At 32.9% G+C, this 72,089-nt stretch overlaps 4 protein-coding genes across 6 annotated transcripts in view; 2 read left to right on the plus strand and 2 right to left on the minus strand.

The window, feature by feature from the left end:
* Window positions 1-3,641, plus strand: part of LOC112294961 (protein disulfide isomerase-like 1-4) — a 4,283-nt gene extending 642 nt beyond the window's left edge. The window contains exons 2-11 of the mRNA XM_024545987.3: window positions 536-816; window positions 944-1,062; window positions 1,183-1,263; window positions 1,377-1,463; window positions 1,726-1,797; window positions 2,019-2,087; window positions 2,269-2,349; window positions 2,590-2,724; window positions 2,860-2,916; window positions 3,096-3,641. Of these exons, the coding sequence (XP_024401755.1) occupies window positions 536-816; window positions 944-1,062; window positions 1,183-1,263; window positions 1,377-1,463; window positions 1,726-1,797; window positions 2,019-2,087; window positions 2,269-2,349; window positions 2,590-2,724; window positions 2,860-2,916; window positions 3,096-3,278 (1,165 nt within the window). The 3' untranslated portion in view covers window positions 3,279-3,641. The remainder of the gene's footprint in view (window positions 1-535; window positions 817-943; window positions 1,063-1,182; window positions 1,264-1,376; window positions 1,464-1,725; window positions 1,798-2,018; window positions 2,088-2,268; window positions 2,350-2,589; window positions 2,725-2,859; window positions 2,917-3,095) is intronic.
* A 22,028-nt stretch (window positions 3,642-25,669) lies between these two features.
* Window positions 25,670-30,014, plus strand: LOC112295181 (catalase isozyme 2). Of its 2 annotated transcripts, none has more exons than XM_024546406.3 (10): window positions 25,670-25,776; window positions 25,886-26,069; window positions 27,021-27,117; window positions 27,242-27,579; window positions 27,814-27,996; window positions 28,129-28,398; window positions 28,755-29,018; window positions 29,194-29,283; window positions 29,462-29,529; window positions 29,680-30,014. In XM_024546406.3, exons 2-10 carry the CDS (start codon window positions 26,055-26,057, stop codon window positions 29,831-29,833), a joined length of 1,479 nt encoding a protein of 492 aa, XP_024402174.1. In that variant the 5' UTR covers window positions 25,670-25,776; window positions 25,886-26,054; the 3' UTR covers window positions 29,834-30,014. The 2 variants fall into 2 exon arrangements, with proteins under 2 accessions (XP_024402174.1, XP_024402175.1); XM_024546407.3 differs by having other exon boundaries at window positions 26,014-26,069.
* Window positions 30,015-31,498: 1,484 nt separating this feature from the next.
* On the minus strand, window positions 31,499-34,169 carry LOC112295182 (SH3 domain-containing protein 2). Of its 2 annotated transcripts, none has more exons than XM_024546408.3 (2): window positions 33,680-34,169; window positions 31,499-32,939 (listed from the first exon to the last, which is right to left on the minus strand). In XM_024546408.3, exon 2 carries the CDS (start codon window positions 32,882-32,884, stop codon window positions 31,700-31,702), a length of 1,185 nt encoding a protein of 394 aa, XP_024402176.1. In that variant the 5' UTR covers window positions 32,885-32,939; window positions 33,680-34,169; the 3' UTR covers window positions 31,499-31,699. The 2 variants fall into 2 exon arrangements, with proteins under 2 accessions (XP_024402176.1, XP_024402177.1); XM_024546409.3 differs by lacking the exon at window positions 33,680-34,169 and adding an exon at window positions 33,229-33,387.
* Window positions 34,170-37,310: 3,141 nt separating this feature from the next.
* On the minus strand, window positions 37,311-42,992 carry LOC112295422 (mitochondrial import receptor subunit TOM40-1). Its single transcript, XM_073540898.2, has 12 exons — window positions 42,856-42,992; window positions 41,982-42,662; window positions 41,557-41,638; window positions 41,044-41,143; window positions 40,796-40,906; window positions 40,423-40,473; window positions 40,067-40,132; window positions 39,683-39,784; window positions 39,223-39,291; window positions 38,273-38,356; window positions 38,019-38,114; window positions 37,311-37,712 (listed from the first exon to the last, which is right to left on the minus strand). Exons 2-12 carry the CDS (start codon window positions 42,115-42,117, stop codon window positions 37,656-37,658), a joined length of 954 nt encoding a protein of 317 aa, XP_073396999.1. The 5' UTR covers window positions 42,118-42,662; window positions 42,856-42,992; the 3' UTR covers window positions 37,311-37,655.
* Between the last annotated feature and the right edge of the window lie 29,097 nt (window positions 42,993-72,089).

Genomic DNA, 72,089 nt, shown 5'->3' on the forward strand with positions numbered 1-72,089 from the left:
TCCGTTCTCAACCCGTTTAGGGGGCTGTTGCATATCGAGGGATGTGAAGATTCGGGTATAGAGTCACTAGAGGAATTTGGTTTTGTGGATATTGTTTCGGGTTGTTTGATGAGAAAAGGTGTTCCTGTCAACGTCGATTCGCCAGCGTTTGTAAGTTTTTACGCGTCGACTGGCCGTGGAGACTTGCTGTATCCTCAACCGACTGCACTCAGTGATTGGCCGATTTTGATTTTTATCGGGATCGGTCTTGCCGCACAAATTCAGCCACTTAGTGAGTAGGAATTGTCATGTTGTAATGCCGCCGTAGAATTCAAGAACCTGTAGTGTTAACTCCTCCCCTGAGTTCTCAGTAGCCTGTCAATACTTTCTCCTTCCGAGCTGTAAGACGTAGCTATTTCATTTTTCATTTTCGTTTCCCGGATGCTTTTCGAAGTTGTGTTAATCACTGGGTGGAGCTTTCAATTGTGGTTGGATATCCTATATAATTTTCCATCAGTTATTCTATGTAACACTTGTATTCGCATACTTGTTGCAGTTATGATATCATCAACTGGGTGATGAAGAGGATTGGTCCTGCTGTTAGCATCGTCGAGTCTGCCGAAGAGCTGCTAGAGCGCGACGCTCCCCTTGCTGTTGCCTACCTTGACAGCGTTAAGGGCGCCGACGCCGAGGAATTCATTGCGGTGGCAAAGCAGGAGGATGGAGTCGAGTTTCATATGACTGCAGATGCGCAAATTGCTAAGAAGTTTGGCCTTGAAAACAAGACTCCTGGTCTTGTGTTGCTGAAGAAGCAGAATGAGAAGGTTGCTATTTTTGGTAAGTGACGTTTTATTTTTGGACGCACTGCCTTCTCTCTTATTCTGTGGTGACTGTGTGCCACATCTTGTGATGTAAGAATTTTAGATGATGGATTATGCTGCAACCTAATCTCACGTCTGCACAGATGGATCGTTCCAGAGGACGTCCATTGGAAACTTTGTATCCGAGAACAAGCGTCCCCTCGTAATCCCATTCAGCCGTAAGACAGCATCACTTATATTCAAGTCTAATGTGAAGAGACAGGTATTTTGGAATATTTAATTTCTATATTTTTACATTAGAAGTGGACATGCTTCTATTTTCTGGTATTTTGTTCAAGTGAATCTCATGGAGACTCTAACCTCTTGTGTTTTCTGATATTAGCTGCTGCTGTTTGCAAATATTGCCGACTTCGAGAAAATTCGTGCTAATTATGAAGAGGCAGCTAAATCTTTTAAAAAGAAGGTACGTATAGTCACATTTAATCGTATTGTTCTTTATCAGTAAGTAGCTCTATTTTTAATTTCTAAATTATTCTATGCTCGTTTTTCTAATCGACAAGGCTGTAACGGATGCAGATTGTTTTCGCCCTCATCAATCTTTCCGACGAGGATGTCGCCACTTCTATTCTAGATTTCTTTGCACTTGATAACGAAAGGACTAGGGTATTGTCTTTAAATTTACCTTGTTACATTTTTAGAGTTTTTTACTTATTCAGGTGACATGCAAGTGATTTGACTTCCTATATTGTAAGTGCTTAATATGGCTGTGGACCTTTTGGTCAAAATTTTCACTTTCTGCTTGATACAAATGGGTAATTAATATTGTTTCATGATTTCTGAGTGATGTTTAACCTTATGCCTGTGGTTGGTTAACAAAGTGTTTATGTCGAATTGTGATTGCTGTGTCTGTGCTATTGCATGGCAGCTTTTGGGTTTTGTTTCTGAGTCTGGTACCAAGTATTTATATGATGGAGATTATAGTCTTGATTCACTAAAGGTAAGTCTCCCTCAACAAGTTCAAGATGATATGTGTGCTGCTTTGCCACACAATTTTTTCTTTCATGAATCATCCAGTTCAAATTATTAGATGGGTTTGATCCCGGAAGCCCTGTGTTTCAGAAATGTTGGAACATTTTTATTTATTTTAAAATACACTTCGCAGATATGGTTTTCGTTGTGCAAGAGAAGTCTTTAAAATTCTCATCTTTCTCTTTGCAGCAATTCTCGGAGAAGTTTTTGGCCGGAGATCTTACTCCCTATCGCAAGTCACAGAAAGCACCCGAGGAGGTGTGGCATGTGTTTCGTAAAAATACAGTCTTTATGATGGAGCTCTATATCCCAGTGTTCTCTTTTGATCAAGTCAAACCAATTGTTCAACACAAAACAGAAATTCCATCACTTTCTTGCCTTTCGTTTTCTTTGTCTTAAACAGTATGGAGCTAAACGGTGTACAAATTGGTGTGCGTAGAATGCTGGACCTGTCAAAATTGTCGTAGCTTCAACATTTGAGCAGATCGTTCTCGATAAAACCAAGGATGTTATTCTTGAGGTGTGAACTTAAACAGAACCGCTCCTTTCTTTATATGATGTCTTAAACAGCCGGAATCTAGTTAAATTTTACATCGTGTTGTTTCACTTGGTGTATTTCTGTATTTTATCTTCTCTTCACACTTAGAGTTTTACATCCAAAAGGACTATGTTCGGTTTGGTCTTGTTTACATCTTGGTTCATTCTAATGTTGTCCAAGGATGAGTCAGCATCCTCTTATATGCATTTTCCACTTTTGTAGGTTTATGCCCCATGGTGTGGGCGCTGCAAATCTCTGGAGCCAGAATACAATAAGTTGGGAGAAGCCTTGGAGAATATCAGCTCAATAGTGATTGCTAAGATGGATGGCACCAAGAATGAGCTTGAACGCTTCAAGGTAGTCTCAACTACTTGTTGGATTCTCAAACGGCTGATTTCTTTGTGAGTCCTGTCTGTTTCTGTGATCAAGTGTGATATACTTTACACAAAAGGCCTTGACATGCATCGCCTTTCCTGATTTTTTTTCCCGCAGATTGAAGAGTATCCTACCATTCTTTTCTTTCCAGCAGGAGACAAGAGCGATCAGCCAGTAAGTTTTCTCTTTAAACAATTGGTCATGACTTTGAGTGGTCAGAAAAGTTACTTGCCTTTAGGGAAGTATCATGATGAAATTTCCATCTTTCTGCGCAGACACTACTGTAATTTTGGAACATGTTAGCTAACTTTCAGTTCTGCAACGAAAGTCGTCTCATTTTCTGGATATTGCAGGCTTCTCTTGAGACGGTGAGGACAGCTGCTGGTTTCGTTAAGTTCTTGAAATCCAATGCTAAAGTTCCCTTCGAGGCACCTGATATTCCAGAGCCAGAGTCAGAAGATGAAAGTGAGGAGAGTGTTGTGAAAGAGGAAGAAGCAGGCCAAGTTGAAGAAAATGACACAAAAGATGAACTCTAGATCATCTCATTCAAAGTAACGTTGAATCAACAAGTATGACGATTCTTGAGAGTTTCGGCTATTTTGGAACGAGAAAGTAAATCCATAGTTATGAAATTCTCAAGTTGTTCCAGTGTTTTTCTACTTGATTTACCGCATGAAAATGTGGTTAACCTGCAAGGGTAATCACGCCGCATGGCAGTCTTTTCCAAAGTTCACTGTGCTATCACTCCTGAGGAAGTGTCCTTGTATTTTAAGTTGAATTTCGTTACAGGGTTTTCAAAGCTGAATTTTTATGGAACTTGAACAGTTGTATTAAGAGGTTAGGTATTGCTAATTGTGAGTAAATATTGAGGTATGAAGATATATTCTTTCATTTTGTAACTATTAGTCTTAAAGATTTTTTTATAGTTTCTTGCATGTACAATCTCAATTAGATATTATCATTGATGGAAGTTAAAGAATAATTCAGTAATTGCTGATTTGAAAGTTTTTATTTTCAAAGTTAATTGCCCATTATGATATCTTATAATTAGCTTTGTTTTTAAAATACATTCTTTTCAGTATTATAACAAGTGAACAAAATCTATTTAAAGACCTTGCATTTAATGATGTTTCAAAATAGTATGAAAAAGCGTTCAACTTTGAGTTTAAACTAGAATAGTATTACTTTGATTGGATTTTATAAACTGAAATATTATACCACATGCACATTTTTGTTATTTATTGCATCTTCTATTCAAACCTATTTTTACTAATATGAAAATAAAAATCTTTAAATAAATATTGAATTTTTTTGTATTAACATTTTCATGTATTTATTTTGTGCTATTAGAATAGTTGATCTATTTAATATTTACCTATCCATATTTATTCAACTATTAACCTTAATTAAATGAATTTGATCAAATTTTTCAAGAATAAATTCATCTTTAAAAATTTAGTAGAGACACCATCTTTTTTAAGTATTTCAGTTTACTTAAATAGTTTCAAATATGTACTTTAACATGTATTTAGTCATTTGTACTAATAAGAAAATAAAGGAATAAAAACATCTTAAAAGTTTCTAATTTTTTAATAATAATTTATAAAATCTTATTAATTCTATATATATATATATATATATATATATATATATATATGTTTTTTTTTATCAATGTACAATCAATGTTTTGAATAATTTTTAGCTTATTCACATTTATGTAAGAAAATAAATTTTTAACAACTATAAGTTGTAATTTTTTAGAATTTTTTGGATGATAAAAGAAAAAAAATAAAATTTGAATTCATGAATTGTGATATCATGTATGGATTTTGTTATTATATAAATTAAAAGATACATATTTTTAATTAACTTTCTAGTCAAAATTATGCTTTACATCTAATATATATACAAGTACTACTAATAGTTTTTTTTATTGAATATATTTTTAAAATGTTGGCATTTAAAATCATTTATAATATCCAAATGTATCAAAGACATAAATTTCAAAGAACCAAAGTGTCAATATACTCTTGTATTAGTAGAAAAGAATACATAATCATTCAAAGATGATGTAATATTAAACTAAAATGGCTATTGCTAAAGAGAAGAAGACTAGAGACACTTGAAACAAGACTAAGGATAAGAAAGTTGTTGAGAAGAGTAAAAAAGGCTTAATCCTTGCCTCCATATATACTATCTAATCAAGAGCTATTAGCAGATGTGATATGTAGCTAACTTATTGGCTAAATTTCTAACTTATCAATTAACTACAAATACATATAAAATAATAAATTTCACTATAAGATATTATCATATCTACTTGTATATATCTTTTACTTAATACTTTTTATCTAGGTAATTATGTATTTTTGTGACATGACATATCTTTTTAGAAAGAAGTATTATAAAGAGTTGTAATCATATTTTAAAGATGTCCAAGATTTGACAAATTATATTTATCACATACTATAATATTTATTCTCTTTGAAGATTGTTGATAGGTCCTCTGAGCTATTAATAGTATTTCATATCAAAACAAAAAGACTATCCTAATATTTGATTATTATTAAAGCCTTCATAACTTCCTTCAAATAAAACATCTAAAATACTATCAGGGATGGTTTCTACCTTCAATAATATTATCAAATATTGAGAGTCTCTTCTAAGGTTGTGATATCAAACACATTATATTTCACAATTAATTCAAATAAAAACATATAATTTTTGAAATTTTTTATTTCTATTGTATTGTTTTTAATGTTGTGACAATTTCAATGTATTATCCAATAATTCAACAAATAATAGCTCTTGAGTTAAATTTGCTAGTTATTGATTCTTCATCTCTTTAATACTATCAATACACAAAAATCATAAATAAAAATAGATAATAAAATACAAGCTTTACTAAACCTTGTTTCTTTTATAGCAATAATTTTTTGATTCTTTCTCTTGATTTTGATGGATGTTGATGAAAATCATAACCTTTTTTAAAGTATTTTTAAGATTCTTAGATGGCTTCTATATATATTTTTTAATATTATATCCATGCCAATGTACAAAATATTCCAACCTATTTTGTTTATTATTGTCTATATTTATTAAAAAATAAAAATAAAATAAAATATGGTATTTATCTTTTTCTTGATAAATCTATTATCTTATATGGTTCAAAAAGAGACATATAGAACAAAGGGTAGATCTTTGTAGACTTTGATAGGTGTAATTGATATACAACTAGATTGATCTATATACAAATAAGAAATGGTCCAAATTTACAATAATCCAACTTGTCACAAAAACAAATAATTTTAATATTAAAAAATAACAAAACATTCTTATCTATGTAAAATTGTGATTATTTCTTACAATAGGCATATGCATTGATTTTTTGTTTTTTTTTAGCTTTTTTTTAATTGTGCCTTCATTATTATATATAGCTTTGATAAATGATTTGTCAAATCTTTTGCTACAAGATTATTAATTTTTAAGAAGTTAAAAATATTAAATTATAGATGATAATCATAATTAGCAAAAAAAAATATATCTTTTGAGTAAAAGAATGTATTTTTTTTATTATAAGAAGACTTTACTAATAATAAAAGAATTGTTCAATCATCTTGATGGTAATTGATGAGACACTTCAAATATTGCTTCAAATCCTAACTTATCTATTTTATTCATTTCTTTGTTTGAAGATGAAAAGCCAAAGATAATTTTATGTTTACATTCAACATCTTAAAAAGAATTTTCTAAAACTCAAATTATAAGAAACTCTTAATTTTAAATTCCATTGTCAATCCATGATAGCAATAAATATTATCAAAAAATAATTTAATTATTTTGTACCTATCATAGTTTTTATACATAGTACAAAATAAACCATCTTGGTGAAATGATTTACTATTACAAATATAGAATCATAAAAACTTAAGATTAAAAGATTTGTGATATAATCTATAGAATTAAAAGACCATAGTTGTTTTGATATTAGTAATGACTAAAGAAGTTAATAAGATTGATGATAATAGTTTTTGATCTTAAATAAACATCACATAATTATACAAAGACTTTAATTACCTTATAAATTTGAAACTACAAATAATCTCTAGATATTAGTTTTAAAGTCTTATTATATTGAAAATGTACAATAGTTCAGAAGTCATGAAAAGCTTGAATAACAAGTAATTGTGCTTCACTTTTTGAAACATATAAGTATTTTTTGAAATAAAATAGATTATTCTTGAACTCAAACTTAGAAGTATCATAAGATTTATATAGATTATTCTCAATATCATGAATAAGAGAAATTGAAGACATACTTGATGAAACTTGCTTAAGAAAGATTGAATCAACAATTAATATTGATTTCATTATCCAAAGATAAAATTACACTAACTTCAAAGAATTATTTGTTGTTGATGAAAATATTTATTTCTTTCTTTTGATATAAGATAAGAATATTCATAAAGAGCATTTAATAAATCTTATTGTTTTTTAATCAATAAATAATCTTAAATATAAATCTTAACAAAAACATGCTTTAATAGGCTTGACAGTTATTTAGAAGATGTGTTGACATGAAATTCTCAAGGTTCTTGTGATCTTTATATACAATGACATGACTTGAAGCGCCTTCCAAATAATGACACCATTCTTGAAATGAATCTACAATTGCAAGAAACTCTTTGTCCTAAATCTTATAATTGGTCTCAATTGCTGATTTTTTTTATAAAAAAAAAAGGTTATTAAGTGAAGTTTGTGATTTGTTTCTATTTACAAAAACTTTGAATCTAAAGTAAAGATTGATGTATTTGTTTTTATAAAAAAAATATCTTAAAAAAGTCAATACAATACAAGATTAGTATCAAAGACAAAAACTTAATAAAAGCAAATAAACAAATAAGACTTTTTTCAAAGAAAGATGATAAAATAATATATATATATGGAAGAGAAACTAAAATGGCTATTGCTAAAAGACAAGAAATCTAGAGATCCTTAAAATTAGACTAGAAGCAAAAAAAGAATTGATAAGAATGAAGAAGACTGCACTTTTGCCTCTATATATACTATCTATCTAAAATTTACATGGTGACGTTCTATAGGACTTCCAACTTATGTCCAATTTTCAAGACACATGTCTTAACTTATAAGGGAAGTTTTCTATATGTGTACTACATTGTTAACTTCTAGCATAAGTTATCAATACATGCGACACATGGCTAATTTGTTGGCTAAGTTTTTAATTTGTTAATTAACTATAAACATATATAAAGGTGATATTGTATCTATAAAAGCTTCTAATAAACTTTCTTAAAATATATTATAAAATTAATTTGCTTTTATCTATTTCTTTTTATTCATATTATATAGATAATTATTAAAATAAATATTTTTATCTATGGCATTATATCATTTTCTAGGAATGAAATCTACAAAGAGTAATGATCAAATATTGATAAAGTGCAAGATGTAACAAATTTTATTTATTATATATTTTAATTATTGTTCCTTTTGAAGATAGTTGATAAGTCTTCTTAGCCATCAATAATGTTTCATTCTAAGGTAAGAAGACCACCTTATTATTTTATTATTATTAAAGCCTTCATAGCCTCTATAAATCAAAATAATTATTATACCATCAAGAGTTGTTCTTACCTCTAATAAAATCACCAAACATTGATAGTCTCTTCAAAGGTCATAATACCAAATGCATTGTATCTTGCTATCTATTTAGAAAAAAATATTTTATTTTCAAGGATCTTCATCTCAATTATATTATCTTAAAAGCTATGAAAATTGTAATGTTTCATTTGATTAGTCAATAAATGATGATTCTTGAGCTGAATCTTATTACCCATGTAAAATTGAGATAGTTCTTTACAATAAGCATTTGTGTTGATCTTTTGTCTTTCTTGAACTTTTTTTAGATGTACCTTCAATATTACATATATCTCAAATAAAAAAATTTCCAAATCTTTTGCTTTACAATTATTAATTTTTAAAAAGTCAAAAGCATCAAGTTATAGATGATAATCATAATTAAAATATAAAGTTGTTTATTGAATTAAAAAACATATCTTATTACTATAAGCAAATTCTACTAATAGAAAAAGAGTTGTCTAATCATCTTATTAATATTTGATGATATATCTCAAATACTACTTCAAAATTTGATTTACTTGCTCTATCTGTCCATCAATTTGAAAATGAAAAGCCAAAGATAGTTTCATGTCCACCTTTAGAATCTGAAAAAGAGTTCTTCAAAATCTTGATACAAATTGAATCTTCCTATTTGATATAATATACTTAAATAATCTATGATACCAATAGAAATTGTCAAAAATAAGCTTAACTGTTTCTTCACTTATGATAGATTTTGTACATGGTAAAAAATATGCCAACTTAGTGAAATGATCTACTATTATGAATATAAAATAATATGAATATGAAATTTGAAGATTTCTAATAAAATCCATAGAAATAAAAAATCATGGTTGTTTCAGAATGGATAATATTTGAAGAAGTCTATAAGATCAATGAAGAAGAGTTTTTAGTCTTGAAAAAATGTCATATAATTATACAAAGTCTTTGATTGCCTTTCAAAATTGAAGCCACTAAAAATCTCTCAATATTAGCACTAAAGTCTTATTATATCCAAAATATCTGATTACTAGAAAGTTGTGACAAACTTGAAGAATAGTCAATTGAACTTTGCTTTTTGAAATATATAAATATCCTTTAAAATAAAATAGATTATTCTTGAATTCAAACCTAGACGTTTTATGAGACTTAAAAGAATTAATTTTTATATTATAAATAAGAGAATTAAAAGATATACTTGATTAAATTTTCTTAAAAAAATTGAATTAATAATTAATATTGATTTTATTGCTTAATGATGAAAATACTTTGGCTTTAAGAAAAAATTTACTATTAATAAAAAACCAAATTTTCTTCTTATGATATAAGATAAGATTTTTTCTAAAGAATATTTGATAAAAAAAATTATTTTTTTGATTAATAAGTAATCTTAAGTTCAAATCTTGACTTAGACATATTCCAACTAGCTTAGTGACAATTCAAAATACATAGTGACATAAAATACCAAAGGTTCTTGTGATTTTTATATACATTGATTGAATTAGAAGTATCTTTTAGATAATCGTGTTATTCTTAAAATAAATCCATGATTACAAAAAATTCTTTGTTATGGATCTTGTAGTTGATCTCGACTATTATAAATTTTTTTGAATAAAAAGATATTAGGTGAAGTTTATTATCTATTCTTATTTGTGACAATATAATACCTAAAGCAAAGTTGAATGCATATGTGTCTATAAAAAATGGCTTAGAAAAATTAATGCAATACAAGATTGGAACAAAAATAAATGTTGACTTCAAAATTTCAAATGCTGCTTTTACTTCTTGATTCCACTTAAGTTTGTCTTTACAAATCAAATGTGTAAATATAGTTGCAACTTAAAAAAAATAAAAAAATAAAAAATAAAAATTGATAAAGATCTTATAGTAATTGGCAAATCTTTAAAAATATTAGATATTTTTTACCATTTTTTGAAATCTTTTAATCTATAATGATTTCAATTTTCTTAGAATCCATCATGAGTCTATTATTTTAAATAATGTATTCTAAAAAATTGACTTGAGTAGTATAAAATATAAATTTTTTTTATTTTGGTATAAAGTCCTTCATCTCTTAGTTTTTGTAATATACAATAAACATGAAGTTCATCTTTATTTAAGATCTTAGAGTAGATTAAGATGTCATTTAGATAATAGACAACAAAATCAACTAAAAATTCTCAAAAGACATCATTTATTAAATGTTGAAAAGCTGTAAGTGCATTTATAAGTATAAAAGACATGCCATTGTATTCAAAATATCCATACTTGATTTAAAACATAGTTTTTGATTCATTTCTTTCTTTGAGGCATATTAGATTTTCTAATTTTTATAGATCTATTTTTATATAGATCTTAGCTTAATTCAATTGATCCAAAAGTTTTAATATTAAAGATAGAAGGTACCTATTCTTCATAGTGATCTTGTTCACTCTTTAATAATCAATATACATTCACAATGATCTATCTTTTTTCTTCACAAATAAAATTAGAGCTCTTGCTGGAGATTTAAAATGGCATTTGAAGTTCTTGGCCAAATTTTCTTCAATATACTCTTTAAGTTCAAGTAGTTTATTTTGTGATAAACTATAGATTGATCCAAATGGCAATTGAATTCTTTCTTAAAGGTCAATTAAGCAGTTATATGAATAATGTTCCAAAAGACTATATACATTTTTTTTTCAAAAATATTTTGAAAATCTTAATATTGACTTGGAATAATACTTGAAGTATTTCTACCATTAAAAATAGGTATGGTATAAATAACACAAGATAATCTTTCTTTTGTAGTATGCAAGAAAGTTCTTGTACTTATAAATACAAGTTTGGTTGTATTAGACATATGACTTTCTACTTAATTAATAATACTCTTAATTATACTTTTAGAAAAATAAAGACTATAAAAAATCCAATTTATTTAAGAATTATATTTTTTTAGCCATGATAAACCTAAAATTACTAAATTAGAAGAAGTTTTATTAATATTAAATATTACAAAGCTACTATGATCAATAATTGCTACTTCTATAGAAAAAAATTTATGAATAATATCTTCAAAAGATAACAAACAACCAACTTTGACTTCTATATGAACAAATTAAATTTTTTTTACTAAAGATATGCTATGTTTTTTATAAATTCTTCATCTAAAAAATAAACTAAAGCTCTTAAATGTAATAAGGCAAAAACTTTGTGATGTTTAGGTTCTATACTAACATCTATTGTAAAAAAAAGAAAGGATTTTGAGTAGAAAATAAGACCTTCACTAGGTAGTATATAAGGTTCTAATTGCACAATCTCTATTGTAGCTAAACAAACTTATTTTTTAACATATTATCTTTTTTCATAGCCATATTCCTTATTATTTGATTGTATGGCTTCTTTAGATAATATTGAGAAGTATATTTAGGTTTTTTTATAATAAAAGCATAATCTTTTCTAATAATAATAATTTATTTTTACTTAATGAGATATTAAAATATATTACATTAATTTGCATATTTTCTACTTTCAAATATATATATATTGAGAAGATATTGGTATTGCCATTGAATTGAAATAATATTGAGGCCTATTTGTATGACTCTTAAATTGAAATTTAAAAAGTTGATTATTACACTTTACATAAAAGTTAATTACTTGAATTAATATTTGAGGACTAAGTAAATTAAACATCATTTTTTTTACTTCATATTATAATTTATAAAAAAATAATCTAATAAATATAACATCATCCAATTTGATGTTAGTTATAAGTTGTTAAAATTATGAAGTATATTATGTTACGGATTGATTGTTTTGTTGCAAAATAAATATTTTATTTGTTGTAATATGAATTACATCATATTATCTATATATGGATCAAAACTTTGTCAAAAAAGCCTCTAAATTATTTAATATTAGATCACATTAAATCTAAAAGAAATGTATTAATAAACTTATTTTTTGATCCTAGAGTTCCATAGCTTTGGAGTTGAAGTTCAATTGCCAATTGTACTTGATTGATGGAACCTCAAAATTTTAATCTTGAGCCATTAAACTTCTCAAGAAAAAGAAATTTTTGGTTCTTTGATGCTTAAATAGTGTTCTATCATAAGAAGAGTAATATGATTTGGTATAGATATTGAAGCAACTCGAATAATCTCTATATCTTCACTACTTGCCAATTTTGTTGCTTCTTGTAGTAGTAAATTGAATTGATATATAGCAAGTATTAATTCTTTGAATTATTCTTGAATTTGTGCAATTACATTCTTCATTTCTATAAATTTTGCCATAATTACATTAAAAAAAATATATATATATCTAATATCTCTTAAGATAAGTAAAAGAAAGGACTGAAGAACAAAAGAAATTCTAAGAACAATATCAATTTAAAAGTGGATAATTCACAACTTTTAATATACTTATATCTTATAATATAAAAAAAAAATTAATCTTAATCAAAAAGAGACAAAATTTTAAAATTATAAGTGTATTTTTATTAATCTATCAAGAATAAAAATTCAATGAAGGTAAACAAACAAATGAAATTTTTTTCAAAGAAAGATGAAAAAATAGAAATAAAAAAGTATGTATATTAAAAAGAAACTAAAATGACTATTGCCAAAAATTTAAAAAAACTACAAATCCTTAAAACTAGATTAGAAGCAAAAAAAAAAAAAAAAAAAAAAAAAAAAAAATTGTTAAGAGTGAAGAAAGCTTCATTCTTGCTTCTATATATACTATTTATTTAAGATCTATGTAGCAGCATTCTATAGGACTTCAAACACATGTTCAATTTGTAAGATACATGTATTAACTTGTAAGATAAGCTTTCTATATGGGCGCCACATTATTAGCTTATAGCACAAACTACCAATATATGCAACACATGGCTAACTTGTTGGTCAAGTTTCTAATCTATCAATTATCTATAGATATATATAAAGACAAACTACATCTATGAAGCTTTGAAGAAGCTTTTTTAGAAGATATTATAAAATTAATCTATTCTTATCTATTTTTATATAAATAGCTATTTAGAATAAATATATATATATATATATATATATATATATATATATATGACAATCAATACAAAATTAAAACTTATCTTCAAAGCTTCAAATGTTGCTTTTGCTTCTTTATTGCACTCAAGTTTCTTTGTACAAGTCAAACATATGAGTGAAGCTACAACTTGATGAAAGTTCTTGATAAAGACATTATAATAATTAAAAAAAAATTAAAAACATTTGACATTTTTAATTTTTTTAAAATCTTCTAATACATGATAGTTTGAATTTTCTTAAGATCCATCATAAGGCCATTGTTTCAAATGATGAATCTTAAGATATTAACTTGAGTTGTATAAAATATACACTTTTCCAAATTGACATATAGTCTTGCATCTCTTAATTTTTGTAATACATAACAAACATGAAATTCATATTCTTTGGCATTTTCATAACAAATTAAATTTTTTTCAAAATAATAAATGATAAAATAATCTATTTTTTTTTAAATATCATTATTTAGATATTAAAAAGCAACTATCTTATTTATTAATTCAAAAGACATAATATTATATTTAAAATATCTATATATGGTATAAAATATAATCTTCTATTAATATTTTTTTAATGTATATCAAGTTATATGGTCTTGATAGATCTATTTTTATATAGATCTTGGCTTGATTCAATTGATTAAAAAGTTTAACATTAAAGTTAAAAGATGAATATTTTTAATGGTGATCTTTTTGAGTTTTTAATAATTCACAAATTTTTGCAATGATCCATCAGTTTTTTCACGAATAAGATAAAAACTTATATTGAGAATTTAAAATCACATATAAAGTTTTTAAATAGGTTTTTTATAATGTAATCCTTGAATACAATCAATTTTTTTTATAATAAGCTATAGGTTGGTATAACTAGTGGTTGAGCTTCTTTTTAAAGATAAATTGAATAATCATAAAGATGATGTTTAAAAAAATATATGCATTCTCATTTTTAAAAATATCTTGATAATCTTGAAATTCACTTAGAATGCCACTTAAATTTCTTATACCATAAGAAATAGTTGTGGCATGAATAAAAAAAAGGCGATCCTTCTTTATAGCATGCATGAAAGCTCTTATATCTATTAATAAGAATTTGGTTGCACTAGATCTATAATTTCTATCTCAATGACAAAAAAAATAGATTATGCTATTAAAAAAATTAAAATTATCAGAAATCTAATTTATTTAAGAATTATACTTTTGAAGCTATAATAAACCTAAAATAATTAGATTATAAAAGATCTAATACTATTAAATATTACTAAACTATTATGACCATTAATTTCTATATTTAAATAAACAGCTTCATAGATAACATCACTAAAAGATAAAAAATGAATATCTATGACTTTTGCATGCATATGTTTAGTTTTCTTGATTAAAAAGATTTCATTTTTTTTTTACAAAGTTTGAGTCTATAAAACAAGTTAAGAGTCGTAAATTTAACGAAGCAAAGGCTTTATAATTTTTTGATCTTAAATAAATATCTATTATAAAGCAAGGTTAGAAATTTGAAAAAATAATAAAATCTTTAATAAATATTATATAAGATTCTAATTGCATGGTCCTTGTTATAATTGAATAAGTATTTTTTTAACACATTATCTTTTTTAGCAATTATGCTCTTCATTTTGTAATTATATTTTTTTATAAAATAATATTAATTAATGTGTTTGAATTCTCTTCAATATAAGCACAATCCTTCTTAACAATGTCAAATCATTTCTTACTTATTAAGAGATTTGAAATATATTGTATCAATTTGCATAGGTTCAGGCCTTAATGAATAATTTTTTGACAATTTAGCAGTTGTTGCCACAAATTAATCTTTCAAATCAAATCTTTGTTCTTGGCATCTTTTAAAAAATCAATTGTCATATGCAATGATTGAAGCAATAAATTATTCTAATGAATTGACTTATAGTATTGTCAATAATAAGTCTTTGATATTATCTTTTAACCAAAATGAAATTGATTAATAAAGGTTTTGTCATTCCAATCCACATTGCAAGCAAGGTTTTGGAATTCAACACCATATATGGTGGCTAAATATAATCTTTTTGTCAAAGATAATAATTTGATAAATAAAAATAAACAAATAAAAAAATTTTAAAATAAAAAAAATAATAATTAAATATATAAAATAAAATAAAATAACAAAAATGGATATTTCTAAAAAGCAAAAAAACTAAAGATCCTTGAAACAAGACTAGAAATATGAAAAAAATTGAGAAGAATGAAAAAGGCTTTATTCTTGCCTCTATATATACTATCTAACTAAGAGCTATGTAGAGACGTTCTATGGGACCTCCAAGACATGTCCAACTTATAAAACATGTGTTTAATTTACAAGACAAATTTCCTATGTGTGTGCCACATATTAAATTTATACCACAAGCTATCAATGCATGTAATATATGGCCAACTTGTTTACTAAGTTTTGAACCTACTAATCAACTATATATATATATATATATATATATATATATAAACCTACATCTATAAAGCTTTTAAAAAGCTTTTTAATAAGATATTATTAGATTTATTTATTTTTATTTTTAAAGATATAAATCTCGATATATTCTTTTTTCACTTGAAAAGACTAAAAAACCATTCAAAGATGGTAACATATTAAACTAGAATGATTATTGCCAAAGATAAGAAGACTAAAAACTCTTAAAATAAGACTAATGATTAGAAAGGTATTGACAAGAGTGAAGAAGGTTTTACTTTTGCCTCCATATATACTATTCAACTAGGAGCTATAAGGCAACGTCTTATAAGACCTCTAATACATGTCTAATTTGCAAGACATGTATCTCAACTTACAAAAAAAGTTTCTTATATGTGCATCACATTGTTAGCTTGTATGATAAGTTGTCTACATGTGTAATATATGGCTAACTTATTTACCAAGTTTTTAACCAACTAATCAACTATAAATATGTATAAAATCAAATATGCATCTATGAAGTTTTTAAGAAGCTATATCATAAGATAATATCAAATCTACTTAGCATTTTTTAGCTAAGTAAATATGTTTATCTATAATATCATCTCTTTTTTTAAGAACAAGTTTCATAAGAAGTAGTTGTCATATGTTGAAGAAGTCCAAGATGAGGCAAAATATGTTTGCCACATATTCTGACCTTTGTTTCTTTCAAAGGTGGTTGATAAGTCTTTGTTTCTTTCAAAGGTGGTTGATTGAAAAGACTTATCAACCACCTTTGAAAGAAACATCAAGAATCTCTTCTGAGGTTGTAATATCAAATGCATTATATCTTGCTATCTATTTGAGAAAGAACTTATTATTTTTGATGATCTTCATCTTGATTACATCATCAAGAAGGCTATGACAATCATAATGTCTTGATTGATAAGTCAACAAATAATAGCTTTTAAATTGAACTTGTTGGTTGTTAGTTTTTCATCTATTTAATACCACAAATACATAAAAATTATAAACAAAGAGAGAAGGTAAAATCTATTTTTTTTAATTATATTTTTTTTATAACAAAGTAAATTATATCAAATAGGACTTAATTTTTATCAAAATTTTTGAGAATTCTTTTTAAGATTCTAAAGGTGGACATGAAATTATCTTTGGTTTTTTATTCTCAACCAATAGACAAATAAAATGTGTAAACTAAATATTAAAACAATATTTGAGGTATATCATCAAATATCAAAAAGATAATTAGAGAATTCTTAGCTATTTTCAAAATTTCCTATAATAATAGAATATATTTTTTTATACAACAAACATCTTTTTTTTCTAATTATAATTATCATCCATGATTTGATGCTTTTGACTTTTCAAAAATTGATAATTTCTTAGACAATCCATGATAGAAATAGATATTTTCAAAAAAAATCTTAGCTATTTTTTTTTACCTCTGATAGATTTTGTACATAATACAAAATATGCCATCTTAGTAAAACGATCTACTATCATGAATATAAAATAATACAAATCTGAGATTGAAAGGTCTATAATAAAATCCATAGGAAGAAAAGACTATGTTTGTTCCATAATAGGTAATGGCTGAAGAAGTCCGTAAGGTTGAAAACAAGGAATTTTTTATCTTGAAAAAATGTCACATAATAATACAAAGTCTTTAATTGCCTTTTATATTTGAGACCACCAAAAATATCTCAATATTAGCTCCAAAGTCTTATTGTATCCAAAATATCTGATTATTGAAAACTTGTAATAAGCTTGAAAAAGACGTAATCAAGCTTTGCCTTCTAAAATATATAATTGTACTTCAAAATAGAGTAGATTATTTTTGAATTCAAACCTAAAGACTCATAAGACTTAAAATAATTATTATCAATATTATAAACAAAAGATTTAGAAGACATACTTGATTAAAATTGCTTGAAAAAGAATGAATAAATAGTCAATATTGATTTCATTGCTTGAAGATGAAAATGCTTTGGCTTCAAGAGAATTATTCTTTTTTCATCAAAAGCTTTATTTCTTTCTTTAGATGCAAGATAAGAATGTTTAGAAAAGATATTTAATAAGCTTTCATATTTTTTAGGTTGATAAGTAATTTTGAAATCAAATCTTGATAAAGACATGTTTTATTGGACTTGGCGACAATTAAAAATATATGCCAACATAAATTACTTGAAATTTTTGAGATACATATACATAGTGATTACATTAAAAGTACCTTATAGATAATAATACCATTCTTGAAATAAATCTACAATTATAAAAAGCTCTTTGTTGTGGATCTTATAATTAATTTTGGTTATTAAATTATTTTTTAAATAAAAAGCTACAAGGTGGAGCTTATTATCTACTTCCATTTATAACAAAATTGCATCTATTGCAAAATTTGATGGTTTTTTTTATAAAGAATGCCTTGAAAAAATTGACTTGATATAAATTTGGTGCAAAAATAAATATTGACTTCAAAGCTTCAAAAGAAGCTTTAATTTCTTCATTTCATTCAAATTTACATTTATATGATAGACGTATAAGAGAAGCCACAGCTTGAAAAAAGTTTTTAATGGAGATTTAGTAATAATTAACAAATTCCAAAAAATACTGTATATCTTTGTTTATTTTTGATATCTTTTAATCCATGATAGTTTGAATCTTCTTAAGATCCATGATAAAGGCATCATTTAAAATGATGTATTCTCAAAAGTCAACTTGAGTAGTATGAAATATATATTTTTTGTTTTTTTATATAATCTTGTATTTTTAAATTTTTGTATTACATGAAAAATATGAAATTTATGTTCTTTGTGCTTATAGAATAGATTAAAATGTGTCAAAATAAAAAACAACAAAATTATCGAAAAAACTCACAAAAGACATTATTTATTAGTTGTTAAAATACAATTGGTGCATTTGTGAGTACAAAGGCCTAACATTATATTTGAAATATCAATATCTAATTTAAAATGGAGTCTTCTATTCATCTCTTTTTTATGTATATTAGGATATATAATCATTATAAATATATTTTTGTATTGATCTTTGCTTTATAGAGTTGATCAAGAAGTCCTAAAATTAAAGGTATAGGATACATATTCTTGATGGTGATTTCATTGAATCCTTGATAGTGTGCACATATTTGCAAAGATTTGTCTTTTTTCTTTAAAAATAAGATAAGAGCTCCTTTTGGAGATTTAAAATGGTATGAAGTTTTTAGCCAAGTTCTTGTGAATATATCCCTGAAGAGTAGCTAACTTGTTTTGTAATAAATTATAGATTGATCAAATACAACAAAACTCTTGATAGTAGGTGTGAAGTTTGTCTTGAAGATCAATGGAATAGTCATAGGAACAATGCTCTAAAAGAACATTTGTATTTGATTTTTCAAAAATATCTTGATAATCTTGATACTGGCTTGAAATGTCACTTAAAGCCTTTTTTCTATCAAAAATATGTGTGGCATATATAACAAAAATTGATTCTTTTTTTTGCTACATGCATAAAAGCTCTTGTACCTACCAATAAGAATTTGATTGTATTAGACTTATGGATTTTTACTTGACTAGAAAAATCACTAAAAAATCAAGATTATAAGAAATTCAATCTATTTGAAGATTATATATTTTTAGTCATAATAATTCTAAAATAACTAAATTAAATAAGAATTTAATAACATTGAATATTATTAAGCTATCATGATTTTTAATTGCTATATCAAAAGAAACTATTTTATGAGTAATATCTTTAGAAGAGAGTAAATAACCATTCATAACTTCTACATACATAGATATATTTTTGTTGATTAAAGATATTTCTTATTTTTTTAACAAAGGCTTTGTTTATAAAACAAACAAAGGGTCTTATATTTAGCAAGATAAAGACTTTGTAATTTTTTGGTTTCAAATAAACTTCTATTATAAAATAAGATGAAAAATCTTAAGAAAGAATATGACCTTTATTAGGTATTATGCAAGATTTTAATTGATACATTGTCTACTTTGGCAACCATTATTCTTATTTTGTGGTTGTGTTGCTTCTTTGGACAATGTTATGTAGTATGTTTAGGTTCTCTATTATATAAGCATAAATCTTCTTGATGGCATTAAGTTTTTTCTTACTTAATAAGATACTTGAAATGTATTGTGTCAATTTGTATAGGTTTTGGTTTTGATAAATAAGCTTCTATGAACTTAGAAGTTATTGCCATAGCTTGATTTTACCTCTCTGATCAAATCTTTGTTCTTCACATCTTTCAAAGAATTGATTATTGCATACAATGGCTTAAGCAATAAATTACTCTAATGAGCCTATTCTTGGCATTGTCAAGAATAAATCTTTGATGTTATCTTTTAATTACTATATTGAAATTGATTGATAAGGACTTTGTCATTCTAATCTACATTACAAGTAAGATTTGAAACTTTGCCACATATATGGTGGCTAAATGTGACTTTTATTATAAAGATACAAGTTTGGTCTCTACTACCTATCATGGACATACATATTTACTCTAATAGTTATCTAGGCAATATAAATAAATAGAAATAAATTAATTTGATAATATCTTCCAAAAAAGATTTTTAGAAGCTTCATAGACATGGTTTCATTTTTACATATATCTATAGATGATTGGTAGATTAAAAACTTAGCCAACAAGTTAGCCATGTGTTATATATATTGCTAGTTTGTGGTACAAACCAACAATGTGGCGTACATATACAAAACTTGCCTTACAAGTTATGACATGTGTCTTACAAATTCAACATATATTAAAGATCTTATAGAAGATCACTACATAGCTCTTAAGTAGATAGTATATATAGAGGCAAGAATAAAGCCTTCTTTGCTCTTATCAACTCATTTCTTGCTTCTAGTCTAGTTTAAGGAACTTTAGTTTTCTTGTCTTTTGGCAATAGCTATATTAGTTTTTTTTTTTAATTTTATCATCTATCTTTAAAAAAAAATTATATTTTTTTATTTTTTGAATTTTTTGAATTTTTATCCTTGACACTATCCTTTCTTAATTAATTTTTCTAAAAATATCTATAATAATTTCAAATTTATTTTTATTTCTTCAAAGACTAGCATCCATAAATTTTTTTATTATAAAAAATTCAAACAAATCTAAAAGGCAAATTAAAGAAAGATAATCTGCAATCTCTAATATTGAATGAAAGTTTTCACAAAGATAAATAATCTATTTTCTTTAAAGTAGAAAATCTCAATACACTCTCAAAAAAAAAAAAAAAAAAAAAAAAAAAAAAAAAAACTTTAAGATTTTTACTTTTAGTTTATTAATATTATTATTCATGCCTCTATATAAACTACCAAACTAAGAGCTAGGTGGCAACGTCCAATTGGACCTCTAACACATGTCTAATTTGCAAGATATATGTTTTAACTTATAAGGAAAGTTTTCTACATGTGCGCCACATTATTAGCTTATACTATAAGCTATCTACATGTATAAAACATGGTTAACTTTTTGGCCAAGTTTCTAACCTATCAATCAACTATAAACTTGTATAAAGTCAAATATGCATTTATGGAGCTTCTAAAAAGCTTCACCACAAGACAATATCAAATCTACCTTCATTTATTTTCTACCTAATATTTCTTATCTAAATAAATAAATAAATATATATATATATATATATATATATATATATATATATATATATATATATATATATATATGTTTATGACATTTATCTACTTCTATATATTCATATAATTTAAGTAATTATTAAAACAAAGATGGATGTCTATGATGTCTTGTCATAAAAATAGAAATTTAGTCTTTACTACCCTTTTTTAATTATTTTTTTTAAATATGGCCATAAACATTTTTAAGAATGAATTTAGATCATAGAAAAATTGTAAATTATTTTCCATCAAAGATACAAACCAAGAGAGAATACTTCTGGATAGAAGTACATCTATTAATTGAACTTGAGTAAGACAATTAAGATATTAGAAGGAATGCAACCTCAAATAGAACTTCACTTATTGTAGAAATCCTTGAAATTTTGATCTTGTTCTATTAAATTTTTTTGAAATATATATTCTTACATATTTCATATTTATAATAAGAAGACTTTTTGGATTTAATTTAGAGCCTGATCTACTTGCTTCTCTCAATTGCAAAACTTATTGGCATAGATTATAAACTTTATTATTAATTTCTTCCTTAGATGTAGAAATAATATCTTTATGATTCATATTAATAATATGTGAAATTTCTACTTTAAGAGTGTTGGCAAGCTCATGAAGATTTAGAATAGTTGCAAATCTATTCTCAATTTTGCTAATTATAGCATCTATAATTTTTTCTATATTTATAAAAAATATCTATAATAAATTCATAATTCAAATTGGAAAAGGATAATCCACAACTTTTAATATTAAATGAAGATTTCTACAAAGAGAGATAGTTTACTTTCATTAAAAAAAGAATCAATATTAAAAAATAAAAAAAATATTAATTTAAAGGTGAATATTGCATAACTCTTAAAATACAACAAAAGAAGTGGAAGGATCTACGTACTTCTAAAAAAAACAAGAATATTGAATTAGCACTATTATCAAAATTATTAAGAACATGAATCAGAAGCAATAAAATTTTCAATACATTCATATGTTACCAAAAAAGAATAGATATTTACTCAAATATAATATATTAATATAACTAGAATGCCTATTGCTTAACAAGAAAAGACTAGTTAAGTATGTTTGTGACAAAATGTCATCTTTTAATTATCCATGGCATTTAAAAATTACATGATTGAATCAATTAAATAATATATTAATAGATCCAATTTACTTTAGAATTCATCATATAATATTTAAAAATATTTTATAACCTAAAATAAAGTAAAAAAAATATATTTTATTTATACTTTAGAGATAGTTTTTGCTACATCATGTATTAGAATTGTAAAAATATTACTATTTTCATATCTTGTAGTTTCTTCATTCAAATAATACCTATATGAAATATATTTAATTCATCTAAATTATAGTTTTTTATTTTTTTAGACAAAATTTATATTAAAATCATTTATATTAAACTTTTAAATATAGTTATTATTAAGAATTAGGGCATTCATATTCAAAATGTAAACTTATAGTTGGATTAGCATTCATAACTATAAAAATATTCCTATCTATTTTTAAGATTCTATATTTGATAAAAAAAATACTTTAATTATTGATAAAATCTCAAAATCATCTTACTAAAGCATTATTGTCAATTGAGCTTAAATTTCTAATTACACTACATTTGTGAAATTTTGAATGATATCTTCTATGCAAAAAACCTTTGCATTTGTATTAATTGAAAAATAAATCAAGACAATACTTCTAACATAATTTTATTTTATAAAAAATAATTTAATCAAAGAATTATTACTTTTTTTTTGCCAACTTGTTTAAGTAAAAATTAATCTCACTTATAATTTATATATATATATATATATATATATTTTGAAATTTTTTGTATCTATTTTTTATTAAGAAAAATAAACTATAACAATGCATGCAATTCAATACATGATATATATACATATATATATATATATATATATATATATACATACATATACATACTAGTAATTCAAATTTAAGATTTCCTAAGCATATCCAAAATATAAAGACAAATATTCTAATTGACTTACAAGATTTTCTTTTATTTGTCCATTGACATTATTTTTAAGTAAGAAAATTTTATAGATATCAAAAGAACTAAAATATTTTTTAAAGTCTTATAAAATTAATGTTTTTGAAAAATTAAAAAAATACTTAGTATAAGTATTAATTTTATTATTTTAAAATTATATATATATATATATATATATATATCAGCTAAAGTAAAATTTTTATTTAAAACTATTCATTGATCCTAAAAAATGTGTATATGCATGTACAATTATTCTTTGGATAAGTAAACCTTTGTAAATTAATAACATCCACTAATCAATCAAGATTTTGGAAACTAACTTTATTCTATGGTGCATAATTAATAATTTTTTATATCGAATTTTTTTTATTGGTTTTTGTTAATTAAAAAAGATAAATATTTGTACAATCTAGCTACATATGTAGATGTACATATGTAGTGAGAGGGATAGAGAAAAAAAATGTACGAGAGAAAAAAGAAGATTGGATGTGTAGAAGATGTGTAAAATGTTGAATTGATATTTTTTTAATAGAGAACTATAGTTATCTTCTTGTACTTTTTGCCCAAAAATTGATTTGTAGATATCTTCCTCTGAAAATTTATTAATTAATCAAATCATAATTCAAAACTAACTAATTTATTTTTTTAGAATTGTTTTGATAATTTAAATCCTAGAAGATTTAATACTTTTTTAGAAACAAATGATATTAGTTAATATGAGAAATATTTAACTTTGCAATCACATATTAAAACCATAGAAATAAAATTCAAAAATAAATAAACAAATAAATAAATGTGATGTTGTTCTGCAAGCCACTTTTCACATATTTAAATGTCATTTTTTTTTAATACATGATGGGATTTTATTAGTCATTTCACATCTCTAACAAAAACACAAAACTCTTCATGAACTCTACCCCACAAATCAAGGCATCAAATTCTCACTCATTAAGGCCCAAATTTTATCCCCAACCCTTTTCACACCTGAATACTAATGAACCCACAATTACGCATGCAGATATGTTTCTATACGAAAAGAAGAGTATATTCAATTAACTCCATGTGTACTTATCCATCTCAGAAAAAATAACCATCAACAAAATTTCAAAAACAACACAAAACGAATTCTCGAAAATACCAAACTTCATCTGACGAGAACGCAGAGACCGGAAAAAATAACTTTTCAAGAACCGCCCAACCCAGGATGCTGCCCGCTGCCCGCTGCCCGCTTCCCTTTGCCCGAGAGAAATCGAGAACGGCAGCAAAAGATAAAGAAGCCCAGGATACGGAGAAGATTCCCCGGCCATGCCTGCCACGTACTTCCACTCACTCACCTATCGCCGCGTAGCCAAGCACCGCTAGACCGTGCAAGCTTCATCGCTGGCTATTGCGGCGACCGCACAGGGAGGGAGGTGGGGCGCCGTGGATATGGCAGGGGCATGGTGATCGACGGCGCTGCCTCCGCACATCACCCGCTCTCCTCTGCGCGTCGGGGACCACTACCGATCCCCTTGGGATTTCCCCCTTTTTTCTCTCACGCGCTCTTGTTTCGCTTTCTTTCTATTACCTTCATGACCTGCGATTTAGGGCGCTAAATTCAGTGGTTCGGTGTTTTTGCTTCAACCTTTTAAAGATATTTCCTTATCTTATCAAACATTATCTGGCTTGCTAATGCTACCCCGTTGTCATTGGGGCGAGGATGCACAGGATTTTTTTTTACATCGATGAATTTTGTAGGATAGATTTTTAATTATTTCTTAAACTGCAGTCAGGGAAGCTCTTTTAATTGATATTCATGTGTTGTCTTGAAGAAGAAAAAGAGCATCTACTTGTGAACGATGTGGCAATGATAAATCATCGAAAAGGAACGCTATAGCGGAAATTGAATTTCCTTAGAAAAGATTATTGATGGCACTTCGCATGTGGCGTGTGGCCACCGCACCGATGTGGAGAAATATTGTCATCAATTTTGAGACCGCCACTGGTTGAGTCTCTTTTCGGTCGCGCCATCCATTTCTTTCCGAATAAATCGTGTCTTTACAGCATCTTGGGGGAACCTGTTGGGGTTATCACACTTCAAAGCTCAGTCTGGGCTGTGGCTTAATGCACATGTTGTGCTCAAGTAGCGTTTCTGCGATCCTCTCCCTCTCGGTGCTTCATAGGACGATCTAAATTGATCGTCTGGTTCGACGTAGTGAACATTTTGCTTCTTCGGTGAGTTGGAAGGTTTCTGTGAAATTGTTTCGGGGTTTGTTTGAGCTTTTTGCATGGTCTGATGGAAGTTGTGGAGCGATAATTGTGTTCCTTTGTGTTGGCTGTCTAGGTTGCTGGAGAGTTGTGTTGGTTGTGAGGTGTCGTAGTGGTGCCGGAGGTTGGGTTGTAGAGTTTTGCGGAATATTGAGCTGTGGTGAAGCGAGCAGCTGATTCTTGTGAGGCATTGTGCTCATTCAGGAGTTTGAACCAGGCGTGCTTTTGAGAATCGACCTGTCATCATGGATCCGTACAAGGTGAATTCCCGCTGCCAACGCGATAACCTTGATGCGTGTTGGCGTTGATTGTTTTTTTCTCGATTTTGTTGTGTTGCGTACAACGATCGCAGTTCTCTCGTGGGAATTATGTTAGCGTAACCAGTATTTGTTGCTCTTCGGATTGTGTCATCTGGGACGTATGAGAATTACCTTCTCGTGTTTTTATTGCCCTTCAATTGTTTATTATTTTGAAATTTAGATGTTGGGTTTCAATATGAAACATTCGTGAGTAGGACCGCAGTGGTTTCGGTGTTGATGAGGTCTTGTCTTGGATTGTCTGCATGAATTGAATTGATTTCGAGCTTTGTGAAAATAACGTTTCTTAAAACGTTTATCACAGACCAGTTAGCGGTGCCGCGAAGGTCTTACGTCCGTAGATTTTGGTCGTCTGATTTACATATGATTTCTTATTTGAAGAATGTTTTTCGGCGAGCAAGCAAAAGCATGCTGTGAGATTACGTTGTTTCGTCTGGTTTCAAAATTGTCAGTACTCGAAGGTATTAAAGTGATTGGGAACAGTGATGTGGATTCTGAGAGTTGTATCCGATATAACTTGCATGCTCCGATCAACTGTGGATTTCTCGAGTACTAGTGGTTTTGTGAATGTTTTTTATTTTTTATTTTTATTTATTTTTAAATAAACCTTATGGAGTATGTCTTCAGGTTTCAAAGTTAATCTTTGCCTTTGTATGTTCCTTCATTGAGTAATTTATCTGTGTGATTGAGATACACTTGTGTAAATTATAAACTTACTTTTGAGGGTTTTAATGCTGGTAACGACACTGCAATGTTTTCACGGCTGGATTGAAATAGTGAAGAGCGTGGTGTAGTGTAATCACCTTTGGTTAAGTTGTTTTGGTTTGTGCCAGTCTGACAGATTTATTTGCTTGTAAATGGTTGTTTTACCGAATTTGCTGTGTTTGGATACAGTATCGGCCATCTAGCCAGTACGACACACCATTTTGGACCACAAACCAGGGAGCGCCAGTATGGAACAACAACAATTCTCTCACAGTTGGTCCTAGAGGTAAGCATATTTTCAGTGGGACATTGGTCGAACTAGTGTTGGGTAACTTGTAAGCAATCTTTTGCGGCAGAGTTGTTGAACCATACCTGTTAGGGCACTTCTTGACTACTCTTCTTTTATCCAGGTCCGGTCCTCTTGGAGGACTACCATTTGGTGGAGAAGTTGGCGCAATTTGATAGAGAGCGCATTCCAGAGCGTGTGGTGCATGCACGAGGTGCTAGCGCCAAGGGTTTCTTTGAGGTTACACACGACATTTCGCACCTCACATGTGCCGATTTCTTGAGGGCACCTGGTGTGCAGACCCCGGTGATTGTTCGCTTCTCAACTGTGATCCACGAAAGAGGAAGCCCTGAGACTCTTCGTGACCCGCGTGGATTTGCCGTCAAATTTTACACTCGAGAGGGTAACTTTGATATGGTCGGCAACAACATTCCAGTATTCTTCATTCGAGATGGGATTAAGGTACATCACATAAGGAACTTACACTCACTTTATTGGGATGCAAAGTGAAATGGGGGATTTCCTTCTTTTGCTGCTGAGTGATGAACTTAAGGCTATGTTTATGGTTTATATGGTGAATTAGAAGCCAGTTTTAGTGAACACATGAATTAAGCTTAAGTTGGCGCTTGGAGCTAGTATCCTCACCTAGTGATTTTCCGTCTTCGTTATATTGATGGTGACTTTGTTTTTGTACAGTTCCCTGATATGATTCACGCCTTGAAGCCGAACCCCAAGAGTCACATTCAGGAGCCATGGCGTATTATGGATTTCTTCTCGCATGTCCCTGAGGCCTGCAATATGTTCACTTTTGTGTTTGATGACATTGGTATTCCGGCAGATTATCGCCACATGGAGGGTTTTGGTGTCCACACCTTCAAGGTTGGTTTTGATAACTTGTTCTCACACAGGATTTGTAGACGAATTTCATTTTTTGAATTCTGTAAACGATCTAGTGGGGATTGGGCCTCCCTATGTATGTTGCCATTCTGATGATAATGTGTATTGGCGCAGTTGATTACCAAGGCTGGCAAAGAAACTTATGTAAAGTTCCACTGGAAGCCCACTTGTGGTGTAAAGAGCCTGTTGGATGAGGAAGCCGTTATGGTTGGAGGTGCCAATCATAGCCATGCTACCCAGGACCTCTACGATTCTATTGCTTCTGGGAACTTCCCCGAGTGGAAGCTCATGATTCAGACAATGAACCCGGCTGACGAAGATAAGTTTGATTTTGATCCTCTGGATGATACTAAGATTTGGCCTGAGGACATGTTTCCCCTTCAGGTATGTCTCCCTTAACGTTGGTTTCTTTTCTTTTTCTAGTCGGCAAAAAGTCAAGTGTCTTAATTGGTGGGTGAAGGCCACAGTCAACTGTAACAAGTCCTGCTGTCTTGTGAATTCCCGAGCTTAGCTGAGCTGAGTTCTTGTCAGCTTACTAGTATTTGCGAGTGAATTAGAACTTGTTATAAATGGGTCTTAGATAATGAGTACATGTTTGATAGGTTTTTTTAAGGTGCGAATTAGGCGGTTCTGAAACCCTAAGTTGTGCATTTTGCTCTAGCTCATTTAATTTATATCAGTTGGAACTTCATTCAGTTCATTCGCTTATAATATATGTGAAATTTTGGTGTTGCACGCAGCCTGTGGGAAGGATGGTGCTGAACAGGAATATCGACAATTTCTTCGCTGAAAATGAGCAGCTAGCTTTCTGCCCTGGTGTTATTGTTCCTGGAATCTATTACAGCGATGACAAGATGTTTCAGACTCGTATCTTCTCTTACTCAGACACTCAGCGCCATCGCTTGGGTCCTAATTACCTCATGCTGCCTGTTAATGCTCCTAAATGTGCACACCATAACAACCATCACGAAGGTTTTATGAACTTCATGCATCGTGATGAGGAGGTAAGTGTAGCAATCATCCTACTTTTTGCAAAGTTGAAGACTCAGAATTTGTGCTCCAACTAATTATTAGCTAATTAGTTTTACTTTTCCCTCCGCAACAATGCATTGTTCAGTGTATGTGAATTTTGAAGCAAAATATCCCACACTGATATTAGGAGATTATTTTTATATGCAGGTGAATTATTTTCCGTCACGATTTGACCCCGTTCGCCACTCAGAACGCGTTCCAGTTTCACAGAGCAGACTCTTAGGAATCAGGGAGAAGGTAATGCTTTGTATATAGTCTATTTAATGGATATTGGTTTAGAAATTGTTTTTGATCAATCTAGGCATACTTATTTTGGTTTTGTGGAACTAAATTGTATACTTCAAAGCCTGTGAAAAGTTACACATTGAGTTCTGGAGTTTAAAGTTATTTATGGAGTGTAAACTTATTATGGCAGGCTGTCATTCATAAAGAGAACAATTTCCAACAACCTGGAGTCAGGTTCCGGTCCTTTGATCCTGCTAGGTACGATTTTTTCTTCCTTGATCAACGTTTGAAATTTCTTGTACAAAATTGTTCTTAGCAAGTGTGATATATCTTTGCTGCAATCGACAGCTACAGTGACCAAGTGAGTTGAACGTGAAGGAATTGACTCGTGCTTTGGTATTTCTACAGGCAAGACCGTTTTATTAAGCGCATCATTGAGTTGCTATCAGACCCCAGAGTGACTCATGAAGTCCGTAGCGTGTGGGTTGCGTACTGGAGCCAGTGTGACAAGACATTGGGCCAGAGGATTGCCTCACACTTCAGCATGAAGGCAGCCATGTAGATACTTATTCTACTTTGTAATTATGTCTACTGGTTTGCGATATTATTATGGATTTGCTAGGAGGTGGATGATGGCCTGGTGTGCAGGATGTGGGGATGCATCTGGTGGGAAAGTTCCAGTGCAATCTTGAACTAAAGCTTGTTATGAACAAGTTTTAACATGAACACCGTTAATCTTGTAACTGGTCTGTTAACAAATTTCGAAGTCACTGCGTTTGGATTGTTCTGTTTCCTAGCATAGAACCTGTGTACGGCGGTTGCGATGTAGCGAAGCAAATCCATTCACATTCCTAGCAATTGCAGACAACGTAAAATCAAAATTTGTGATTTCCTCTTAAGTTATCAAATCTCCAAGCCAGGAATATTCCGTTACGCAAGTACAACTAGAAAAACCAACCACTCGAGTCAGGTGATTTCAAGCAGGGGCCAATTAAGTGGAGCTCTCAGAATCACCCTCTCGAAAAGTACTCCGACAGCTTTGCAATTACTGGTTAACCAGAATTCGAGTTGGCTACTACATGGCACAATCGTTGTACAAACTCTATTTCGCAGTCCAGCTTAGTAACTTTTGAGCAAAGTAATGCAAACAGTTGCAAAAAGAGAGAGCACTCCGATGTCGATACACAACGTAAATTAGTTGATAAGACCTACAACTCCAGTTGACAATTCATGCTCACAGTTGAAGTACCTTTTTATGCAGCATTACTTCATCTTTAAAATAACCAAACAATGGTTTAATTCTCCATTAAAGCAGGACAATTACATCGAAAAAAATGTTTTAAGAAGTTTCATGTGTAGCAATGATCAAATAGCCGATTAAAAAGTTGACGATATTCACTATTTGTTCATTCATTGAAATAAAAATTTCTATAAATGGCATCAAATACTTACGTACTTGTCTCTAACACTTTCTATTTTATGCATAATAAGTTTTTGTTTTATGAAACTAGAAGTGAACAATTAAGGACGACAAATTTAGGCGGAGTAAATGACTTTTGGGTTATCTTCACATCCTCAATTAATATACTGCTAAAATTGTACTTCATCTTATCCTGCTAACTAGTAGCATCCTCCAACGGATTCTATGCCGTCTCTCTCATTGGTTGGCTTTTAGTACCTCTTCATTCTATGCTATCCCCTACTGTTCCAACAGAAAATTTTCAAATTTGAAATAATCCCCAGATGCACAAATGAAAAGCATTCCACGAAAAGCTTTTAATCGAATAAGAAATCGTCGAGTTATTAACGAATCACGAGCTATACCATAGGTCTGCTGCGGCAGGCCTACGCCATCAATTGTGGTAAGCTGGAGTACTCCTCAAAATTCCTTCCGTCTTATCATTTTCCAGTCCACGGTAGGAAATAATTAGATGGAAGCAGAAAAAGTACGTATGTTTACACAACGTACTTTGTTAATTTCACAAAAATGCAGTAGATAAGGGATTTTAGGATGTTTCTGAAAACTATTTGCGAATTAGAGCTACATTGTTTCGCAGGAGTATGAGGTACTCAATTTCTAAATCAAAAGAGAACTTTCCTAGCTGCTCAAGTTAACAGCCAATCTGAGTGTAGATAGAAGGAGAAAAATACACCAGTTAGATATGATAGGCTGATAGAACAGCACTGCACATTTCAGCTGCATTTGCAAATGACGGGACAACAAAGAAGCCATCATGAATTCGACGTCAACTTGAAATTGAGAAGATTGATGATTGGAACATATTAAAGAAATCTAACCTAAAGTATATCCTCAACGTCAGATGAGGATTGAAAAAATATTAGAAAGATTGCGAACTGTATACAGTGGAATAGAGCACCTGGAAGTCTCGTCTGGTAAATGCGCATTCATTAGCAAGGTTAGAAAAGCTCATCTAGAACTGCCCCCCAACTTTCCCCGTCCTTTCCGTATAGGTTGCTTCTTCTCAACATAAGTAGAAGGAAACCATCCGGATTGACCGTTGCATTGTCCCTCCGACCATCCAGATGAAGTGACCTGGCGTACCAGGACCTCATCACCAACTGATATGGTAAGCTCTCCCTCATCTTCTCCAACAAAGTCATGTGTTGCAGTGGCATAGAAGCTTTTGGGCTCGGGGGCAGCAGGGACTTTCCCAGCCTCAAGTGTCGGCTCCTTGTCCTCATACCCTCTGTTACTTCCGTTCACAACGTTGTAAGATGGCTCTGGTGGATCCACAGCTGCCTGCCTCAAGGGATTTGAAGAGGGTGTTTCCGAATAAGAACTTTCTACAATGCGCCCTTCTCTGTGTTTAGAATTATGAGAGTCTCCGTTCCCGGAAACCGAGGGATTCGAGGATTTTTTTACCTCTGACTCAATCTCGTGATGTAATGTGTCCAGAATGCTGGTGACACGTTGAAAATATGCTCTCTCAGCCTCAACCATAGAGAGCATCTTGTGGAGAGTTGTTTGCTGTTGTTGGGTTTCAACTACGCTCATAGCAGATGTGGCGTTCTTTCCCATGGTGTTCATTGCTGAGATGATTTCATCCAGCTTCTGCTCAGCTGCTCGCAATTTGGCAGCGTGTTCTGGATTGCCGTTGGCGTCTTTGGTCTTCCTCTTCTGAACCTCGGAAGCATGACTATCTACGCTTTCGCGCAGACGGTCGTACTTTTGTTTCAAGTGCCGGGCATCCTCTAAAGGTGAACCTTGCACCATCGCCTTCAAAGGTTCTGCCACCTGCAAGGATATAACTCGGTGAAAGTTTTCCCGCTCTTTCTCCATCCTACCCCTTGCCGAACCATAGTGCTGTGTGGCCCTTGAGAGAGACTCCGTAACACTGGCGCCCTCCAACCCATACTTAGTGCAATCCTGTCCAAACCTGATTTCGATCTCGAGTTGCCTTTTACCTGTACTCACCAAGCCCTCAACCCCCTTGACAACATCTTTCTGAAAATGCTTTGCAGCCCTAGTGGACGTGTAGAGCCTCTCCAGCTCCTGATGAGTTTGTTGATGCTCAACTTCATCCAATATTGAGCTACCACTACCACCGCTGAACTTTCGGGGCAGGTGGAAATTACCTTTCAAGAAAGCCATTTTTCGAGACTGCAGAAATCAGCCCAAGCATCACCTTCAAACTAACAACTTCCAACTGTTCAAACAAGAAGATAAAAAAATCAGATCCTCTTCAACTTTCATATCGGTTTGACCTTTAAAACAGGACCTCCAGTGGCTGGAAACTACATTAAAAAAATAGGACTAAAACTTCAACAACTAAACATAGTGCCGTGGGAGTTTGTCACTGGCGGCGAAAGCAACCACTTTCGTGCTCAATCCAAAGTAGAGTGGAATGCGTAAAACATCCAGGAGATTGAAGATAAAATAAACCATTAACTACTTTTGAAATCATTGATAAATTACAATTTCTCAGATTTCGTTACCAACAATGTTCTCGAATTTCCAATAATTCGTTTTTCTGCTGCAGTTGAAATACGAAGTGCGCACTGTGGAAGTTTGGACTCCGTGACGAAACCCAAGATTTCAAATTACAATTATCCTCAATTGCGCTTCGCGGAAAGGTCGCCATTCGCGACTCAGTTCTTTTTGCGAACCAAAGTTTCAAATGAATACAAGCAGGTGCGAGTGCAACGAAATGAGACACGAACACGCCTATCGTGTTAAAATTAGCTGCCAACCGGAAATACAGAACTGAAGCTCACTAAAACACGAGCTACTGTCGACAACGGGCTACACGCGCTTCACCACTCAGCTGACCAGGACCCAGTTCTTAAAAACATACCAACACGACGCTCACACTGGCTAACAGCCATTGTGAAAAGGATCTACTGAGCACAACCCACAACCAAAAGCAACGTCTCAATGGAAACTCACCCCAGATAACGCCCTCGGCACAAACTGCAAAAGCTTACGAAACCCCAGGATCTCGATAAACCAGAACCCAACTCCCCTCCCTACTCGAGCTCCCTCAATCCTGCCTTCTCGGATCCGCCGATCCAGCCAATGCAGACACACATTTCCGTGAACCACAGATCTCCAGCGCCTCGCGGAGCTCCCGCCCGAACCCTCCTCACCTTCGCCGACGCCGAATCAAGCGCTCCATCGGCGTATCTCCACACTCCACACTACTCTCTTCCTCACACTCTCTCTCTCTCTCTCTCTCTCTCTCGCTCTCACTCACTCACTCTCTCAGAGTGCAATGTCACAGACGAAGGACGAAGAGGAGGAGGGGGAGGAAGAGGCTTCGTCTTGGATGAGGAATCCGTGGGCACCCACCAAAACGCAAAATGCAATGGCGAAAAAAAGGAAAGCGGACAGTGGAAGTGAAGCGAGGGGCACGGAAATTCTAAGCGAGGCCTCTCCTTTCTCCAAAAGAGCGCACGGACCCACTCACGTCATGTCATGGGCTTGGCTTGGATTAGGGTTCCGGGGAGTTGACTCCCCCCCCCCCACCCCTCACGCCTTCCCCTGCACATTCCTGACCCTGTTTTCCCATGCAACACGGACTTGCTTGCTTACGTGTCCATATTACTATTGTCTATGTGGCAATAATTGTGGTGTTGCGCATTTTCTTGCAGTTTGTGGGTCTTTAGATCTAGAAGTCCATTTGGAAAGGTCATAGTTCAAAAGTGTTTTGAAAGCCCACCGTTTGGTGAGGAATGTTTTTTTTTGATTTTGTGAGGAAATTTCTGACCTTGAAGACTAGTGCAAAGTGAGAGTAGGCCATAATATGGACTATGTTGTTTTTGAATTATGATTTTAAATATAATTTTTTTTTTCTTGTAAAACTTTGAATAATAAAATAAAATAAAATAAAATGAGAAACTTTATTTTACTTTTTTATGTAGATTCTTTTAGCAATTTGAATATGATTCTTTTTAAATTTTTGAAAAAAATTATGCATAGAATGGGTTAAATACAAATTCCAAGAAACACTATTTGTTCTCTTAGATGTTTTATCTAAGTTTAAAACCAACTAAGGAAAGCTTCTTGATTTCAACTAATTACAAGTTTTGAAAGTTGAAACCTTTAGCCTTTTCTTCTAAACATTAAGTTCTCCTAATTGCACCTTTTGTATATAGATTTAGACCTTTTAATATATTTGGTATAATGGAAAGTTCATGTTGAACATTAAGATTGTGGATTATTTTATATTTTTTTAATTTAAGAAAGAAGAGATATATTGAACATACATATTGTACACAACTTGTTTTTAATATTAATATTAAGAAATGTGGCCAAAAGAATTAGATTCTTTTGTGTATTGTTAGTAATAGGAGTTAATGATTATAATGCAACATGTTTATTGTTTAATATATATATATATATATATATATATAACTTTAATAGTTTTTGTGGTATGATAATATTTTTTTTAATTAAGAGATTTATTAATAAAAGTAATATGTATATAATATATCCTATATATATATATATATAGAGAGAGAGAGAGAGAGAGAGAGATGTTAAAATGACCCACCTATTTACTAAATCAATCCATCCTATTGTGGGGAACAAGGAGAGTTGTGATGAGAGCTAGGAATGGAGAGAGATGAACATGGAAAGTTGGGATGGAGAAGATTGGAAATAGATGGAGCATGAGCTGGAAACAAGGGGGGTTAAGTTAATAGCTATAATTATAATAATGGTTTTTGGAGATAATCCATTTTTCTAATGATGGTTATGATAGGGTATGTTGATGCAATAAATGAGCATGTCATTTTAACATTTTCTTATATATTTTTGAGTATTATAATATATTTTTATTTTATTTTTATTAAAAATATTTTCTTTATTTTCTTTATTTACATATAAAGCTGAGATATTAAAATTAAAATTTGCAATTAGCATTTTTTAGAAAAAAAATAATCCTTTTTCATTATTTTTTGATTGACATAATAGAGATAAAGAATGTTATAGCAATCAAGTCAAAGAAAAAAATAGATCTTTAAGTTTTTAAAATATTCTATTATTTATAATAAACATAATTATTTTTAAAGATGTAAAAATAAGAGATCTATGAATAAATGTACCAACTCATAATATGTTTTTGTAGAAAAATAACCATAGATTCTTATTTATAATATTAAAAGAGCCACAAGTATACTTTTTAAAAAACTATAATATGAGATTGTTCATGTAGAGCTTCCAAAACATCAATTATATATTTAGTTATATATTCTTTGCAACCTTTATATCAAAATCAAGGAGCTATAGATAAAAGTACATATTTTAATATAGTTTGGATATGCTATTACCAAAAATAATATGATTTTTATTTTTTAATGACTCTAAAGAGAGGGAAAAAAAAATGAATAGTAAAAAAAGATATATTCATTGCATTGTACAAATTTATATTTAATTGTGTACAATTCAATTTTAAATGGATTTTTTAAAATCAAGATAAACAATCACTTTCAATACACATCTATTATATATATATATATATATATATATTTATTAATTTATTATCAAGTGTAAATTAAATATTCATAATTTTTCTTCTTTGGAATGTTTTGCAATTTTTATTAAAAAAACGGTTTTGTTTGCAACTGTTTTTTATTATTTATTTATTTATTTATTTTTCTTCTTCTATTATTATTATTATTACTATCATAATTATTTATATTAAAATAAATTTCTATCTTTACAATAGACAAATTATTTACAACAATCTCTATTATAATCAAGTATAGTGTTCAACTAAGTAGATGCAATATCTTGTTCAAGTATAATAAAGCTTCAACCTCAAAATCTTATATCATTCTTTAAAAAATTTAATGATGATCATAAAGCAATTTGGTTTTGGATGCTAATTTCTATGTAGATTTTATGTATTAATGATTCTATAATTTCTAAAATCCATCTCACATAAAATATTAAAATAACTTAACAACAAAATAATTGACGTCATTCAATTATTTATAAAATTATTTAAAAAAATTATAACTAAAACCTACTCTCTTTTAAACATCTTTTTATTACTATCTTTTGTGTGATTTGTAGTGATTGTGCAAATAAAAAAATAAAAATGCTCTTTAACTCTTATCAAGCCTTTAAATTAAATTTTAATTAATTTCTACAACAATTGTTTACCATAATGCTCAAATATTTTGTTGATAAAGTATAAAATCTTACAAAAGAAAAAAATCATATTAAGAAATATAATAAAATCTACAACCAATATCGAAAAATGATCTATATGTGCAAAATATCAATAATAGAGTAAGAATATTTAATAGATCAGGTTTTATCCTTTTTTTTCTTCATCTAAAAATCATTAAGGATAACACATACAGTTTGAATCTCAGTAGATTTTTGCATCTGAATGACAATTTTCTTCCATTTCAAACAGTTATACAACATTGCAAGGCACAAATCACGTCCTATTCATTGAAAAGGGTAAACTCAAACATGGTACATCCTGAGAGATTGCGTTGAAAAGCTTGAAACCATTATAGGAAGTTATCAGAGCAGCCGTAACGGTCACCCTTGAAGTTGCGGAGAATGTCAAAACCAAGAATTTATAGAAAGTTGAGCAGTATTCATTCACTTGGAAAATGTCTGTATATTGCATTAGAAAGAGCTCATTCGCTGCAATCACCTCAAAGGTCGAAGCTGGAACTCAACAACCCCTCTGTGTAGCTTCAGTCCAGCCCAACATATTCAAAAGCGATTTTTAAGCTTCGTTTAGTTACTTGGATGGTCATTGCTGTTCAATTGTTCAATGAGAGAGTGGATCAATGGCATAAAAAACACATAACCTGCTCTGCTTTCTATGTAGTATAAAATGAGACGGATAGACCATCTTCTAAGTCGAGTTGGCCATGCAGTTCCAATCGGAAATCGACTAATCTCCAATCGTCATACCAAACCCAAATTTGTAGTTTTTCCTAATATGGTCAAGCTGCAACAAGCATGCTACAGATTAGCTGATAAATAAACATTTGCAAGTGTCACTGGTGCATTGAGAGGCAGAAGACATTGCAGCACGCTGGTTCATAGTCGACCAAGACAAAACTTTATCTGATAGAGATTTCACGATAGCGTTTTGAAAAACAATAAGATTACACCAACTAATGACAAATCTCTTCATCCATGCATTCCACGACCAGGTTCTGGTATTCTTAATTTCAAGTTCAGGAGAATGTAAGCTTGTCGTTACAAACCAAAGATAAGTACGTCTGAACGTGTTAAGTGAATGTTGACTAACCTCCGCAGAAAGCAAAAAAGTAAGGCCAGATGTTAACTTCTCTTCCAAGTAAGCTGTTGTGCAGTAATTGGTGTTTACCCTGCCTCTCAACCGACACTGCAAACAGACCATAAGTTGCATTAGAATGTGAGCACAACTTAATCTACCATGCGTAAGATGGATGATGAGTGATGTAATTACGAATCGTACGAAATCTATCTCCTAATGAGACGACTGATATTTCTGTGTTGAACGACAACTCTGAAAGAGATTACCTGCCGAATGAGATAATCAAAAGCCATACTGGTATTTGCCTCCCTGCTATTCCAATTGTACACAAAGTCCGAAGCCACTGATAGCTGAAATAATCAAACGATTTAAATTAAAAAACCACTGTAGTTTCTCTTCATAACACTAATGTAGCCAGAACATCCAATCTGATCGAAACTCATTGTTCATGTCAATTCTCAACCTCATCCCCAGGTTGTGATTACGTGGGTACCAACCATGGCCAGGGCAAAAAATAAACCCTTAACCCCACCTAGTGGATAGTCCTCACAGTTCCAATCAGGATATTTGCTTTGTTCTGTAGATATGAGATGTCCATCTTGGTTGAGCAACCCTCACGGATGTTGATGTATGGCAATCTATCCAATTATAAGAATTGATCATATCTTACAAGTCATGGACTTCCTCTTACGCTACGACATAATGTAATCGCTAGAGGGGAGGAACTGCAGCAATTTTGATTTAGGACCGAGTCGCCTAATCTTTACCGCTCAACTCTTGTTGTGCATATTGTCGGCTCTTTAACTCTTTCTACAACTCCTTAGCACTTCATTTTGATATTAAGTGATTTTTCTAGAGCCAAGCTTTTGATCTTAAACGTACTGAACTTCTTTCTTCACACATATGTTAACAGCGTGGCAATAGAATTAGGTCGAATTTGATCCTCGCGCCTCTCGACCATGTGAGGAGCAAGTGGCAAATTTGGTATATTACACGGACTGCAACTAGAGCCATTCGAGGAGGAAATAGATTGTACAAACATGGCACTCGGGCTACTATCGGAACACGGGGTGGACACACAGTTTTGACTGCAGTAAATCCTAACAACCCCAGTTGATAAGTGAGATAGTCATCCAAATGCAGGATCCTGGCTTTATGAAACAATTGATGAATTATTAATTGAAAAATTAAATGCTTGTAGGAATCAAGATGTTACCTTGTCGGACAATCTTTGAACATAAGTGAAGTTTATTTGACCTTCCGATTTCACGTGACCTGTGCAAATCTGCACGCCAATGTTGTGACAATCAGAGAAGATGATTTGCCACAATTCAAGCACTACCAAATCGGTTCCAAGATGTGAGAAACTAACCTCTTTCTTTGAGTTCTTGGTTGTTTTTTAATCAATGAGATGACAGCCTACAATGCTGAACTAACCTGATATTTCTAATGTAGTCGAAAGTATATGAACTGGTCAGAATTCAAGGGAACTTGGGTGGAGGATGTGGTGATGGAATAACCAATTCCACTGAAACATCTAAATTGCTCAATCATAGAAGATTGGGTACCTCATTGAAGATATCAATGTGATACGTAAGACCACTACTGTTGAAAAGCAAGGGCAAATTAGCCAAAAAATGGTTTTTTGCACGCGGTCTTAGACACAGCTACCTTACCACAGTATCAGCTTTATAGCGAGCTGCAAGACCCATGCTTGATTTCCGTTGATGACCGAGCCAAATCCCTTCCCCTCCAAGTGATAATTTAGGCGTTACACTCTGCTCCACCACTAATCGATAGTAGTCAAGGCCTTATAAACTTCACGTATAAATTGCAAATAAAAATAATCTCAGATGTCATAGCTGGACTGCTTATGATGGACAATCATCTGTAAGATAGAAAGGTACAAATCGACTCCTCACCGCTCCAGTAGATTAGAGACAAGATGCCTTGACTGACTGGCATGTAATTTGAAGATCTAGTGCATACCGAGATGACTGAAGGAGAATAATTTCTTCATAGAGCCGCTTTTGTGATTAAAGAAAGATGTTGGAACTCACCTGCATGTAATTAATACCGTAGTAAGCATTATTTCCCATCGTCAGCCGAGCTTGATAGTCATATCCCTGCAACAATTTTCATATGAATGTGAACAGAAGCTGATAAACAAGAACAATCTTTTAAAGCTTTATGGAGACTGCCAATAATCGACGTGCATTTTACCCGACTTGAAGCAATCATTTCTCCATTGAAGCACTCTCTATAACTTATATCACCTCCCACATTCTACATGGCACTTTGCATGACATTTTACTCCCTTACTAAGAATCAGAAATTCAATGTGATGCAATGCGTTGAACTTTAGATATATTTATTATTTTAAATGACTTTCACAACAATAGATACAGCTAGAGACCTTGTAGTCGAAGTTGAACATTCCGAGCGTAAAATGCGGCTCATTTGTAAGCTGGAATGTACAAAAATACTGTTAGAAACTGTACGGAATTAGGTAGGATTTACATCAGAACGAGGGGAACAAGCGGTGGATTGTTTTCGGAATAACTAGAATATCTGGTAAATGGTTTAGCTGAAGATGCACATCTTCAGCTTTCTAAGCTGCTCCATAGCATATTAAGAGTATTAAGAATATTAAGAGACCATTGACTATGTTCAATCCGTGCTACATAGCACGATGCACACAAAGTACAAGATGGCCTTTACAATATCTTGTATGGAGTTCTACTGCTTTTGTAGTGGAAGAGAAAATACGATCGTATTAAAAAACAAACCTGGGCATCGGCTTTAATGGAAAACCGATTGTTGACATCATACTTCACTTTAGCTGACAAACGTCCCTCCGACAGAATACGTCTCATCACCAAGACTACGTCCATCTTGCCCTGCAACTTGCAAAAGAAACAGCTTAAGTGCAGCACAACTTCGAAATACTTAATCAAACAATGTGTTGCAATATTTGACTTTTTTCTTTTTATCGAATAAGTTAATTATCAACAAACAGTATCCAACTTATCTTCACCTTTTGATCAACAAGATTAGCACCAACGTCGAAGTGACCGGTTGATTGTTTTTGTACAGAGCCGCTATTACCGGGAAGGTCTATCAAACCCATGAACACTCTGCGTACCAAATTTATTGCTTCTTTAATATATAAGAAAATAAATGAAAATATTGTGCACGAAGGATAACAAAGTTGAACCATATACTAGTAACTTGATGTGATGTTGGAACATTAAGAGAAGAATCTTAATTCGTAAGTGATTAGCAAAGGTGAAAATACCAAAACACTTGACAACTACGGGTCTCTCAGAATGACGTTTATCAAAAAGCACGTCTAAGCGATTCTTTATTATAAAATCCAAAAATTTATGCAAATAATTCGGATGATAAGCTATAGCAAGACGTCATACAAAGAATCATATCGCAACATTGGTTGGGGATGATGGCATGAAGTGATGATTAGCAAATGGCATGAATACAAGAACATGCACGTTAATATGTTCTTAAACCAACTTCAACTGGAGATCCTCACCTATTGCTCATAGCAAACTTATTATTCACCGCCCTGGAAATGTCGAAGCGCAAGCCTTCGAAGTGTTCAGGCTTCAAGGACACTGAAATCGCAGACACTCAGTTCATCAAACAAGATGTAGGAATTGCAAGTAAAATTTTGTTTCAATGTCGATCATGGACATAACAAAGCTCGACTGTGTTAATCAACTTGTTAGATCAAACTGAGGTTTACAATGTTTGTAAAGGATTGCGTACTGTGCTCACCAAGATACTTCAAATAAAGTTTCATAGTTTCACCTGCTTTTCGAAACTAATGACCACGAGAAATCCAAACCAGATCACATTTTATTTATGTCTATAGACTGTGATGAAAATTTTACAATGAACCTGGAATAAAATAAACTGTATAATACCAGTACTGGCATTCAAAGCAGGAGAACTTACTGTACGCTTCGCGCGTGATCTCTTCGTACATTACAGGGCACGGCAAGTTCGTGTACTCAGGAAGTTTTATGTCATCTCCACACACGGCGGCTGTCAAGGCATGATGAGGGGAGCAATAGCTAATAGCTGACCCCATCCTTACTTCACCTTGTTGCAATTCAACAGAACCACGTAGAATTGTTTGACCCTACCACACTATGTGACTGACTCGTATCTGTTTGTTTTATATTGCAGATCCTGGAGAAGGGAGCCAATCTTTTCGAAGAACTTCATCTTGCCGGCTCTAAAAAACCAACATGAAAACGATCTTCTGCTCCAAACAATCCAGCATCCTTCCTCTCCATTGAATGAAATGAAAATCCTCCCTGCTTCCACACAAACTTCGTGACACCAACAGGACTCTCTTCCTACATTTTGTGGCCCTAGATTCAAGGCATGGCCACATTTTCCTAGCAAGTCTTCTTTGAGAGTCCTAACGTAGCAGACCTCGAGACAGGATATGATGTCTTCCAAGAGCGTGGGAATATCGTGCGATAGGTATAAGAACAGACTCCCCAATTATCTACAGTGAAGATTCAGACACTAAGGCACAACGCTGGCATCTGATGAGAAGCATTATGAGTCGAAAATCTCGATCTTGATTGTAAGAAAACACTTCAAACTCCATCCTCGGTCTTCAGTCTATCATCATTCCAAAATTATAAAATGTCATAGGTAAGCAATCCTTGATAAACAGTACGCACGATATCACATGGTACACCCAATGAGTGAGCGAGTTCAGGGTGGGGGAAAGGGAGGGGTTTTAGGGTATTATCGGGGTGTAGGAGAGAAAAGAAAAAGCACGAACAAGGTTCAAGGTCAAGAGGCATCATACTTGAACCGCTGCAATCCTTCCCCTTCTTTTCTCTTGGTGGAGGCTCTCGCGTTCTCCGAGCGCTCCCAACAGAAACCGACTCATGGAAGATTATCGCCTATAATTCCTTATGTTCCTTGTGTGGATTTAATTGGTTAATTTCAGTACACTTAAGCTGCTGCTGACTTTTCAGAAAGATCATCCCGTTTCCCCCAGGCAACTTTTCCAACCGAATGCAATTTTTCGTGATGCACAACACGTGATTCTACATAGTCACGTCTGTGCTTATACTTCTTACTAAATAGTTACCAGCCTCTTATTTTATGGATGCAAGGGGCAGATACAATGAGCAAACATGTCACTTGACCACATACTATTTTAATCCCACAATTTCGTTTTAAGTATTTCTGTGATGCTAAAGAGGATCAGTGGGTGTACGGTTTGGTTGCCATTTTATTCCGTAAGCGTACAGAACTCCAACTGGACAATGCTCTCAAACCTGCCCCATCACCAATGCCAAGTTGTGGGGCCCTCTTTGTTGTTCAGCAGAACCTGTGGTAAGAGTGCAGCTGACACGTCAAAGATGAACAAATTGAGAAGTATGGACAACACGCGATCTTGAAGAGGCCAAGGTTGTTTCCAAACCAAAAGATCAGCCTCAATATAGATTTGACCTGAGTCCTATGAAAAAAAGAATCTATGAGCCTCTAAATCAGTGAAATTTCCTTAGTTAATGTAAAGCACTGTTATAAATTGAAAAACTACACAGAAAATACAAGAGGTATTTCATGACATTTTTGTGACATGAACCGAAACCGAAAAGAGAGCAGTATTTCAGGAATAGCAAAGAGACGTTCCATTCACATGCTGAATATGAATAACTGATCAGCTTAATTTCACAGCAAGGTGCTCATAAAGTCGTAAATATCATGCTTGCATAAATCGTAAAAATATATATATATATATATATATATATATAAATTGAATCAAGAGTCGTATATAATAGCTATAAAAGAGCATTCCAGCTTTCGTATAGAAAGTTGGACGTTAACGATCTGTTTCTTCCATTCTAGCATCAAATCACATGCATGACAAACGTGATGTACATACAGTAATACCCAAAGCTGCAGCAACTGTTTACAATGATCTACCTGGTTCCAGCCGAACGGATTAGAAACTCAGAGGTTAGTCCACCACTGCACATGCAACCAAATTTTCCTTTGTTAAATCAGCGTCGAATTCAAAATATTCTTTGTGGCCCCTACTCAACCATCTATACGATCAAATCTGCAAAAGAGCTGGAGGAATGTTTTTTTCTGCAGTGGTATATTTCCTGGAAATCATAACCTGAAGTCGTGTAAACGATGCTTTGCAAGCTTCGTACCAACCCAGCTAACGCAAGTTCAATTATTTTGACACTTTCAGGATTGTAGTAAGAAAGTATCACACAAGCCTGAAACCGTCGATGCTGCCGTGAGAGAAACTTCAAGTGCAGAGCAATACTAAGACTGATTCACCTAGTTGCAGACCCTGATCGATGACTTCATAGACTGCATGAGTACTAACAACTGACATAATTTACTGTAAATTAACACAGACATTAAGGAAGCATTAGTAATAAGCCTCAAAGTGATGTCAAGATGTATTGAAGTTTTTAAAACTGGAAAATTAGCCTGAAACCTCACTTGGAATTCTCACAGTTAATCTTTCCAGGAAGTTGAAGCAGTTGTGCCGTAGTTATTCGAAAAGGAAACGAAATAGAGACAACGAAGGAGAAACGCCCCACAGAGGCACAGTGAATGATTACACAGCACTGATCAAAACAGATTGAATTGCTTCAATACATAACAGCACTTAAATCATCATAAACCTGAAATTCTTGCAGCAAATGGGAGTTGAAAACTTCGAGCACCGCTGAACACACGTCCCAAGATGATCGGATCTACATTAACCTGCAAATCACATGTAAATTTGTTAAGGATTCAGCAAAGGTAACCAGTTTGGGTGATTGAGACAGCAAGAAAAAAGTCATACTTCTAGTGTTTTTCAATCACAACGGGGGAAGTTTCAGGTTTTCAGTACAAAATGGTGTGCAGCGCACAGCCACTTGCATGACAATAATTCCATTTACGTTTTTTTGGTCAATGACTATGGAATTCTTTAACATAACCAACCAAGAAAAGAGCAGATTGGAATGTTTGGCTCTTTTAAGAGGGTACAAAATTGAGGTACAGCATATTGCTTTTGTTACTACTCTGAATATATTAATGAATAAATAAACAATCAAAAACCAATTGCAGCCACAGGTACGAAATAAATGAGAGTTATCTTAGACGGTGGCATCGTGGTAGCTTAATACACGTCAGCAAGGTGCCATCACGTCTTGCACAATTTTGATCTCTTGAAAGTAATCAACGGTGTACAGCAGTCTAATCCAGCATGCTCCAACTTCATCTAATTTTGAGATATGGACTTCATGATTTCTCAGGCCACTGGTAAAAGGCGGGGAATACTGAAAACATCAACGGATTATTCTCCCGGGCTCTACCTGCTCAAACGCAGGGAAAGAATCGACTACACAGGTCTCGGAGCACCTGGATAATTCTCCTGTCAAGATCTCTATCAAAACTAATTGAGAAGGGCACAATTGAACCACCGCTGTAAAGCTTCAATATAAGAGCGAAATTGCAATGAAATTTGATGACCGCATATGCCTAGATCTTGTGCAATTTTTAAAATAGTGAAAATTTCATTCTATGAAACACAAGTAGATTACAGGACATTATTAAACGCAGTCGTGCTAGATGGTTACGAAGTTCTCATGTATGGCACTGCACACAGATAAGAACTGTGCACACGTTATGACTTGGTTATAAGACATTGCTTTTTACATGAACTAATAGAAAACTGGTATGCACAAGTTGCAAATGATGAATAATATTCTATCATGCCTTTAAGCTATTTTCTACTTAAACGAACCAGCAATATTCACCGCAAATGGATTGTTATCCTCATTTGCCGTTCATAGTTTGCAGTATTTTAAGAATCGGGCCCTAGCTAACAGGCTTCACAAAAGTATCGTGTTAAAGCTAGTGCGTGCGTGTGCGTCTATATACATACATATATGTATATGTATATATTTATATATGACACTCAGTGACGTATACTGGAATGCCAACTGTCTCAAAAATACAATATCCAATTTCATTTCTGTAGGATTTCTTTCATTGCCTTTCTCCTAGAAATACATAAAGCACAACTGAGCTTTGAAATACGTCCTACCAGCGTCACAAGTATAAATACTGAGCAGGGGCTACGTACAGACATTAATTTAAGCGTATCTGTGCATTCACTCGAAATGATAAGGCGAGAGAACTGAATTCAGACCCTGAAAGCTTCAATTCGAAATTCCTTAATGAATACGCTTGGCACCTCGAGTCCAAGCCCTCGAAACTTGCAGATCTCTAGGTATCTATTGTTTGACGTTCGCGTTCAACTAAGAAGGCAGTCCGTCGCATGCTTAAGCTCCTGCATGCGACTTGAGAGAAATGAAGCGACGGATAGATTGCACGGATATTCTGGAACAACTGAAAGTAATGCGATAAACAATTCAAGACTTCATGAGGTGCAGAGTTTGATTAAGTTAAGTTTACAGCACTAGTCAATGGTTTGGTTCTTCATGACCTTATCACATGAAACAAACATTCCTTTCTGCTAATTTGTTCTGAGTAAGGTATTAAGGTGCAATAACCTGACTGTGAGTCCTTTGAGCTGCAGGTCTTCCTTGCTGCCGGCAAACAGACTCCAGATAATTGCTCTGAAAACATTGGCGTTTAGCTTTACATCTAAACGATTGATCATCTGATTCTTTGCGTTGACTTTGGGATCCCTGGATCAATACCGAAGTCAGAGTACTGATATGGCTAACTTCCTTTCAATCTAGATGCCCTTGTTCTGGTTAGTCTAACTGGCTCCTGCAAACACATAACGACATATGCAGAGAATGTTTAAGATTTAAATTATGAAGTAAAAATCACACATTGAAGTTTCGTTTTACGTTCGTCCTGAAAAACTGACCTGATGTCAGCTCCTCTACGACCACACCATACACATCAGACAACCCATTCATTGTCATACCTTTTTGTGCACACGGCTACAAAGATGATCCGCTAGTTCGACGAAGAATTGGCTTGAGATGACGTTTGATGCGCATTGCTATTCTGCATGGCAATTAAGTAAATTTCCTGTGCGCGTCGCCTCCAATAAAAGAAAGCCGATCAGGTCATTTGTGTAGGTTTGAATTGTGTTCTCATCAGAACCAGATTATCTAGCAGCCGTAAGTTGGTTCTCACTTGTGCCGCATTATATGATACCATCATTGCACAAGTCTGTCTCTTGCAAGAAAATCGGTGAATTCGAAGACTTGAAAGTTCAACAGCCTCGAAACGCGTTTCCATAATGATCTCGACACGTAATGTAGGCTTGAGTTGCGTAGCAAAATAACACATCCGAGAAGGTAGCATGCAGCAAACCAAGCAGTGCACTGACCATTCATTCTCTGCGGCAGCTTTTTTCTGCAGTTGATCACGCACACGCTCTTGTGTAACCATCACAAAGGTTCCGGCGATGTGTTCACGTTACCCATCACCTTCATACTAGTCAGAAGTTTCTGTCTGCCAATTCTTATAACACATGTAACCTCCCACACCAACTCATTAGCACCAACTCCGTCATATGCTCACCACACTCCTCTCTCTCGCTCCCTCTCTCTCCCATCACAAAATCCATCACCAGACAGGAAAGAGAGAGCACCTGCGACAAGAGAGAGGCGTGACATGAAGAGAGTGAGCACACTTCAGCAAGTACGTCACCCTCGTACATGCTCAACTGTGCTCACTCTCTTCTGTCACTCCCACTCCCCCCGCCACACTTGAACACTTTGTACTCACGCCTCACCTTACACATCCCACACATGCCAACCCGCCAGACCGCCCCCGCCCGCTCGCCCAACCCCAAACCCCGCCCCGCCCTCACGACAGGTCCGTGCAAAAGGATCCAACCCCCCCCCCCCCCCCTTCTCTCTCTTTGGCTTCCTTTCACCCCCCGCGCTCTCTCGCCCCCAACACCCGCGACTCACCTCCCTCTCACTTGCTGCTGCTACTATTAGTTATCCATGCTCCTACGGCTCTGGGACCGTATTCAGGCAACATACAGCAATTTCCGCATCAGATGCGCACGATGCCAGACTAAGTGGCAGGCAGGGAGGGAAGCAAGATGGGGTTGCAGTTCAACGCTGGAACTTCCGCTGTCGCAACGCGCAGGCTCTTCTCTTCCTTCTGTGCAAATTCTGAAACATCCCTGCTCTTCCTTCCTTCCCCCCTTGGCTCCCTAAATATGGAAGAGGGCAAGATGGTAACGCCCCATGCCTGGAGGGGGGGGGGCTTCCTTTTTATTCTCCCATGACCACCCTTCGTCATTACTTCCGTCCCCTTCCGTCGCATGCAAACGTGTAATACTGATGGGCAACTGGAGTCTGGTGTGCTTAAACTAGGACCCAGAGATGATGAAGGATGAATATCATCCATATAAAAATTGGGAGGTGAGGTGCTAATAGTGATGGGATGTTGAATTGGGACGTGGATTAGTATTCCTGGACCCCATATTCCGCTCTATCAGGGCTACTTTCCCCTAGATCGGTTCTTTCTCTAACATTCCCCCCACGTTCAAACTTTCCTTATTTTACTATTGTTTCCAGGTATATTTTATTGTTAATTTTGTCAGCCGTATCATGCTTTTATTAGATTTGGCAATCTACTTGGATCCTGCCAATTCCTGATCTTCTGAGCTCTGCATTCGTCCCACCCCCCTGCATCAGCTTGTTAAGCTGGCCTGTCTTGTCATCAATGGTGTGAGCCAAGGCTGCAATACCCTCACTGAATGTTTCTAATTCTGATCTGACCTCAAGTTTGGATGGTTGTGCAAAATAAGTATGTGAATCCCTCCTCTTTGTATTTTCATGAGATTTTGAAGTAATAAGTGTAAGTGAGGTGGGTTCTTGGATTCATGAGTTGTTCATAATTCAATGAATGTGGGAAACAAATCAGAAATCAAAATATAGATCAGTTCTTTCACAAATTAGTTCAGTTTGCAACAGCTCTAGCTTCTACAAACATGGGAGTTTTTGAAATGCTGGGAATTGCACTAGGAAGCAGGTTGGCTAAACTGAGTGATGCAGAGGGCAGCCTTCATGATGGTATTGAATGCTGGCAATTAACACAACATCAAGGCTCAGAAAAACAAAAACAAAACAAAACAATCAAAGAAGAAGAATGCCACAACAACCTAGAGGATCTCAAAGTTTAATACAAACTTCCTGAAAAAAATGGCACATTGAATGTTGCAAAACAAACCCTTTTCCTGAGGTTGTTTTTGAATCACACACAAACCAATTAGTGCTTTGCAGTTGTAGAAAGAGTGTGAGCCTTCAAAATGTCTGCCTGGTTATATTCACAAACATACAATATTCTATTCATGTCAATATAGAAAAAAGGATAACAAGATGATTTTCTGATTCCATCATTCTATGAGTAGATTGAGATCCAATTTTATTATGAAAAAAAAAAAAAGAAAAAAAAGGTGCAGGTTCTAGATGTTTAATTTGATAGTTGGAATTTGACCTGGCAGATTATTTGTAAACTTGGAGAGTGTGTTGGAAACATATTAAAAAATTCAATCATAGAAGTATACATAACTTCTGTGGTAGACAATAAAGATTGAAATAACGAATACTAATCATGTCCGAAAAAAGCAATATCATAGTTGAAGAACTGAGAAAATTGTAAGGATCCAGTCATTGAGAAACTGCTTCCAAACTACAAGTCAAGGTGGGTAAATATTTTTAGTCAATGTTCATTTAACTCAGGAATTTGGGCAGATTTTGTTTTGTTTTTGTTTATTTTTTTTATTTTTTTATTTTTTTTACTTACTTATCTTGATGGCCCAAGGATGATAAGAGTGGTCCAAGATTGACTAGAGTGGCCCAAGGAAAGACACTATATTTCAAACATACTGTTAGTTATAAAATAAACTAATGAGGAAAAATTAAACATATCAATCTCTCCACTATTTGGATTTAATCTCTCCACCTCATGCAAGGCAAGATTTCTCCTTGCCAAGCACACAAATCTTTCTAGCACATGTTATGTTCTTGGAAACTAGTAAAAAAACTCATCCTAGAAAGGGATGTGCCCAGACACGGTCTCATGGACGATCATCCACAAGACGGTATTTAAAGATAAACCTGAATCTAGGGGGCATTTCTATGGAAGTGCAAAAAAAATCCACATTATATTCATTTTCATTATTCAATAGGATAATACCCTAAGCTTTGATTTTTATTATTAAATAAATCTTCATGTTTTCACACTACTGTTCTGAAGCTACTTTCTCACAACTCATGGCTCAGTGAGTACCGTATATATGTAAAATACATACGACTCGTTTACAAGATCAATACGGACATGACCCACTTACAAACAGTAGTACATTCTCATGAGAATGAGAGGAACATATGTAGATACAAAAGAGTACCTACGGTGGTGGTGGTGCAGACCGTAGGATACGATGTCTGTCAACGGTGGTTAGCCAAGCAGGTGGGAGTGGCAACTTGGGGGAGACAGACGATCCAGAGGCCATGATTAAAGTACAAAATTCCAGCCTGACAGGCCAAGGAATATAAGTGTAGAAGCATCCAATTCCATTGAATTGAATTGGAGCCTTGATGCTCCCTAGAGCCTAAAATTGGCATTCAGTTACGATATGAGAGAGAATAGGGGGTAGGGAGAGTAGGAGTAGGCGTAGTAGTAAGGGGCTGTCTAGTTCAACAGGGCCAACCAGAGACAAGTAGTAGTGAGTGACTACGTCAGACTGAGATTGAGATCAGAGCCCCCCCCCCCCCCACTGTGTGCAGACAGACACAGCCAGGCTGCTCTCTCTCCCTTTGAAAATAAGTCAAAGCCTGGAAGACTAGGTCACTCTGCGTTCTCCACTGAATCAGCTCTTGGACTTGAGAGACAGAGAGAGAACGTTGCTGTGGTAGTGAATACTTGTAATCAGGCCTGATTATAATAGGCGCCCGACTAAATTACCTAAATTAGGCATCTTTGGAAAGTAAGTATAGGCAGTAGGCAAATTTAGGCAAGGTTCAATGCTAATAAATGAGCATTATTGACCAAATTTATTCAAGGTGATCTAGATCACTGTGAAGGATCACTTAGAATTAACAAGTGCCTCAATTTGGATGTATTGCTTTGCTTGCAATATGCCTTCAAATCCAAAGTCTAACAAACTCTTACAATATTCATTTTTTACCCACCTCAAGATAGAAAAGTCAAACTCTACTATACACAAGCTAGGGAGAGAGTTGCAATGTTACCACAAAACTTGACTAAGTCTAGAAAACGAACACTAAATAAGGTCTAAATATGGTTGAACAATGTCTTTTTGTTGCAAGCAACAAAGCTTATTCGTCAAATAAGTTCATTGGAATAGGTATAAAGAAGAATTTTATGTTCATTAGCAATCATGTTGATGTGTGTTGCATATTTAAAAGAGATACATCATAGCAACCATTCATGACATGTGTATATCCAAGCTCAAGATCATTGCATTGGTAAGCAATCTACTTGCTCCAAGATCTTCAATGAACCTCAAGAGCCTCAAATTCTTTCTTTTTCCTATAAGTTTAGAGTCATTAGGCCTTGAATCTTACAAAATGTCTTAGCATTGTACCTTGTAAAGTTGTCTATTACAAGCAAGTAAAGCCACCAAAACAAAAGCGGGGTACTTGTAAGCTCCTTCAACTGAATGTAAGCAAAGAACTCGGGTTGGTACTTCTTGAACTAAGTAGTAATCTTGTCTCTAGATAGCTAATAGTTTACAATATAAAGGAATGTTGTACCTATTTTTGTAATGTGATTTTGTTGTCGCATGAGGTACAAAATAAAAACCATAATAATAAAGAAGAAACGTTCCTTGACCACTATATTTATAATGAAATCTATTACTAGATCAAGTTGATGCAGTTTGTAGCACAAACAAATCAATTTGGAATTATCATGAAGAGCTTTCTAAAATTAAGTCAGAATACCAATGATCTAGTATCACGGACATATACATTTACCTCAATAGTTACTTATATGATTAAGTAGAAGTAGGTAAATATAGAATAATTTCATAAAGTCTTTTAGAGAAGCTTCCTAAAAGCTTTATAGAGGCAACTTTGACTTCAAATGTGTTTGTAGGTTAGAAACTTGGCCAAAAAACTAGCCATGTATTGATAGCTTGTGGAACAAGTTATGTCCGTGTAGTAGCTTGTGGAACAAGCTAATTACATGGTACATATATAGATAACTTGCTTTGTAAGATAAGACATGTGGTTAGCAAAGTCAACACATCTTAGAGGTCATATAGGACATCACCATGTAGCTCTTAGTTAGATAGTATATATGGAGACAAGAGTGAAGCCTTCTTCACTCTTGTCAATGCCTTTCTAGTCTTAGTCTTATTTTAAGACTTTCTAGTCTTCTTATTTTTGTCAATAGCCATTTTAGTTAATATTACATCACTTTTTGAATGACTTTATAGTTCTCTTTAATGATAGAAGAGTGTATTGAGGATTCTCTTTCTTCAAGATTCATGTCCTTGACAATTTCTCAAGAATGCTAACATATTGTTTCTGTCTTGTTTTAGAAGTGAGTGGATTACTCTACTTCTATTGTTGTATTTTTGAAGGTTGTAGACTACCCACCTTTAAACAAAAAATCTTGTTTTCTAACACTGATCTTTTCCTTAAAAAGAGTGGATTATCCCTCTTTATCGGATTTTTTTTAGAAGTTGAAGATTATCATCCTCTAATTTAACTTTTGAATTCATTTGAGTTATTTATGGAAGGAAAGATTATGGATGCTACTTTCAATGGAAGTCAAAATAGATTTGCAACCATGGCAAATCTTCATGAGCTTGTCAACACTTTAAGAGTATAAATCTCACGTATTTTCAATGTGAATTATGGAAGTACTATGCCTACGCATATGGAAGAACTTCAGAGTCTACGGTAAGAAGTTTTATAGTTGAAAGAAGCAAGTAGATCAACGTCACAACCAAATCTAGGGAGTTTTGCTTCTACAAGTATGACAAGGATAAGGATTAGTATGCTTGAGAAGTTTGATGGAACAAGATCAAAATTTCGAGGATTTTTGCAACAAATCAAGCTCTATCTAAGATTGTACCTTTTCCAATATTTTGATGGATTTATCCAAGTCGGATTCATAAGCGCACTACTATCAAGAAGTATTCTCTCTTGGTTTGTACCTTTAATGGAAAAAGATTCATGACTCTTTTATGATTTGAATTCATTCCTAGAAGTATTTACTGCCACATTTAAAAAAAGTGATCAAGAACGAGTAGCAGGGACCAAGCTTTTATCCTTATGACAAGGATCACAATCAGCCACTATATATATTGTCAAATTCTAAAATCTTGCTTGCAATGTGGACTGGAACGACAAAGTAGTTATCAACCAATTTCGATATGGGTTAAAGGATAGCGTCAAAGATTTGTTATTAACAATGTCAAAAGTAAAATCTTTAAAATAATTTATTAGTCAAGCCATTGCATGCAACAATCGTTTATTTGAAAGGCATCAAGAATAAAGATTTGGTTAGAGAGGAACAAGTCAAGTAATGGCGGCAGCTCCCAAGTTTTTTAAAACATATTTGTCAAGGCTGGAATCAATGCAAATTGATATGGTACGATTTAAATTCCTCACAAAGTAGAAAAAGACTCTACGTCGCTAAAAGGGGTTCTGTTTATATTGTGGAGAAGCTAAGTACACTGCTCAGTATTGTCCAAAGAAGCAATGCAATTACAAAATGAGGATCATAATTACCAAAGAAGATAATGTGTCACAAAACGAGTTTTTCCAACTATAATAGGGACCGTGCGGGTAGAATCATGTACAATACCAAGTGAAGGTCCTATCTTCTCCTTAGACCCCTCACCTTATTTTATAATAGAAGTATATTTAGGACTTAATAATCACAAAGCCTTTGCCTTGTTAGATTTAGGAGCCTCAGCATGTTTTATAGACAAAGATTTTGCCAAAAATCAAAAAATACCTTTAGTGAAGAAAGTTAAATCCATACATGTAGAAGTCATAGATGGTCGTTCATTGTATTTTGGAAATGTTATCCATGAAACTACTCCTTTAGATGTAGCAATTAAAGATTATAATAGCGTAGTAATATTTAATGTAATAAAATCTCCCTCTAATTTGATTATTTTAAGATTATCATGGCTAAAAAAATATAATCCTCAAATAGATTAGATTTCTCGTAACCTTAACTTTCTTGATAGTATAATCCAAAATCATGTTAGTAAAGTAGAAGTACGTAAGTCCAATATGTCCAAATCTTTACTAGTAGGTGCAAAAGCTTTTATACATGCTGCAAAAGAAGGATCATCTTTTGCTATATATGCTACACCTATTTCTAATGGTGAAACAACATTGAGTGGTATTCTTAACCAATATCAAGAATTCTAAGACGTTTTTGAAAAGAAGAATGCAGATATTCTCTCTGAGCATCGACCTTATGATTGTTCAATTGAACTGCAAGAAGGAGCTCAATCACCATTCAGAACAATCTATAGCTTATCGTAGAATGAATTGGCTGCATTAAAAGAGTTTATTAATGAGAATTTGGCAAAAAACTTCATATACCATTCTAAATTTTCAATAGGGGCTCCTATCTTATTTGTGAAGAAGAAAGACAGATCTTTACAAATATGTGTGGATTATCGAAGACTCAACAAGATCACCATCAAAAATAGGTATCCTTTGCCTTTAATTTCAAGACTTCTTGACCAACTCAATCAAGCAAAGATCTATACCAAAATAGATCTACGAGGAGCATACAACTTAGTTTGTATCAAAGAAGGAGATGAATGGAAGACTGCTTTTCGAATTAGGTAGGGACATTTTGAATATAATGTCATGCCTTTTGGACTCATGAATGCATCGGCTACTTTTCAACATCTTATGAATGATATTTTTTGTGAGTTTATAGATGATTTTCGTTATTTGCTATTTAGATGACATTCTAATCTACTCTAAGAACATAAAAGAATATGAGCTTCATATTCATCATGTGTTACAGAAACTTAGAGATGCATGATTATATGCCAAGTTAGAAAAGTGTGTATTCCATACTACTAAAGTTGACTTTTTAGGGTATATCATTTCCAACGAAGGCCTTTTGATGGATCCCAAGAAGGTTCAAACTATCATAGATTGAAAGATTTTAAGAATATTACGAGATGTGCAATATTTTTTGGACTTTGCTAATTACTATCAAATCTTCATTAAGAATTTTTCTCAAGTTGCAAATCCATTTACAAATTTGACTTGTAAAGACAAACTTCAGTAGAGGAAAGAAACAGAAGTATCATTTGATGCTTTAAAGAAGGATTTTATTTGTGCACCAATCTTATATTGCATTGACTTCTCCAAGGTATTTTTTATGGAAACAGATACATCAGATTTTGTTATAGATGCGTTGTTATTACAAATGGGAACAGATGACAAACTCCACCTAATAGCTTTTTATTTAAAGAAATTTTCAGCAGTCGAGATTAATTATGAGATCCATGACAAAGAACTCCTTGCAATTGTGGATTCATTTCAATAATGGCGTCATTATCTAGAAGGCACTTCAAGTCCAGTTACCGTATATACAGACCATAAGAACCTCGAGTACTTCATGTCAGCATATGTCTTGAATTTTCATGAAGTCCATTGGAGCATGTCTTTATCTAGATTCAATTTCAAGATTATTTATCAACCCGAAAAACAACAAGGTCTATCAAATGTTCTTTCTAGACGTTCTTATCTTTTACCAAAAAAAAAGAAATGTATCTTTTGATTAATAAAGATCAATTCTCTTGAAGCACGAGTATTTTCATCTTCAAGCTGTAAAATCAACATTGTTTGTTGATTCAAAATTTAAGAAGCAAATGCAATCAAGCATGTACTTAGATCTACTTGTTGTCACGGCCATAATCATGTAAACTAATAATTACATATACAAATAGGTAGAAGAAAGTAAAAGTAGGTAAAAGTAAGTTAATTCTATAATATTTAATATAAAAGCTTCTTAGAAGCTTCCTAGACGTTGCTTTGACTTCATAGGTGTCTTTAATTGACTTTTTGGATTAGAAACGTGGTCAACAAGTTGGCCATGTGCCACACATGTTGTTAGCTTGAAAATCAAGCTAACTATGTGGCCCACACGTAGAAAAACTTGCCTTGTAAGTCAAGGCATGTGTCCTACAAAGTCAACACATATTGGAGGTCCTATAGAACGTCGCCACGTAGCCCCTAGTTAGATAGTATATATAGAGATAAGAATGAAGGCTTCTTTACTCTTGTCAACTCCTTTCTTGCTTCTAGTCTAGTTTCAAGGGTCTCTAGTTTTCTTGTCTTTTGGCAATAGCCATTCCAGTTTCTCTTTCAATATATATACTTGTTTATATATATTTTGTTACCTCTCTTTGAGTGAAGGCTCACTTGTTTGAATTATTTTTTCATCAAGTTCTTGTTCTTGACAGATTGACAAGAGTACACCTACAATATCACAGCTTTGCCTAATCTTGATTAAGAGTGGATTATCCCTTTTTCTTGATAAGATATAAGCATATTAGAAGTTGCGGATTACCCTCTTCTAAACTGATATTGTCCTTAGTATTTTCTTTGTTCTCAAGTCCTCTCTTCTATTTGTCTTGAGCGATATTAGACATCTTCTCTCTTCTAAGTATTATCATGGCTGAACTTCTTGAAATGAAGAGTGCAATGGCACAAATGCAAGAGCAATTGAAGGAGTTAATGCTTGCGATGCATTAACTCAATTTACCACCACAAGGAGCAACAAGATTAGCAGGAAGTGAAGATATAGAAATGGTTAGAACTGCTTCAACATCTGCACCAAATCATGTCCTTTCTCCTATAGTGGAACGCCCTTCAAATGTTAGAGAACCAAGAATTGCCCTACCCGAGAAGTTTGATGGCACCAGATCCAAGTTTCGAGGATTTATCAATCAAGTGCAACTTGTGATTGAACTTCAACCCCAAAGCTATCCAATTCCAGGATCGCAAGTTAGATTCATTGGTACGCTTCTTTCAGGTTCGGCACTATCGTGGTTTTCATCTTTTCTTGAATGACGAGATCCAATATTAGATAATCTAGAGGCTTTTTTGGCGGAGTTTCGATCCATGTATGGAGAACATGATGCAATTCATGTTGCAACCAATAAAATCCGTATTTTACGACAAAGCAATCGATCAGTAACGTTATATGCTTCACAATTTCTCTACGGATTATAATATGAGGTAAAAAAATTAATACTCAACTTACCTGATCCTCAAACATTGAATCAAGTAATTGACTTTGCTGTGAAGTGCGACAATCGCCTTTTTGAATTCCGATCTGAGAACCGTACAAGTGGACCTCGACGTTACTATAATTCAATGGCAACACCGACACCTCTTCAACACATACATTCGGAAGTAGAGGATATGCAAATTGATGCAGTACGTTTCAAACCTCTCACCAAGCAAGAAAAGACTCGTCGTCGTCAAGAAGGATTATGTTTATATTGTGGAGAACCAAAGCACACTGCTCAGCATTGTCCAAAGAAACGATGCAATCACAAAATGAGGAGTATGGCTGTGAAAGAAGATAATATGTCGAAAAACGAGTTTGTCCAGCTACAATAGGAACCGTGCGGCTGGAACCTTGCACAACTTCTAATAAAGGTCCTATTCTCTCCTCAGAGCCCTCTCCTTGTTTTACATTAAATGTTATTTTAGGACCTAAACATTACAAAGTCTCTTCTTTGTTAGATTCAGGAGCCTCGGCGTATTTTTTAGATGAAGAATTTACTAAAAGACATAGCATATCTTTAGTAAAGAAAACTAAACCTGTTCATGTAGAAGTCATAGATGGTCGTCCATTGTCTTCTGGAGATATTAGTCACGAAATCCTTCCTATAGAAGTAATAATCAATGGTCATAATAGTTTTGTAGTATTTAATATCATTAGATCTCCCTCTAATCCAATCATTTTAGGTTTATCGTGGTTAGAAAAATACAATCCTCAAATAGATTCGATTTTCCGAACTCTTACTTTCTCTAAAAGTATAACTAACACTGTAGTTAATCAAGTAGAGAGTCATAAGTCCAGTTCAATTAAACCCGTATTTATAGGTGCAAAAGCTTTCTTCTATGTTACTATGAAAGAATCACCATATATTATTTATGCCACACCCGTTTCTACTCGTGAAAAGACTTCAAGTGGCATTCCAAGCCAATATCAAGAATTTCAAGATGTATTTAAAAAAAGAATGCAGATACACTTCCGAAACATCGTCCCTATGATTGCTCAATTGACCTTCAAGAAGGAGCACAACCGCCATTCAGATCAATCTACAGTTTATCACAAAATGAGTTGACTGAATTCAAGGAGTATATTGAAGAAAATCTAGCCAAGAATTTCATACACCATTCTAAATCTACGGCAGGAGCTCCAATTCTATTTGTGAAGAAAAAAGATGGATCATTGCGGATGTGTGTTGATTATCAAGGACTCAACAAGATTACCATCAAGAACAGGTATCCACTACCTTTAATATCTGGACTTCTTGATCAGCTGAATCAAGCTAAGATCTATACAAAAATAGATCTTCGGGGAGCATACAATCTAGTACGCATCAAAGAATGAGATGAATGGAAGACTGCGTTTCAAACTAGGTATGGACATTTTGAATACAACGTCATGCCTTTTGGACTTACAAATGCACCAGCAGCTTTTCAACATCTAATGAATGATGTTTTTCGAGAGTTTTTGGACGATTTTGTGGTATGTTATCTAGACGACATCTTGATCTATTCTAAGAATCTAGAAGAACATGAACTTCATGTTCGTCGTGTGTTACAAAAATTAAGAGATGCAAGACTCTATGCCAAGATAGAAAAGTGTGTGCTCCACACTACTCAAGTCGATTTCTTAGGTTACATCATTTCAAATAATGGACTTATGATGGATCCTAAGAAAGTTCAAACTGTTATAGACTGGAAGATCCCAAAAACGGTAAGAGATGTCCAATGTTTTTGGGATTTGTCAACTACTATCGGATCTTCATCAAAGACTTCTCTCGAGTTGCAGCTCCACTTACATGTTTGACTTATAAAGACAAACTTCAATGGAATCAAGAAGCGGAAGTTGCTTTTGAATCTTTGAAGACAGCGTTTGTTTCTGCACCAATCTTGTATTGTGTTGATTTTTCCAAAGCATTCTTTATGGAAACAGATGCATCGGACTTTGCTCTAGGTGTGGTTTTATCACAAATGGGAACAGATGACAAACTTCATCCAGTAGCCTTTCATTCAAGAAAATTCTCAGCAGCAGAAATCAATTATGAAATCCATGACAAAGAACTTCTTGAAATTGTGGATTCTTTTCAAGAATGGCGTCATTATCTAGAAGGCGCTTCCAGTCCAGTCACCGTGTATACAGATCACAAGAACCTCGAATATTTTATGTCAACACGTGTATTAAATCGTCGCCAAGCTCGTTGGAGTATGTCTTTATCAAGATTCGAGTTCATCATCACTTATCAGCCAGAAAAATAACAAGGTTTATCCGATGCCTTGTCTAGACGTTCTTATCTTGCACCAAAAGAAGTATATGCAACTTTTGAGCAACAAAAAATAGTTTTCTTGAAGCTGGAGCAATTTCATCTTCGAGCAATAAAATCAACATTGACTGTTGATTTAACTTTTTTTAAGCAAGTCCAGTTAAGTATGTCTTTACACCCTCTTGTTCATGATATCAAGAATAATTCTTCTAAATCTCATGATTCCTTTAAATTTGAATTCAAGAACAACCTACTCTATTTTGAAGGACGCCTATATGTTCCAGAAGGAGAAGCACGTTTACGTGTTCTTCAAGCTCGTGACGACTACCCAGCAACGGGACATTTTGGATAAAATAAGACTTTAGAGCTGATATCTAGGGATTTTTGGTGGCCTCAAATGTGGAAGGCAGTTAAAGATTTTGTACAATCATGTGATATTTGCTCAAGATCAAAAACTCCTCGTCATCGACCTTTTGGACTTCTTCAGCCATTACCCATTCCAGAACAACCATGGTCTTCTGTTTCTATAGACTTCATCACTGATCTTCCAATATCAGATTCTTATGACTCTATATTTGTGATAGTAGATCGTTTTACCAAGATGGCACATTTTGTACCATATACAAAATCTATCACAGGTGAAGAAACAACTAAGCTCTTTCTTGACAATATCTATCGCTATCATGGATTACCCAAGGATATTATATCAGATAGGGGAATTCAATTTGTATCAAGATTTTGGCGAACTCTTTTCAAGATTCTTAAAGTGGATATAAAACTATCTTTGGCATTCCATCCTCAAACTGATGGACAAACGAAGCGTGTTAATCAAGTTTTGGAGTAATATTTAAGATGTACCATTAACTACCAACAAGATGATTAGACAACTCTTTTGTCATTGGCAGAGTTTGCTTACAATAATATGGTACATTCTTCTACAAAACAAACACCTTTCTTTGCTAATTATGGTAATCATCCATGACTTGATACTTTTGACTTTTTAAAAGTTGATAATCCTGCTGCGAAAGATTTGGCAATTCATTTATCAGAGCTACATGCAACGATGAAGGCGCAGTTAAAAGAGGCTCAAGAACAACAAAAGGTCAATGCAGATGTCTATCAAAAGAAACAACCAACATTCGTCTTGGGTAATAAGGTATGGCTACTTCGTCGCAATATCAAGACCACTCGTCCTTGTGACAAGTTGGACTATCGAAGGCTGGGACCATTTTCTATTTCTACACAAATCAATCCAATTGCATATCATTTACATCTACCGGAGTCAATGAAAATCCATCCAGTATTCCACGTGTCTCTTCTTGAATCATACAAGACAGTGGACATACCAAAAAGACGACAAGCTCCACCTCCTCCTATAGAAGTGGACAATAATAAAGAGTTTGAAGTAGAAGAAGTCTTAGATTCAAGGCGACGCCAAAATAAATTAGAATATCTTATCCATTGGCGCGGATATGGTATTAGTGAACGCACATGGGAGCCAATAAAAAATCTTGCAAATGCAGCAAAGGCGGTGGAGGCTTTTCATCGACGACATCCATCAAAATCAAGATAAAAACCTTCTTTATAAAAGAAACAACATCTAAGCAAGATAACATTCTACTTTCAATTCTTGTTCGTAGCTTCGTTGTAGTAGTGACGCTCAGGAGATGGAGAACCAACAACCAGTGGATTCAACTCAAGAGCCTTCATTTGCTGACCTGTAGGATGAGGCATTACAATTGTCACAACCTTCAAGACGACGCAATCGAGATGAAGATCTTCAAGAACGACATATTTTTCCTTGAATAGATGGCGAGATACAACGCGTTTGGTATTACAATTTGGGAAGGGACTCCCGATGTTTGGTGATTGTGCTAGAGGTAGCAACAACTTCTAATGGTGTTCCAAATATTCTATTCGAAGGAAGTTACGAAGGCCTCAACAATGATCAAATAACTGGATGGTCTTTCCGCCCTGATATGGGACACTACCGATGGTTGAGAGGCCCTATCAATCATCTTCGAAGAGAACAAAGATCAGAGTATGTGGTGAATACAATTCGTCGCATCATAGATTTTCTCAACATATGATGACCGCTCCTCACGGAACTCGTCCCTAGAAGAGGGGGTAATGTCACGGACATAATCATGTATCACGGACATAATCATGTAAGCTAGTAATTACATATATAAATAGGTAGAAGTAAGTAAAAGTATGTAAAAGTAAATTAATTCTATAGTATTTAATATGAAAGCTTCCTAGAAGCTTTATAGACGTTGCTTTGACTTCATAGGTGTCTTTAATTGACTTTTTGGATTAGAAACATGGTCAACAAGTTGGCCATTTGCCACACATGTTGTTAGCTTGAAGATCAAGCTAACTATGTGGCCCACACGTAGAAGAACTTGCCTTGTAAGTCAAGGCATGTGTCCTACAAAGTCAACACATATTGGAGGTCCTATAGAACGTCGCCACATAGCCCCTAGTTAGATAGTATATATAGAGACAAGAGTGAAGGCTTCTTTACTCTTGTCAACTCCTTTCTTGCTTCTAGTCTAGTTTCAAGGGTCTCTAGTTTTCTTGTCTTTTGGCAATAGCCATTCCAGTTTCTCTTTCAATATATATACTTGTTTATATATATTTTGTTACCTCTCTTTGAGTGAAGGCTCACTTGTTTGAATTGCTTTTTCATCGAGTTCTTGCCCTTGACAATACTACTCATCCTTGTGATAAATTAGATTATCGTAGGCTGTAATCTTTTTCTATTTGTGAACAAATCAATCTTATTGCCTATCGATTACATCTATCGGAGTCTATGAAGATCTACCATGTATTTCACATGTCTCTTTTGGAGCCGTATAAGATAGCGAATATCTGGAGAAGAAGACAAATGCCACCTCTTCCTATAGAAGTGGATAATAACTAAGAATTTGAGATAGAAGAAGTCTTAGACTCAAGATGGTGCCAAAATAGGTTGGAATATCTTGTTCATTGGCACAGATATGATATTAGTGAACGTACATGGGAGCCATCAAAGAATCTTGTAAATGCGGCAAAAAAAGTTGAAGTCTTTCATCAACGACATCCATCAAAATCAAGATGAAGAATAACAAATCTTTGCTATAAAAGAAACACTATAGATGGTTGAGAGGACCTATCAACCATTTTCGAAGAGAGCAAAGATCGAAGTATGTAGCAAATACAATTTGTCGAATTTTGGACTTCCTCAACATAAAAAGACCACTCCTTGTAGAACTTGTCTCTAGAAGAGGAGGTAATATCATGGACATATATATTTATCTCAATAGTTACTTATATAATTAAGTAGAAGTAGGTAAATATAGAATAATTTCATAAAGTCTTTTAGAAAAGCTTCCTAAAAGCTTCATAGACGTAGTTTTGACTTTAGATGTATTTGTAGGTTAGAAACTTAGCCAAAAAACTAACCATATATTGGTAGCTTGTCAAAAAAGTTATCTCTATATAGTAGCTTGTGGAACAAGTCAACTATGTGGTGCATACATAGATAACTTGCCTTGCAAGTTAAGACATGTGGCTAGCAAATTCAACACAGGTTGGAGGTTCTATAGGACATCTCCATACATCTCTTAGTTAGATAGTACATATGGAGGAAAGAGTGAAGCCTTCTTCATTCTTATCAATGCCTTTCTAATCTTAGTCTTATTTCAAGACTTTTTAGTCTTCTTATTTTTAGCAATAGCCATTTTAGTTAATATTATATCACCTTTTGAATGACTTTCTAGTTCTCTTTAGTGATAGAAGGGTGTATTGAGGATTCTCTTTCTTTGATATTCATGTCCTTGACATCTAACCAGTCATGTTTTGAGCTCTATTGACCAATATGCTAAGGAGTATCCTCCAATCAATACAAAGTACCTCAAGGAATTTAGCAACTATGTTGAATATGACTTTATATGTATACTATTCAAAAATTAACAATACATACTTATGTATGATGGCAATTATACATTTTTGTTTAACATATATATAAAAATATATATCAAAATGTGATGTACTTTGGTAGGTTGAAAATTCAAGCACCAACAAGAATATTTATGTATTATATAATAGTTTGAATAACTATTAAAAATTGACAATGTAAGTCACCATGACAAAGATGTTCATATTGTCACAAGTACAAAAATGCAATGATGGAGCAAAAAAGACATTGTACATCTTACCAATAATATTTGCCATCATGCCAAATAATACTTTATATGCAACATATGGAATTGTGAGGTTGAATAGTTGTGACTTGGTCTTTTGGATTGTGATAGTATAAGAATATAATGCATTGTCTTTATTGTGTGTTGACTTACTATGCTTAAAAAATGACATCACTTTCTCCTTCATCTTTACAAAAATTATATGATGATTGTTGATTATAATAGTACATTTGGCTACACTATCAAACGCAACCTGATTTTCAATATGTTCTAGATCATTTTCATTGTCATTACATTTGTTTCTTACTGATCGTAGCATGCTACAAATAATAACTTTGACAATGGTATTAATAACATCAAATATAGTTTTATATTAGCCTAAAGCTTTAGCTACAAAGTGAGACTACATTGAGTTGTAAAACAAGATGGTGACATCATTGAAGAAAGTAACATGCTTTGCTTTTGATTGGAGCTGCACATAATCTTAGAATTTTAGAGTGTATTGCTTTCTTTATATACAAGTTGATGTTGTTGTATCAAAATGGACTGCTCCAATCTTGTATATTGGTCATAATCTTACACTTTGCTCCAATATTTTCTTTACAATCAAACACAATATAAAAGTGATACTATACCTCATTGACAACCAAAGTAATGACACAACAAGAAATAATTTTTAAATCATACTTTACATTATTAGCCTTGATGTAGTTCAATCTATGCTTATTCTTACACATTGAAATTAAAGGCCTAAATATTGTGTAGTAATATAATTATATGGTAAAAGAAGAAAGGAAATATTATATCATAAAGGACCTTAAATGAAAATACTTTACTAAATTCTCTTAGAAATATAGATAATAGATAAGAAGTAGCAAAAATTAATAAATGCTAATGCTACCTTCTTAAAGAGAGACTTCTTTTTACTTTGTAGGAACTTATGTAAGCCAAATCAAAATAAATAAATAAAATAATTAATATAAGTATTTAAAAAAAAAATTAAGAATAGAATTTAGTAAAAATTGCTTCAAAATATAAAGAATTGATACTGAGAGAGGATTGGTTGTGAACTAAGGTCAAAATCAACCTTAAGGTATTAAACTGTGCATCTACAAGGACTCAAGGATTCTTTAGTTGATTAAAGAGTGGATTTTGAAAGAAGAGTTGTGAAAGGATTTTTGAGAGTTCAATTCATATAATTTGAAGGTATATTGAGGTTTTAAAGTCTTTTTGTCAAGGACATAAACTAAAAGAAGATGCATAAACTTGAAAAATTTGTGTCAAAAGAAAAGCGACAAAAATAAAAATAAAAAATTATGTATATTAAAAAGAAACTAAATTGACTATTGCCAAAAGACAAAGAAACTAGAAACTCTTGAAACTAGACTAGAAATAAGAAAAGAGTTGACAAGAGTGAAGAAGGCTTTATTCTTGCATCTATATATACTATCTATCTAGGATTTATGTAGTGATGTTCTATAGGACCTCCAAAAACGTGTTGACTTTGCATGACACTTATCTTGACTTACAAGGTAAGTTTTCTCTATAAGCACCACATAATTAGCTTATTTTGTAAGCTACTAACATAAGTAGCATACGTGTAGCTTGTTGATCAAGTTTCCAACCTATCAATCAACTATAAACATATGAAAAGTCAAATCAATGTCTACATAGCTTCTAAAAAGATTTTCTAGAAGATATTGTGAAATTAATATACTTTTATTTACTTCTATTTATTCATATTACCTAGATAGTAATTATAGTAAATATATATCTGTGATATTATCCCCCCTTCTAAAGACAAGTTCTACAAGGAGTAGTGATCATATATTGAAGACGTCTAGAATATGGCAAATTATATTTGCCACGTACTTTGATCTTTATTTTCTTTGAAGGTAGTTGATAGGTCTTTTCATCCATTGGTAATGTTTTATTTTAGTACAAGAAGACCACCTTGTGATTTAATTATTATTGAAATCTTTGTAACTTCCTTCAAATAAAATATTTATAACACCATCAAGAGTTGTGCCTACTTTCAATAAAATCACCAAACATCAAGAGTCTTTTTCCAAGTCATGATACTAAACGCGTTGTATCTTGCCTTTTATTCAAAGAAAAATATGTCATTCTTGAAGATTTTGGTCCGTATTACATCTTCTTGAAGGCTATGATAATTATAATATCTCATCAAATAAATCAACAAATGATGGCTCTTGAGTTGAATCCGTTGGTTGTTAGTTCTCCATCTTTTCAACACCACAATTATATAGAAACTACAAACTAGGATAGAAGGTAAAATACAATCTTTCTTGAATTATATTTCTTTTATAGGAAAGGTTTTCTATCTTTCATTTTGATTTTGATAGATGTTGTTGATGAAAAGCTTTGACCCTCTTTGCTCCATTTATAAAAAATTTATTGGCTCCCATGTGTATTCACTAATATCATATCTGTCCTAATAGACAAAATATTCTAATTTATTTTGGTACAACCTTAAGTCTAGAATTTCTTCCACTTCAAATTCTTCATTATTTTCCTCTTCTATAAGATGAAGTGGAACTTGTCTTCTTTTTGGTATGTTCATAGTCTTATATGATTCAAAAAGAGACACATGAAAGATAAGATGGATTTTCATTGATTCTAATAGATGTAATCAATAAGCAATTGAATTAATTTGTCTACAAATAGAAAAAGGTCCAAGCTTACAATAGTCCAACTTATTACAAGGACGAGGAATCTTAATATCACGATGAAGTAATCATACCTTGTCAACTAGAATAAATTGTGGTTGTTCCTTTCAATAGGCATCTGTATTGATCTTTTGTCATTCTTAAACATTCTTTAATTGTGCCTTCATCATTATATGTAGCTTTGACAAACTATTTACAAAATCTTTTACTATAGGATTATTAACTTTTGAAAAGTCAAAAGTATCAAGTCATAGATGATATCCATAATTGGCAAAAAAAGGTATTTATTGTGTTGAAGAATATATTATATTATTATAAGAAAACTCTACCAATTTCAAGAAGATTGTCCAATTGTCTTATTGATAATTGATGGTAGATCTTAAGTATTACTCTAAAACTTAGTTTATGTGCTCTATTTGTCCATCAATTTCAAGATAAAAGATTGAAGAAAGCTTTACATCCATCTTTAGAATCTTAAAAAGAGTTCTTCTAAATCTTGATACAAATTGAGTCTCTTTATTTTATATAATATCTTTCGACAATCCATGATACCAATGGATATTATGAAGGAAAAATTTAGTAGTTTCTTCACTTGTGATAAATTTTGTACATGGTACAAAATGTGCCATTTTGATAAAAACAATCTACTATCATAAATATATAATTACACAAAACTGAGATTGAAAGATCCGTAATAAAATCTATAGAAACAAAAGACTATAATTGTTTTAGAATAGGTGATGGGTGAGGAAGTCTATAAAATCAATGACAAGGAATTTTTGACCTTGACCAAATGTCATATGATTGAACAAAGTCTTTTACAGCCTTCTACACTTTTGGCCACTAAAAACCTTTGGATATTAGCTCCATAGTCTAATTGTATACAAAATGTCTTATTGTTGGAAAGTTGTGATATTCTTGAAGAATACATAAATGTGCTTCTCTTTCTAGAACATATAGGTACTCTTTGAAATAAAATAGGTTATTCTTAAATTCAAACTTGAAAGTATCAAAAGACTAACAAGAAATATTCTTAATATTGAGGATAAAAGGATCAGAAGATAAACCTGATTGAATTTGCTTGAAAAAAGTTGAATCAATAATCAATATTGATTTCACTGGTCAAAGATGAAATTATTTTGGCTTTAATAAAATTATCCTTTTTTGATGAAAAGTTACATTTTTTTCTTTTGGTATAAGATAAGGATGTTTAGAAAAAGCATTAGACAAACCTTATTTTTTTTTGGCCAATAAGTGATATTGAATTCGAATCTTGACAAAGACATGCTCCAACAAGCTTAGTATTGATTCAAATCACATATTAATATGAAATATTTGAGGTTCTTGTGATCCATATATACAATTATTGAATTGGAAGCGCCCTTTAGATAATAATGCTATTCTTGAAAAGAATCCACAATTACAAGAAGTTCTTTTTTGTGGATCTCATAATTAATCTTGGCTATTGAAAATTTCCTTGAATAGAAAGCTATTGAGTAGAGCTTGCTATCTTCTCTTATTTATGATAAAACAGCATCCATAAAAAAAATTTGATGTATCTATTTCTATAAAAAAAAAATACCTTTAAAATATCAACATGATATAAGATTGGTGCATAAATAAATACCGACTTCAAGACTTTAAAAGATGATTTAGTTTCTTTGTTCCAATCAAGTTTGTCTTTATATATAAGATGTATAAGAAGAGCTGCAAATTGAAAAAAATTCTTGATAAAGATCCAATAGTAATTAGCAAGGCCCAAAAAGTATTGCACATTTTTTATTATTCTTAGAATCTTCTAATCTATAATAGTTTGAATCTTCTTTGGATCTATCATAAGTCCTTTGTTGGAAATAATATATCCTACAAAGTCAACTTGAGTAGTGTAGTGTAAACAACCTTAATTTAAGCATATTTGAAAAACTAATCTATGCATTAAGGTGCCAAAATCCTAAAAAGTCTATTATAGACAAACTTATTCATAATGATACACATATAGATGTGACTATGTATGTAGATATATATATATAATATAGTATTTTTTTTTCTTTTTTTCTAAGTGAAGTTATTAGTAATTATGTTGCATCTTGGTTTTTGAATGGAATTTGTGATAAATCTACATCACCAACTTGTGGTGTAGTCTTAAATTTAGAAATATAAATGGAGAGAATTTTAATGAAGTAAAATCCAATAAACCTAATTAAGAAATATGCAATGCATTGGTTGATCAAAGATGTGCAAGTGGGGGTGATGACAAGTTGTGAAGATTTACATTGTTTGCGGTGTTCTTTTCTCTGAGTACTATGATGGTGATTGCCCGTTGTTATTGCAAGCGTGAGTTTGATTGTGACAATCTTTTGCTGCATACTTCAATGAGATTTCTTGATCGAGAGATATGTAGCTAACTTTCAATGGTGAGTGATCAGATCATCATGGTGATTTTATTGAACTTGGGTTAACAGGACTTGTTTGTAGGGGTTCGATGATTCTTCTGTTCTTGCAGTGGAAGTTATTCTTGTTACTCTTGTGATCGATATTTATATTTATTCGTCAAGTGGTTAATCGCCTAGGAGCAAGAATCAGGAACGAGCTTCTTCAGTCGATTGATGGTTATCAACATCCAACTTCAGCAGTGGATTTGGAGTCTTTCTGCGATGTCAATTCAAGTCCTGTTCCTGATGTAATGTTGGAACAATTAATTTGGCCAAAATTGAACTCTCATGCCTCACCGTCGTTGTTGTGGCATTTTCGGAGGATAAATAGGTTGTGGAAGTCTTTCGCTGCAAGAACGATTGAATGGCAGGCACTTGAGATCGTTCGGGTGGATCATCATAGCTATTTGATAACTGTTGCAGAAACCGATGTTGAAAGGAGATCACTTACCACTAGACTAGGATTCGGGAGACTTTAGACGTCCTAATGCTTTGATTAGCAAATTTGCCAATTGGTCATTTGAGGAAAGATAGACTAAGTTTACAATTCCAATGAGCACATTCTCTCGTCTGAAGTGTTGCCATACCTCCATATGCTTTGTGCAAGTATGACTCAGAGGATTTTATGCAGACTTCAGGGAACTTTGATTGTCGCAATACAGTGTAATGGATTAAGGTTTCTTACCTATGATATAATGAATTAAAGTTTGAAGCCATATTGATTCTTTAATACCTTTAGATGTAGCCTTGGTTTCTAGGTCTGTGGAGGAGGTAGCAACTGCAAATTGCTTCTTTGACGACCACGTGATTGGGCCAGCAGCAAATTTAAACACATATGCTGAGATGAATTTGCAATCATTGATGTTGTTTGCCCAATCTGCATCTGTGAAGCCTTCAATAGTTATGGTACTTCCTCGATGATAGGTAATTCCGAGGTCCAATGTGTCTTTCAAATAGCACAGGATGTGTTTTGCTGCATCCCAGTGAGGAACTCTTGGATTGTGCATATAGCGGCTGATGGTACAAACAACAAACATGATGTCAATTCGGGTGTTTAACAAGTAAATTAACTTACCAACAAGTCTGCAATAGGCCGCTTTATTGACAGCTTCAGCCCACTCTTCTTTGTTCAATTTGATGCCTTCGAGCATGGGCAATGAAGTACTATGGCATTTGTTCATGCCAATTTCATTGAGAATTGCCTCAATGTAGGTATGTTGATTGAAGAAAATTCCAATTTTGGTGCTGAGAAATGTGACTCCCAAGTAGAATTGCAGAGAACCAAAATTTGACATTTCAAACCGGTCGAGTAATTGTGTTTTCAACCAGTTCAATGTTGTGTTGTTATCTCTTGTTAGAAGGAGATCATCTACATGTAAGATGAGAAGAGCTACCCCCCCCCCCAACATCTCTGGTGTAGTATCGTGAGTAGTCGGCTTCTGTGCGTTGCATTTCGTGTGTTTGGGAAAAAGTCATCAATCGTTTTGAACCAAGCCCATGGGGCTTGTTTAAGGCCATATAGAAGTTTCAGTAGTTTACAAACCTTTTGTGTTCCATGCTATTTGAAACCCTCTCGAATGACCATGTGTATGAGTTTAGTGAGATCGCCATTTAAAGAACGCTGTCTTGACATTGAGATAAGAAATACTCCAATGGCTGCCAGCTGTCATAGAAAGAACAATTTGAATGGAGTTCCATTTGGCCCCTAGTGCAAAAAAATTGGAATAATCCAGTCCTGCCACTTGCTGGTATTCTCTGGAGATGAGCCTTGCTTTGAGCTTGGTTGATTGTTTAGTAGAGTTGATTTTTGTTTTATATACCGATTTAGCAGTAACTGGCTTAGCGCCAACAGAAACATCAAAGATTTCACAGGTTCTGTTTTTGAGAATGGATGCTTGTTCTTATTCCATCGTAAAGCGCCAACCTGAGTGTTGGATTGCTTCGGCGTATGTGAGGGTCCACAGATTCTGCAGCTAACACGTAGAAAGAGTCCACTTCCAAAAGGTTGAGATCCGACAAAGATTTTGCTAGATATGTGATGCTATTTCGTAATCGAGACGATAGTTGACGGTTTCGTGGTAGGAGCTCGCGAGTGTTAGCGATTTTGGCGGCAGTGTAGGAGATGGGTCTGGAAACGAGTCAATAGCCTCGGATGCTGGAGATGCAAGATCCATGTGACTGTTGTTTGACAATAATGGATCTACATCAGGGAGCGGGGTAACGTCATGGTGCAAGGGTAGTGGGGCATGTCCGAACTGTCCGCTGTTGAGCATGCTGTCCTCATCAAAGCGGACGTTGCGGATTATTTGGAGTTTTTGACGTTTGGAAATGTAGCATCTGTAGTCCTTGGTCTCTTTGTCGTAGCCGACTAAAATCTCCTCGATTGCTTTACTGTCCAGTTTGTCACGTTGTTCATTCTCAAGAAGGATATAAACCTTGCAGCCGTAAATAAAGAAAATTTCCGACGAAAATTTCCGACGAGGGTAAGGTGAAGTTTACGGACCAACAACTAGTAATGGCATGGTTTTGCCCTCCTGCGGTTCTGACATTTCCATTGCATTGTTTTAAGCTATTGAAAGAATCTCTATTTCCACTCATATGCCTTGTAGTGCCTGAGTCAAGGTAGCATCCAGAATCATGTCCCTGGATGTCCAAAGCAGAGTTGGCTGCTTCAAAAACATCCTCTTGATCAGAGAGATCCAAGTTTTCAGCAGGTGTAAGAACTGATGCAGGGAAGCTCCATGAACTCTCTTCTGGCACAAAGTTAGCAAATCTTTTGTTTCGATTATGTAATTTTTTACGCCTATCGGCTTCTAGCTTGCGTATGTCAGCAAGCCTCTCTTAACATATTCCCTTCCAATGTCCACATCGTCCACAATAGTTGCATGAATTTAAGCTAGGTGAGCTTGCTGTATTGTTTGGTAACCGTCCCAATATGCTCACTAAATTCTGAATGGGTTGAGATGGTCTATTAGTGCGAAAGTAAAGTGCTCAGTCGATCCATACTTTGTTTCTTACGCTTTTAACCTCATAGCGCGTCTACTTTCCTCTAGCATGAGATTTATTTGCAGTTCATTGAATTGTGGATACTTACCAACACTTGTATAATGTTGTAAGAAATGATCATAGCTATCTGGTATGCTCTTGATCACAATTTGAACAAGGTCAAAGTGTGCAACAGTGACGCCAATGGATGA

This window comes from Physcomitrium patens, chromosome 18, assembly GCF_059467195.1.
Source record: "Physcomitrium patens ecotype Gransden chromosome 18, ASM5946719v1, whole genome shotgun sequence".
Taxonomy (NCBI): Eukaryota; Viridiplantae; Streptophyta; class Bryopsida; order Funariales; family Funariaceae; genus Physcomitrium; species Physcomitrium patens.

What these genes read in the sequence shown, in the direction of transcription:
- LOC112295181 (XM_024546406.3), top strand. An exon ending in AGGACATGTTTCCCCTTCAG is followed by an intron (nt 28,399 to 28,754) that starts GTATGTCTCCCT and finishes TGTTGCACGCAG; the next exon opens with CCTGTGGGAAGGATGGTGCT. An exon ending in TCTTAGGAATCAGGGAGAAG is followed by an intron (nt 29,284 to 29,461) that starts GTAATGCTTTGT and finishes TTATTATGGCAG; the next exon opens with GCTGTCATTCATAAAGAGAA.
- LOC112295182 (XM_024546408.3), bottom strand. Translation starts at nt 32,884, where the DNA reads ATGGCTTTCTTGAAAGGTAATTTCCACCTGCCCCGAAAGTTCAGCGGT.
- LOC112295422 (XM_073540898.2), bottom strand. Translation starts at nt 42,117, where the DNA reads ATGGGGTCAGCTATTAGCTATTGCTCCCCTCATCATGCCTTGACAGCC. An exon ending in ACGGTATTAATTACATGCAG is followed by an intron (nt 39,785 to 40,066) that starts GTGAGTTCCAAC and finishes GTGGTGGAGCAG; the next exon opens with AGTGTAACGCCTAAATTATC. An exon ending in GCTATAAAGCTGATACTGTG is followed by an intron (nt 39,292 to 39,682) that starts GTAAGGTAGCTG and finishes ATTGGCGTGCAG; the next exon opens with ATTTGCACAGGTCACGTGAA.